Raw genomic sequence first — 72,089 nt, 5'->3', positions numbered from 1 at the left:
GTGAGACCTTCAACAGAACGCGGTCACCAACCTGGAATTCCAAAGGTTTTCGTCTCTTGTCTGCGTAGCTCTTTTTCCTGTCTCTAGAGGCTTTTAGTCGCTCTCTGATTTAGACGATCTTTTCTGTGGTTTCTCGAATGAAGTAACGAACTCCGTCACCCTTGATTTCTAAGTTTTTCTCCATCCCTCTTAAAGCTTCATCTGCCTCATTATCCGACGTCAAGGATTCTAGTTGAGCCTCTTTGATCTGTGTGGACAGATGTGAATGGATTTTCATGGTTAGTGCATTCACTCTACGACTTGAGTACTCCTTTCGACTAAGGGCATCTGCTACTACATTGGCCTTGCCGGGATGATAGCGAATTTCGCATTCATAATCATTGAGTAACTCTACCCATCGTCGTTGTCTCATTTTAAGTTCTTTCTGATCAAAGATATGTTGAAGGCTTTTGTGGTCGGTGAAGATAGTGCAGTTAGTACCGTAAAGGTAATGCCTCCAGATTTTTAGTGCAAAGACTACAGCTCCTAACTCAAGATCATGAGTGGTGTACTTGACTTCGTGTGCCTTTAGTTGTCTCGAGGCATAGGCAATAACCTTTCCTCGCTGCATAAGCACACAGCCTAGCCCCTGATTGGATGCATCGCAGTATACTACGAAATCTTCTGTCCCTTCTGGAAGAGACAAGATAGGTGCGCTGTACAGGGCTTGCTTTAGTGTTTGGAATGCAGAGTCTTGTTTCTTTCCCCAACTAAAAGTTACACCCTTCCGGGTCAGGGCGGTAAGAAGTTTAGCGATTCGGAAGAAGTTTTGTATGAATCTGCGGTAATAGCCAGCAAGTCGTAAAAATTGACGGATCTTTGTTGGCGTTCTGGGGGCTGACCAGTTCTCGATTTCCTTTATTTTGGAGGGGTCCACGTGTATTCCTTCTTCGCTGACCACGCGACCAAGGAAGTTTACCTTCCTAATCCAAAACTCACACTTTGAGAATTTAGCATAGAGCTTTTCCGCCCTTAAAGTTTCTAAGACTTGTCTCAGGTGTTGGTTATGTTCTTCCTCACTTCGTGAGTAGATGAGTATATCATCTATGGATACTATCACGAATTTGTCTAAGAAGGGTCGGCACACCCGATTCATTAGATCCATGAATACCGCGGGTGCATTGGTTAGACCGAAGGGCATCACTACAAACTCGTAGTGACCATAACGAGTTCAGAATGTTGTTTTGGGAACATCATCCTCATGGACTCGTAATTGGTGATACCCTGATCTCAGGTCAATCTTTGAAAAGTAGCTGGCTCCTTGGAGTTGATCGAAGAGGTCGTCTATACGCGGAAGAGCGTATCGGTTTTTAATGGTAAGCTTGTTTAGTTCGCGGTAATCTATGCACATTCGGAAAGATCCATCCTTCTTCTTAACGAACAGGACTGGTGCTCCCCAAGGTGAGAAGCTTGGTTGAATGAATCCCTTACTGAGCAGTTCGTTTATTTGGCTGGATAATTCCTGCATCTCTGCCGGTGCTAGCCGATATGGGGATTTGGCTACGGGGGTAGCTCCAGGAATCAAGTCGATTCGGAACTCGACTTGGCGTTCAGGAGGAATTCCAGGAAGATCTTTGGGGAAGATATCAGGAAAGTTACAGACTTCGGGAATGCTCTCGAGGTCTTTTACTTTTTGTTTTCGCTGACTATATGGGCTAAGAATGTGTAGTACTCTTTACGCAGGTATTTCTGGGCTTTGATGCAAGAGATGATACGGAGGTTAGTACTGGGTTTGTCACCATAAATAATGAAGACTTCGCCATTTGGCAGGTTAAGGCGAATGGCTTTTTCGTAGCAAATAATACCGGCACGGTGAGGACTTAACCAATCCATGCCGATGATGACATCGAGGCTTTTTATGGAGACCGGCATAAGGTCAATTGGGAAAGAGTAGTCGTTTAGAGTGAGGGTACAACCATGAATATGTCGTTAGAGCTCTCTTTCTTCCCGTTAGCCATCTCGGCAATGAATGTTTCGTTTAGTGATTGTGGTTTGTGTTTGATCAAGTGTTTGAATTTATGGATAACGAAACTCCTCTCCACACCACTATCAAAGAGAATGCATGCATAAGAGTTATCGAGAAGGAACGTACCCATGACTACGGTGGGATCCGCTACTGCCTCCTCATGACCCATTGCAAGCAACCTTCCTGTATTGCCAGCATTTCTTGCCTTTGCAATCCCTCTTGTAGTGCCCGATTTCACCACACCCATAGCAAGCTTGGATTACTCCTCCGTTAGGATCCTGGTTGGTTGGTTGTGCTGGCGTCTTACAAAAATGGGCAGATGCCCCTTCTTGTTGCAGTTGGTGCATTGCATCTCGCGACAAGGCCTGTCATGGTGGAAGTTGCATTTGCTGCACTTCGGTAGGTTGCCAGCATATCGACTGGAAGGTGCTGGAGCAGTAGGAACAATAGCAGGAATGGTAGCAGCGTGTACTGCCATTGTTTGTTGTTTCTTCAAGGGCTCTTGCGAAGATTGGCCCTTTCTTTTTTTCCAGAATTTCTTCTTCCCGCCACTCTCTTTGGGTTGTTCAGGAATGACTGTTACGAAGTCTTGGCGGTCTCCGTGATCTATTAGTGTCTGTTATAGACGCTTGGCACTATCGAAGGTGAGTGGATTGGCAACTAAAACATTTCCTTGAGTCGGGGGTGTCAATCCCCATATGTATCTTTCCACCTTCTTACTCTCCGGGGTAACCATCCCGGGACACAGAAGAGCCAGGTCACTGAACCTAGCAGTATAAGCAGCAATATCGGAGCCCTTCATCTTCAGGCTCCAGAGCTCTTGCTCTAGTTTTTTCATCTCCCCCCTCGAGCAATATTCTGCTAGCATTAGCTCCTTTAGATCATCCCAACTCATAGCATTGGTTATTGGGAGAGTCAGGAACTTGACTTGGCTGTTCCACCAAGTGAGGGCTCGGTCTGTGAAAGTCCATGCTGCAAATTTCACTTTGTTGGACTTGGGGCATGCACATATCTCGAATATTGATTCGGTCTTCTCGAACCAACGAGTTAAGGCAATGACTCATCCGGTGTCGTCGAAGGGTTTGGGTTTAGCGTTCGTGAAGTCTTTGTATGAACACTCCCTTGGGTGTCCATGGCTATCTCCGTGGTTAAAAGGGTTGGCACCACTACCCGACCCACTATTGTCGCTTGCATTGATATGCGACATGGCGGCTGCCACGGCGGCGGTTACTGCTGCTTGAAAGACAGCAGGGTCGTACTGAGGAGGTGGTGGCGGTGGTGGATTTGTCGGAGGTTTGTTTTTCTTCCTATTGTACTTCTTTGGAGGCATCTTTCTCTATAATGATTTAAGAGAAAATGATGATAAGTCCTCTATAGTGGTCATGAGTCAGGTGATAATGAACAACATATATCTTATCCTGACTGTTACAGTGTTCTATTAAGCGATTTACAGTGGAAGTCTACTAATATAAGTAAACAATCGCCAACTCCGTTTATCGCAACACTTCTAAAGAATGTGCATAGCGTGACTCACAATAGGTTCCTCTATAGTCACCTAGTGTATACGAGTTAAGTATAACTATCAAGGCCTAAATGTTCTTGTTCTAGTGTTGTAGAATCATAAAATACTCCTATAGTATTTTAATTTCATGTTTGGTTGTAGAGTTTCTCTTGTATGTATTGTTGGTAAGTTTTAGACTTGCTGCAACATCACTATCACTCCCAAACACATGTTGGTCGTATCTCAAGTAAATATAGTTGATCAGGCTATATTTATCCCATATATGATTACATAACTGTCCAGGTTTAACTGTAGTGTCCAACATCTAAATACTTTTGTATAGTTCTTTCTGTGATATTGTTTCTGGTATATATGTATGTTTGTATACTTCTTATAAAACACTTATATTTTAAAAGCATACTTTTAGTCAGAGCACTACATCCCCATTGTGTTTATATTTGTATATCTTGTAAGGTTTGATATACTTAGTTCACTATAAACAATGCTCTGATACCAATCTGTCACGCCCCCAAACCGGAACGGCAGAAACTTTCGGGGGCGGAGGACGTCATGTATAGTATCACAACAATTGCATAATAGTAATCAAAGCAAACACAACCATTACATTGATAAAATATAGTATTTACATTTGTTCAATACATAGTTTGTATGACATCAAAATGTATAACAAAAGTATAACAGACGCGATCCTAAAAGCTCTGTCTTCTTAAAACCTGCGGGTGTACCTGTCTACCGGTTCCCTAAGAATACAAGTGGTTTTGAAAGTGTATCAACATTTAAGTTGGTGTGTTCATAAGTATGTTTTTGCGATGGAAAACTTGTTATTGTTCCTTGAAATGTGTTAATATGTTCCTCCAGAAAATCAAATATTTTCCATAGTAATGAAAAGTAGTCTTAGGCCTTAATACTAAAGTGTATGTTTGTTACTGTACTCTGTAAAAGTATATGTAGTCTTATTAATGAATAAAACCATATCATGTATGTTTTCCCTAAACTGTATGTAGTACTAGTGTACTTGATACTAGGAAAGTAGTGTTTTGTAGTAATGTTTGTTATGAAACCTTTGTATGAAAACCTGGATATCACCAGCTGTAATATATAGTAATGTGTTGTATGAAAAACCTTTGTATGAAAGCCTGGATACCACCAGTTGTAATGTATATTAGTGTACTGTAGTTTCATTAATTAAAATAAAACCATTGAAGTAGTGTTAATCCCGTAAACAGATGTTTTAGTTAATACTATTGTGAGTTTCATATAACCATGCTTGATATGACCTAGTGACCTCTACGACGTTCTTCAAGCGTCGAAATGTTATGACGTTTGTCACCCCAGGCCTGTCGGCCTAACTGTAGCTAACAGTTTAGGTGCGGGGTTGTCAATCCCGTATAGATCTATACACAAACTCACGCTCTCCCTCCAGGAGACTCTGGTTATACTGTAAGGATTTAGAACCGGTACCCTGATAGGTACCCCGAAGTAGTGCCTCGCAACCATGTATTAGCTGGTTTACGTGTAGTGTAGTAGTGTTCTCTTGTACTTGAAACTGTGTGTATAACCTTGCAGTAGTGTACTTTGTAATGCAAAATAATTATACTTAAATAATTATTTTAGTAATGAATCCATGAATTAGTAAAATAGAGTAGTGTTCCATAAACTAAACCTATTATAGTTTAAATGTATGTTCTCGTATCATGTATTGAACTTAGCAAAGTAGTGTAGTGTTCCCCAAACTATACCTATTATAATTTGTATGTATGTTCTGTAATAAATTAAAAACCCTTTCAATTTAATAGTGAGTATAAATTGGTATGCAAGATTTATGAAATCACCCTTTTGCTCAACATGTTATAAAAGGATAAATAATGTAATTTGATGCCCACAGTAGTTGAAACGGTTTTGATGTAATTGCAAGTGATTTGAGTCGTTTGTATGCTAACACAAGATTCCTTGTGTTTTACTTGTATTCCCCCCCCCCCCCTAAAAACATTGAAAAACAGTGAAAACGTAGGGGTATGAACTCACCTCTAGTGCGTGTTTGAATCGGGATAGTGGAACTATAGAGATGATCATCGGGCTAGCGTACGTGGAAATAACGGTTTCCTTATATTATTTAAACACGTAATCGTATTTAAATTAGTGAAACAATTAATTAAAGTGTTAGACAACACTTAATTTATGTAAGGAATAATTACCGAGAATTATTTGGAGTGTGTGGTGAGAGTTTTTGGTCTAGCCTTCACCGAAATCCTTGATTTCGATCAAAAACCTCAATCTGAGAACCTGGTTCTCGGTCTTATGGTGTTTTCGGTCGTAAACGAGTTCTCGGTCCAAGTGTTTTCGGTCAGATGAAGATTTGAAGATTGTTCTTGGTGTTTTTGGTGTTCTTGGTGGAATTTATGAAGATTTGAAGGATTTCCCTTGAAGCTTTAAGGATTCTTGGATGATGTTTGAGAGCAAAATGAGTCTATTTTCGGTTTGAAATGTGAGAAAATGACTAAGTTTTCGAGTGGAAATATATATATCGGTTGGGTTTTTGGCCGGAAAGGGGTTCTCTGCCGAAAAGAGTTTGTTGTCCTAGGGTTCTCGGCCGAAAAGGGGTTTTCGATCCGAGAGTTCTCGGTTCCGAAGGGAAAAACTTTGATTTTTGAGTGTATTTTATTCCAAATACTTATATAAAAACATAATTTATATAATTTAAATCATAATTAACCTTTATGATTTTAACAAAATAAGTAAATCAATAAAATTCGAGTTTTTATTTAAATGGTTTGACTTTTATTGACTTTGAAAAATAACGGGTTGTTACAGTTGAAAACCCAATGTACTCATCAGGTTTCCCAACCTGACTCACTCAGTTTATTTATATCACAGGTGTCGATACGAAGATACATTACACTAAGAGATTAAAGGAGATGTAAATCATTAGTGTAAATGAATGTAAGGTTTGTTTATGCTTATGTTTCTGTATTGATAATGACATCCCAAAGTTTTAATATAAACAAAATACATTTATTCGGAAAGGCTTTGATAATATATTTATCATGGTTTTCTGGGAACAAATTGCAATATTATTCTTTAAAATGGATACTCTGATTTTTTAAATAAGCATAAATAAAACTTTTTAAAATGACCGTGAATTTGGGGATGTCACATCATTCCAACAAGACTTAGCCTTCATTCCATAATGAAGTCAAAATCCAATTATAATTCATAATTATTTATATTTGTTTAGAAATTAACATCTTGTGCAGCTCTTTCCATAAAGATCCTTTCTAAACTGATTGTCTCATATATATTCTCTTAGTTCTTCTAAAGTACTCTTAGAATGCTTTCTTATTCATCCAATGACTTAACCATGTATTCAATTAGTATCCTATGACATGCTTACAACATGATGAAATACCACGTCCTATGCATAATATGTTGTAAATGATGAATTAATTTGCCAAGCAAATAGAATATAAATCATTTCATCTAGTTCAAGCCTATGAGCTATGTACTTTTGAGGCTAGCTCAAAATGGTGCCATATGACAATGCCAAGAATTCTCCAAAAGAATCTTGTGTCTTGATCTCTTTCAAGATATTGACAATATATGTATAAGGACATGAAACTTTTAACATTCATTTTATCTATCCCTTATAGATTTCACATTCCAAGAATGTACCTTCTTCTTCCTATGTCTTTCATTTTAGAAACACTTTCCGAGTCAAGGTGAAAACAACCTTGCTTAGTCAGAATGTGATTTCAAATGATTAAGTATGTCTCATTCATACAGGATTAGGAATTTCACTATGCTCCCACTAGTTCTTAGTAAACATACATGTTCTATTCATTTTGATATAAAAACATACCTTGTGTTTTTACATTAAAATGATGATTGCAACATTGAGATGTTTGCTTTATATCCACAAGTGGATCTCAAGCTCTACACATTTTGTTAGGATAACATGGATTAAGAAAACCTCCAGGCTAATTTTATACAAATATCTTCTAGTAAATGTCTATTAAGAAAAACGGTCTTTCTTGAAATCTATTTACTATATCTCATATTAATAATATGAATTTATAGAAAGTAATATCCTTGTTGATCTAATCATAGCTACTTGTGAAAAAAGTTTTGATCACAGTCAATTTCATGAGTATGATGAGGACCATAGTTAATGAATTGAGTATGAGAAAATCCTTTTACTACAAGTCTTGCTTTAAATGTGTATGGTTATCCATGTAATTTATTCTTTCTAGAAAAATTATTTACTCCTTCTAGCCTTGCTATAGGGAGAAATTTTAATCAAACCCATACTTGATTCTCATACATCGATTACATCTCATGTTCATGACTCTAAGTCATTTATTAGATTCGAGATCTGACATAGCATCTTGGTATTTGATGGATTTTCCAGAAACCATCAATAAAAGCTCATCAATGAGAGATTCCACATTTCTCAAGTCATAGATGATTTCTACCATTAATCGACAAATTTGTGTTTGTGAATAGCTATTATTCAAGTTTAACAATCCTTGTTAAAACTAGTGCCAACTATTACTACATAAGGCTATGGTTCTTGAGTTGCTTCAAGTCCATGTACATCTCACTTGCTTTGTCATTAGAAGCTTGTTTTTTACTAACTTAGCTTTCACAATAATAAAAGAAATTATTCTTGGTGGGTTTTCATATGATAATCTAACCCACATTTAGAGTATTACACAAATATGTATTTAGTAGATTTTGGGTTTAGAAGTTTTAGTCCAACATCGGCTTCAAATCCACAAAACACAAAGTAAGATGAGGATGGAGCCTTTCCATACTAAATCTTATAAAGTGTTTAATATACTTGTTAGTTGGTATTTGTATTCAAGATACAATCAATAATGATTGAAGTATTATCCCAAAAAGATTAAAGGAGGATATTTCTACCGATTAGAAAGTAAATCATACTAAGTAAGATTTAATTCATCCTTTATTATCATTAAGGCCTTGGATGGTTCTTACCGATTTGTATCTCAACTTTTGAAACCTTCAACAAAGATTTCACAATATGCTTTACCACGTAAAATATAATTAAAACTACTGTAGTTGTTAATAAAGTTGATTTGGTATCTTGTGCTTAATCTTAGACATTTATTAAAAAGGAAGTCATACACCAAAGTGTATATTTCCTTAATTATTTTATCTACACTTTAGTGAAAATATCCTTAGGAATCCTTTACATATAAATAAGGTTCACATATGTCAAATCCCTTTCTTGAAGTTGGAATATGTGAATGTCACATGTCAAAAATGAGTTTGATTTAAAACAAGTTTAAGTCAAAGGTGTTTTCATATAGAACTTAATTTTATTTATAAAATGTTGATATTTACTTCACAATTCTATTAAGAGATCGAGTCTCACAAATAGAAGTTAATCATTTCCGAATATGAATATTATCGTTATGAAAAACGATTGAGTAAATTATCTAACATTTGAATAAAATAATTGAGACATAAATTTAGACATGCTAAATTAAAACATACATTGTTCCAAAACAAATATTGTTTTACATTACAAGTACTTTATGTTCTAAGCATAAATAATAAACTAAACTCCGAGAGTGTAGTTCCAACTTGGTTGTGCTCAGCTTGGTTACTCTTCAGTAAATATCTGCAAGCCATTTACAAATATTAGATTAACATTTAAGTAGCAAATATCTAAGTGTTATATGAAAAGTATGAGTTCTATCTAGTAGATACTTAGAAGTACTAGTCTCTTCCATACTTTCTTTCCAAATAATAGGAGTAAATCCTCTTCCATTGTCCAGTTTCTTCACAAAAGAAACAAAATCCATCTATGTGGGCTTTAGTAGATTTCTTGGGCTTAAAGGTGTTCAGTCCATAAAACATGGGCCTCCTGGATCACACAAGATGATTCTTTTAGCCTTAAATTATTCCAATGTTTAAACTAGCTTTAAATGAAATATCACTGTATTTATTGAAATATTGTTTGACCTGTTATATCATCAGATATATGTTTAAATTATCCAAGACTTCCTGGAAGTCATGAATAATTATTCCTAGCTTGATGTTAGAAGCATATTTAGCATCACAGTGATGCATTTACTAGGTATCATGTTTTAGTTTTATTGCTTAAAGCAAATAGTTTAGGACTAGGGCCATTAAGTGTATACAATTGCATATCTCTCACAAGATTGTCTCTTAAGACATGAACACATTCATTGAAGTTGTATCTATTGAATGTTATTGTTTCATTAAGTCATTAAAGAAAATGACAATTCATGATAATGATAATAGATTATTTAACTACAAAATTTTAACGAAATTCATTTAGTATTTTCAATATTTAATCTTTAATAATTAATACCCTTTTAGTTTCCAAAAACATTAATTATCAAAGTCTAAGATCCAAGTTGCAAAACAAATAAATGGTTAGGTATCCTTTATCCCATCCATTTGAATTCAACCCGGTAGATATCGATTATCAATTATATCTCACTATATAATTCCTAGATTTATAGGATCGCTAATAACAAATTCAATTAGACATGTTTGATCCCATCTATACATCAGATTTCTCTTACATAGGTATCCTTTATCACAAAAGATTTCCGATCAAATTGTCCAATTTGAAAAACATGTGTAATCGGCCTATAACTTGGTTATAGAAATCGCGAAGACACCCCGGCCATCAAAAGATAACACTAAGCGGTTAGGTATCCTTTATCCCACTAGTGCATCTAAGAGATGTGCGAGTGTTCTTCAAAAGGATTGCATAGATTTGAGGTTTGTAAAAAATGGTCTTTATATGTTTTATAATTCTAGTTTAAAAACATAGGATATCATGGTTATTACATGCATATAATAAACCATGGTATCTATTTTGAAAAGATAATCACTTTTAAAGGTTCTATATAAAAAGCTAGTTTTTATATAATTTGACGCAATTCAATTTTAATAATCGGTATTAAGTTTGTGTCTTTGAACCTTTTATATATTTAATAAAACTTCATTTTATTACTTATATATTTGGAGTTTGTATAAGTTACAAAAATCACCATTTTAAAACTTATAATGAAGTAGTTCAAAATTTATCGTTATTAATGATTTTATAAAACCGGGTTTTATTTTAAAATAATAATTTGTTACATCCTATGTCTAATTTTTAAAACCAAACTCCATGTGATGTTTATTTTATCCAAAATTATTTTAGCATGTAAAAAACTAATTTATCGACCTCACATAATAATTGCATAAAATAAACAACACAAACATGCATAAAAACATATGTGGATAAACATAACCAACTAATGACATTTTTGTGAGCCAACACAAAAGATGTCAAGTCCATTCCTAAAGGACATTTAAGGGGACTAAAAATCTTCTTGTAATGTTGTTGTAGAAGCTCCCACTTGAGTAAACACTCATTGCTTTCAAAAGATTGGAAAATCTTATTTAAAAGAAAAATTCAGCCACATGCAACAGTTTTCAGAAAAATGTTGCAGAAAGTGTTGCATTAGGTCAACAGCCTTTTAAGGAAAATGCTATTGTTGACAGCATTCATGACACTTTTCAGAAAGTGTCATCTTTCTGCCCAGCACTTATGTAGTCACGAAATTTGCCCTTTTGTATTCAAAAAATGACTCCAACTTCATTTCTTGTTACATATTTGTACAAATAAATTATTTCTAAAAACTAATCTATTACTTTACAAAAATAACCAAGAAAACTAATCTATTTAATTATTACATACCATATGAATAAATAAATTATTACAATCATTTTTATAACAAAACAACAAACACAACAACACAACAATCATAATGGCCATTGGCTAGTTTATTCACATTATACACATCAACATACACATAAAAACAACTTTTGTTTTTCTAAGACAACTTTAAATGACAAAAGATGCATGAAACTTTTGTCACATAAAATAACAAAAATAAAGTTGTCATAGAAAATATATATGAACTTGTTTTTATACAAAAACAAGTTATTCATATTCTCCAAAAACTAAGATTTCCAAATATCAAAAAATCTAACCAAACTTGCATGGTGGTTGTTGATACCAATTGTTGGGTTTTCTTTCAAAAATAGTTTCATAAACTAGAAAATATGGAAAACGGAAGACTTCAAATTTCGAACATAACATAAACATTTTATACCCACCAAGGATCATCTTGCAAGTTATAGAAAGATATAAACACCAACCATAGAAAGGATGAAGAAATAACAACCTTTGTTGTTCTTTAGGTCCCCTTAGGGGGCTTGGAAGTTGATGAAGAATGTGGAACCTTTGAGACACCAACAATGACTAAACTTGATGTAATGCTAGTTACAACTCTTAAGCTTTAAGCCAAAACAAAAGTATGACTTAAAGAGAGTATGCAAGCAACAATTTCTTCAAAGTGCAAGACTAGAGAAGAGATGGAGAGGGAGAGAGTCATGGATTCAGCCATTTTCATCAAGGAAGAAAGAATGAGTGCAACCCTCATCTTTTATATGCATAAAGTGAATTTATGGACCATAAGTCCTTAACACTTTAAGATAATAATGTCTCCTAAAGCCTACTTGTTTCCCCATGCTTTTAAGCCATGTATTTTTTTTCATTATTATATGTAAAAGCCCATAACTAGCATCATGGAAGCATGCCCACAGTTTTACATATATAAAAAGAAGTAAAACTTGGTAATTTTTATAAACTCTTTTATAAAATATAAACCTTAACCTTTTGGTAAAAGACAAAAAGTCATTATGGTCCAAAATGTTGTACATGACTTATTAATTCATACCATATGAATTATGTAATGTTACTTGCTAATGAAAATTATTATTTCCATGAAATAAATAATTTCCAATTTAATTATAAGAGTTTATTGAATATTTATGAGAATCAATTTCTAATAAATAATCAATTATATCAAGTTGTTGTTAGTGTGACCCATTAGTATCATATGTTAATTAGCAATATCATTTTAATATGATTCTTGAGCATACTAGATCTATCAACTTATGCCTCCATCATCGATTCATATTCATGTTTATATTTGCTATCCAATTCCATAATATCTTATGTATGTTCTTGTTAACACAATGTTTCATCACCTACAAAACAATAAACTTAAACATAAACATATTAAAAATAGTAAAAATGTAGTATAATTTTTCAGCAAGAGAAGTAAAAACGCAACTACCTTCAATTCAAAGCAGCCAATCTTCTATACAAATTAGAGCTTCAACATCGTCGTGTGTCAATGAACTTCGATATTGATCAAGACCACATCCCCCATTATTAAATAAAAGCTTAAATGTTGTAAAAAAATTAATTCTTAAACTATTTATGTAAATAGCCATGAGTTTGTGGTTTCTAACAATTTTGATTGCAATTAGAATGAAATCCAAATGGGTCCTTGAAATTTAACATCATAAAAAACTATGAACTTTAGTGCTTTCATGGATATTGGTTGGCTCATGGACATTGAATTTTAATGTTTTCTTTTTCCAGCTATATATCTCGAAGAAGAATCTATAAATCATTTCACAACAATTATCAAACATAAATAATCAATTTTAGACAATGGAATACACCATAAAACTACATTGACAGACCAAGAATAGACAATACTAACAATCCAATTTAGAATTGCAACTAAAATTTGTTTCGGATAAGAAGCATATACAAGCAGGCTTTAATTTCATGAACAGTATGTTTCTAAAAAGAATCATAAACAGAAGAAACTAAAAAAAATATACTAAACATACTAAAATAGTAAAATTCATTTTTTATAAGAAGCATACACAAGCATATTAAACTCGATTCATACACAAAGTCAAAAATAGATGGTGTGATTAAATTAATGAACCAGAGATGGTGTCGATTGTTGTGAAATCAAAGCATACACAATTACACATAGCATAAACAACAATTAAGACTTAGGGTATGAGATGAACAACAACGATGAACAAGAAATTAGGGGTTGAAAAATTAAATAATTACCTATGAGCACTGAGTTGCGATGAACAACAAGGATGAACCAATGAACACTTAGCAGCTAGTCAGCGAATGAGAAATTAACATGAGCACTTGAGCAAAGCCATTGAAAAACTAAGAGTGTTATTAAATTCATTTTTTATAAGAAGCATACTAAAATAGTAAAATTCATTTTTTATAAGAAGCATACACAAGCATATTAAACTCGATTCATACACAAAGTCAAAAATCGATTGTGTGATTAAATTAATGAACCAGAGATGGTGTCGATTGTTGTGAAATCAAAGCATACACAATTACACATAGCATAAACAACAATTAAGACTTAGGGTATGAGATGAACAACAATGATGAACAAGAAATTAGGGGTTGAAAAATTAAATAATTACCTATGAGCACTGAGTTGCGATGAACAACAAGGATGAACCAATGAACACTTAGCAGCTAGTCAGCGAATGAGAAATTAACATGAGCACTTGAGCATAGCCATTGAAAAACTAAGAGTGTTATCAATTTGATGTTGAGCCATCGAGGTACATCGGTTCCAACCAAAAGAGTAAAAGTTAAGCCTTGGTTCTCTTGGAATGTGGAATTTAGATGTCGTTTGAGTTTTCAAAAGAAAGAGAATCAAAAGACGTTTAAGTTTCCAATAAATTAAAAACTTTTTCTTCATTTAATAGCCTTATGTATCATACATTAATACGTAATATTTAATAAGGTGTAAATGAAACTATTATCGTGTGAAAATAGGTTCAATTTCGTGTTGTTATTGGTTTAGTATCGTGTTGTTATTGGGTTAATTTCATGTCAATTTTTGAACACGAACACGACACGACACGACATTGTGTTTTTTGTACACGACACGCACACGAATTTGAATTTCGATTTCGTCCCAATTTCGTTTCGTGTCATGTCAGATTTTTCCACCCCTACATGCAACAGAAGATTTAAACCAAAAGTGTTGGATTAGTGTCTAAGCCCGTAACTATATTTGGTAAGTACTTGACCCGGTTGTGCATGGTCCTTTTGGGTTGCCTTCACCGGAGCAACTTGACAGGGTGATTTATGAAGAGAGAGGTTATTATGGTTTATTAATATATTATATGAATAATATATTAAAGGAGAAATCATATAGTTTAATTAATATTAGACAAGAATTAATTAAGAATTAATTCTGTGACTAAAAGACATTAATTAAATAACGGGGACTTAAACTGTCAAATGTGTGATAGTTGAGTATTGGGCTGAGAAGGCTTATGGACTATGCTTGGACGAAATTAGGGATGTGTCCATCCTAATTTCGGCCATAAGGGCCTTATTCCAGAAGCTTCCTTGGACTGCTTAAGGCCTAAGCTATCCATTAGGGTTTTGACTGAAACCCTAGCAGCACCAGTATAAATAAGACCCCAGGGCATCCAATTTTCGGCCACTTGAACCCTAAGAGTCTTCATAGCCGAAATTGTGCCCATACCCTCTCTCTCAATTACCATCCTCTTGCTTGTGGTGTTTGTAAGCCGTTAGAGGAGTGACATTTGTGACTCTAAGCTCCAAGACAAGAAGATTCAAGCCATTGTAGAAGAGGTAATCATCTAGATCTGATTTCTTATGTTAATTTCGAAATATGTATGCTAGATCTAGGGTTTATAAGTCTTGGATGAATTGCATGTACAATAGAGAAACCAAGATCCAAGCTTTAGGGTTTGCATGTGCACATAGGATGTTCTTATGGCTCAAACCCATCAAAAACCTCACATACTTGAATTGCATATTCCCCTCACTCATTGTATTGAACGCACAAAAATCGAACAGACTGATGATCCTCCAAAATACTACCCACTTCTCCCCCACTTAGGGTCCGAACCACCACCAACTCATGTCTGGACCAACAAAGCCTCATACTGGCTCCACCAGATACATATCACCCTTGTCTCTCAGAATGCATAACACAACATAAGATGATCCTTCAGATAATAACCAACCAATCATATGGAAACTCTGAATCTCATATGGAGGCCTCGGAAACATTCCCCAACATTACCGCCTCTAAATATTAAGAATCCCATGCAGATGCACAAGAAATAACTCTGACAGTCCCAATATAACAATATTACTTTCCTACTTGAATAAAAAACAACTTGATGCTTCCTCGGAGGCATCCGATCTTCTCAAATTGGATCACAGATTCGACTTGCGGCATGGCTTTCATCGCGGCCAACGAACGGGAATTATAAACTAATCTTGAAAAACCCTTTGCTGCAAGACGGAGACAACTCACAATGAACCGAACCTTACTCCCCCACGGCAGAGATTGATGCGGGAAACGCTAACAATTTCTTCTGTCGATTACTATGAATCCGATCTCTTCCCCCTTGAATATAAGAGGATGGAGGAACATAGCCTCGACGTAGAAAAAGACATCCCAAACTATCGACCGACCACCCAACTCTAGCACATATCAACTTGTATCCTCCCCCAAAACATAGTAAAACCAAAAATCAAGGGGTATGAGCTCACTTTGAGGTTTGGATTCGGTTTTTGGTGAAGATGTGAAAAGATCTCGGCCCTAGCAAGCTCCTTGAGATGGTTTTCTAACTCTATGAAGTTCAAGAGTATAGATCATGAAATGATATGGGTTAAGAAGAGATTTTTGATGAAATCTAGAAGTTAAACCATAGATTCAAGTAAGAACTTACCAAGGATGATGATCTTGATGAAAAACCTCTTGAAAATACACACAAAATCTCGAAAACTTAGAGGAGGAAGGAGGAGTTTTTGAGAGAGTTCTTGAGAGATTTTTGAAAGAAAGTGGAGATGGTGAGGGGTTCGGCCGAGAGTAGAAGAAGAGAGAAGGAGAGAGGGTTGAAGTGATGTGTGCATGGAAATCTACCATGCAAAAGTGAGGTGTCAAGTGCAAAAATAATCCCTTTTCTCTTTTCTTTTTATTACATATATATATATATATATATATATATATATATATATATATATATATATATATATATATTTCTATTGGGCCGAGAATTTGGGCTAAAAGAGATGAGAATGAAATGGTTTGGGTCCACTCTTGGCTTTGCTCGAATTTTATGAAGCCCAATAATATTTTTCGGCCCATTGGGCCCTTATGAGGATTCACGGCCCAATGAAGCCCAATTAAAAGGGTTCACGGCCCATTAGGGCAAATGAAATCATTTATGGCCCAACAAGGCCCATTAGAGATAAGATGGATTATTCTAAGTTCACATGGCCCAAAATGCTAAAATCTTATGAATGTGGGTCCAATTAGAGCCCAATTAGGGTTCCTTGGCCCAAATAGTCAAATTGAAAGTTTATTGGTCCATTAGGCCCAATAAGAGGATCCTAGTCCATATTAACTTGGGCTGGGATTTCTAGGGTTTTCAATCCATATGAGATGTATTGTGTTAGTTTTGAACTTAAATCAAGAGTTTGGATTCAATGGATGGTTTTTGATTGAGAACAGAGTATGATTATCACTTAGAGTACATGCCTTACAATATATGATGTTTACATGAGAATAGAATTTCCTAGCTAAAAAATGCTAATTGTGACAATTTCACACAAGAATTTGTAAACAATCAGAAGATGAGTGTTAGGTTGCTTAGAGATGATGTGAAAAACACATTTGGCATTGAAGTGGCTATGATTCAGTGTAGGAGAGCCAAGCAATATGCATTTACTCTAGTTAAAGGTACAATTGCAGACAACCATGCCAAGTTATGGTCATATGGTGAGGAGATAAGAAGATCAAATCTAGGTTTAACTATAAAAAATTTTGTTGATTTAATACCAGATGGTAAAAAATACTTCAATAGGATTTACATATGTTTTCATGGAATTAAAGAGGGTTGGGGAAGTGGGTGTAGAAGGATAATTAACCTTGATGGTTGTTTTCTGAAGAGTTAGTGCCAAGGTGAGCTACTTTGTGTTGTGGGTAGGGATGTTAACAATGCCATCTTCCCAATTTCTTGGGTCGTTGTATGTGTGGATAACAAAGACAATTAGAAGTGGTTTATTGATAATCTTAGAGAAGACTTGAACCTTGACTGGAAAGGGTTTGGGCTTGTGTTAATATCTGATCAACACACGGTATGATACTCTTTCTTAATGTATTACAATATATGGTATGTCACTCTAAATTTTTTTATGATTCAACATATGTAGGGATTGATTGAGGCAGTGAAAGAGTTATTACCAGTAACAAAACATAGATAGTGTGCAAGGCATATCTATGCTAACTTTAGAAAGCAATTTCCTGGAGCACAATTTGAGAGTATTTTTTGGAGGGCCAGTAAAGCAACTACTGAAGAGCATTTCAATGCAACAATGAATGAGATTCAAGAATTAAATCTTGTTGCCTTTATGCATCTTATGGAGAGGGATCCTAAGACATGGTCTTTAGCTTTCTTCAAAGTTCACCATGCTTGTGAATATGTGGAGAAATGATTATCAGAAAGCTTCAATAGTGTTATAATGGATGATAGGAAGAAACCCATTATCAGCATGTTAGAGGATATCCATATTTATGTCATGCAAAGGATGGTCAAAATGCAACTTAAAGGACACGGATGGGATCGTTTAAATGTTTGTCCAGACATTATGGAAAAGTTGAATGTGTTGAAAATGAATCAAAGGTATGTCACTATCATATTCAATGACTAATTTAAAAAGTGTTAGGAATGATTAATCGTACTTACTAAATATAGGTATTGGAAAGTTATTTCTTGTGGGGTGATGAGATTTGAAACAAGAAACTTGGATCAGTCTTATGTGGTTGATGTGTAGAAGAGGGAATGTACATGCAAGTTGTGGCAATTAAATGGGTATGGTTGTGTGCACTCAGTTGCAACATTGTCATTCTTAAACACTCAACATTATTAGGCACGTGTGGACCAAATGTACTTTGCAGCATTATACCACAATACTTACAAACACCCAATCCAAGGTATGAATTGTTGGGTTTTGAGCATTCTAACACTCCTAAGTGTACATGCAACCCTAAATACCTTGGATCTATGTTTTCTCTATTATACATGCAAATATGATTATTCCAAGGTATTACCCTATCTAGCATACAATCTTTGATACTTGGGTAATAAAAACTAGTTAGAAGACATACCTTTTTATGTAGCTTGATTCCTTGATGCTTAAGAGTCGAGTGCCCCAAGTGTGACACCTCAAATGGTTCACACAACATCAAATATACTTGGAATAACTTAGAGAGAAATGAACCACTTCATGAAATCGGCTAGCCCTCACCAGTCCATCATAGTCTTCTCATGGTTGCCAATTTTGGGAAGAATAAGATGCTTATATAGTATGTCACAATTAGGGTTACACCATGTAAACCCTAATTGTCATGGCCTTTCATTTCCATGATCCATAGGTACAAAACATCATGGAGCATCCTATGGGTTTTAGCCCAACTTGATAATCCATGGAGCATTAGCCCACTATATAAGTATGGATGATTTACACAATCAACCCATATATTTAATTAGTCTCCTTTTGATCACTTAATTAATTCCAAATTAATTCTTGATCAATACTAATTAAATAATCTTATTAATATATTAGAACTTATAATATATTACCAAACCTTAAGTGTTATTTCTCTCATTTTAGTCTATCCAAATGCATGATGCCATGCAACCCAAATGGACCATGCCGAGTCGGGTCAAGTACATACCAAATATAGTTATGGACTTAGACACTAATCCAACAGTCTCCCATTTGGATAAGTCTAAAACTATTATTGAGTATGACTTCAAGAACCGACTGGCAATCGTAGCTCTTTAAGCCGCTGTCGAACTCTGACGTTGTAACTGAACTCTGATCTCGTCAATGACTTGTCCATTAGAGAAGGGATCATATATTCCTCCATTCTAGATATCATATGGACTGAGACATGGATTATAAATCATTCTCTCTGTCCATTGTTGTTTCCCGATTTCCGATTTATGACGACTGACTAATTTGAACAAATCAAATCAGTCCAGGCCCGGCCCGGCCGAGCACTTACATTTGTCATCACTAAATCATCGAGGGGCCCACAGATATCGCTTTTATCCAGAAGGTAAAAGGAATGGATAAACTTCGACTCATATGGCTTGTTCTACTACTTGTTGAATCATACACAAAGGCACGTTTTATAACATCGAGTTACCAATGCGGTTTTCACGCAATCAATGTACAACCAACTCATAGTAACAACTCATATCTCTAGGTTTGAAGAATATAAGATATTATCGTCTCATGAGCACTCGTGATAAAATCCATGAAGTGATTCAAATGAGCGCGGGTTGAATCCAATACTCATAACTTATGAGCACTCATGAGTGTTGTAGTACCTTTTTGCTATGTCCAACATCTTAGACATCTACAAGCCAACTCATGACAATCTTGATTCATATCTACTTCCAACATATGACCGACTGTGGATGGTTTGAATAACTTAGTCATTCGGGAAGAATGACCTAGCTTATTCTGGAAGTCAAAACATGCAAAATGAAACACAAGAATAATTAAATCTAGTATGGTATCAAAACCTATGAATATAAATAGAACACCTTTTATTTATCACCATACTGATTACTCATTATTCATTGTTTCGGTTTTATCAACTTTATACTTGAATTAAAAACACTGGTTGTCCCATGCTCCAAGCATGTACACTATGTTTTTTCTAAACAATAGCTTTGCCATACACCAAGTAAGCACTCTATGTTTGTCTATGATCTTTACTTTGTGAACTAGATCGATTGAACATAATTTTCAATGATTCTCTTTTCACACTCCCAAATCCTTATCGAAAATGTAAGAATTCTAAATTCCTATCATTTACCGAAATCTGTTAGATTTTAAACTTATATGCATTGATCCTCTTGTAATGATTATGCACAAAGTCACAAAGACTTGTCAACTGACATTACAGAGTATTCCAATGGAGATCAACTCCATGGAAACATCCTTCTTGCATTTAGTTTTTCTAATCTTACACAGATTGAATAACTTCCAACTATGAAACATTTCCATATTCTCATTTTGACTGTCACTTCTGAACAAGAGTTGCCTCCTTTCAGAGTATGTCAATATGGTCCTTCCAAAGTTTAACACTATACTTCCAACTGTCCCTGAGCAACCAATATTTGGTAAACCTTAGATTGTTCTCGACAATTGCTTAATCATTTTAGTCATATCCAATTCTAGATTTTTTTCCCCTTAATGCCCAGAGCATTTGGAAAATTTAGAAAGGGTGAATATTATATCACATGCAATCGATACTATATCCGAAGCATATGGGACACGATTCATGATGTCTCACATAAAGACATGATACTTGACCAGTCTTTTTGCTATAATATTTCTATGTCTATTTGCCAAGTTCTCATAATTCAGATTATGAAAAAGGATGCTGTAATCATAATCGAATTTTAGAACGCAAATAATGGACCCATATATAGAATTTCCTTATGTTGAGCCACTCCAACATAAAATTCATAGATATATCCTTGACTAAAGACGATTAAAACCTCAATCTAAGCTTTTAGAATTGAAATGAAGTATAATTTCCTCTCCCTTAACTATAGCAAAACAACTTTTTCCCAATTGAAACTTTTGTTTTCTATAATTAACATTGCTATCTTGCAATAATTACCAAAATTATCATGCTCCCACTAACATGAAAATTATTAGCATAACACTAATTCTCCCACTAGCTTTGACAGGTATCTAGAAAGTAGCTGGACTTCTAGAAATCAATACTTTATTGACTTTCTTACCAAAGTTCAAATTTCTGATACGAGATTGCTTTGATAAGACTTTATCAAAATCATACACCTTATCTTAGATAGCTCACAGGTGTGTCTAAACAATTTTAGAACTATGAAAATGGATGTCGTAATCATAGTCTCGATTGTTTAGACTTTTGCCATTTCTCATAAGTCCATGTTAGTGTGCCGGTTAACCACGCAAGCTCCACTAACGACTTTGAGAATGCAAAGATCACAATTGTTATCTTACTTAAAATCTACTTGGTGGACGTGTTTCCTCACCATCATTTTCATGAATCGGAGAGAAACCTTATGACCCTTAGATTTTGTGGTGTATGTGTTCTTATCCACGTGAATTTGTCAAGACCACAATTAAGGGTGTCCGTTTGGATGGATCGGTTCGATCCGATCCAATTAAGTAATCCAAATTGATTTCGGTTTTCAAAATATGGATCCAAATAGTCCAAACTAAATTCAAATCCGATCCGATCCGATCCAATTACAATTCGGTTGGATCGGTTTTTATAATTCGGTTTTAAAAAACCATAACATTTTAAAAGGACATAGAATTATAATATGATCTAATTTTACAGAAGAAGCAAAAACAAATTATTACTTGTGATTTAAAATTTATAAACAACCACTAAGAAGACATATTATAGTTTATTATTTAATAGATAAACATCTTTTGAGAGAAAGTACATATTAATGTCTTTTATTAGGTAAAACTTTTTAAACTTAGTTAAAAAAATTATAAAATTAATAAATAATTATAGATATATTGAAAATAAATACATAACAAATTGTTATTCGGTTTTTTTGGACTATTCGGTTCTTCTTTTATAAACCAAAACCAATCCGAAATCCAAAATGATAATTCGGTTTTGTTGAAAACCAATCCAAAAATCCGAATATCCGAACCAAATAGTCCTATCCAAATTGTCCAATTGGACAATTCGGTTTTATCGAAATAGTGAACAACCCTAACCACAATCACAAGACTAGGTTAGTGACAAATCCAAACTCATATGGATTGAACTTGTGCAATCTTAACTTCTTGCCACCTGGCAGCACAAGGGCCTGTCATTGCTTCCATGTTGTTATGCAAACAATTGAGAACATGTAGAACTCAAATGTATAGCCAACTTTACTGGAATGGGCACAGAAATGTCAACACAATAGGTTATAAACCTCTAGTCGTGTGCTAGTGATGAAATACAGGTTTTTACTCTTGATTAGTTCTTGAAACTATTTCAGGATCTTTTTCACTTCCACTGTCCTCTTGACATATAAGACTATCTTGCCAAATATTCAAGAAATAGTGCGGATTATTTATCAAGACAAACACTTCACACAATTGGCCTTAGTTGGTCTTTGTTTTATCCAAAACATCACAACTTACCAATATCAAAGGTACAAGAGTAGGACACTTTTACTCTTACATTTGACAAGTGTTTTAAACCTTTCTTTAAGATATGTCACCCAACTTACAGTCTTGGAGTATGACTCTAAGACTTGTTTTGGAACGAAGTATGACTCATCTTCTTGATTTAACCATTTCAACAATTCATGACTCCTCTTCTTAGCCATAAGAATGCACTAAGATTTCCTTAGAGGACTAATTGTGATATGATTTCTAAATCACTAAAATGATCACAAAACCTGATACTAAAGTACTCTCCCATCTTTTCAGATTTGAGAAACTTTTATCTTTGTGCCTAACTTGATTCTTCTCAATTCGTTCTACCATACATCGAAACTTTCCAATGCTACAGAATTATACTTAAACTTGTAAGTATAACCATATTTACTAAACTTTAGTAAATCATGACGAATAGTCTTATCGATCTTTTGTGGTGGACTTGACCGGTGCACCAGAATGTGTACTCTATCCCTTAGTCCTTCACTTGACTCACATATACATGTGGACAAGGAATTAATCTTAATTTTCCAAAGATGAAAATTCTCATTCATCATACTATACAACTTGCATGATTTCCAAGTTTCTATCCAACTAAAACCTTGGGTGATGAGAATCTTTCCTTATTTGGTAAATTTAGACACTACCACAAATGGAAGAAACAAATCCATTTTCCAATATTGTTATCAATGGAATCATATAAGCAACAATTTTCCACAAATGCCATTGTAAGGATACTTAGAATAAATAAAATCAAAAAATCCTTTAATTTAAAAACTTTGCGGAAAACTTATCCTTACAGTGCAAAAGCATATGAAAAACTTGTTGTTATCTATTCCTAAGCAATATATCATAATTCTTGAGCAACAGCTCAAAATTCTGATCACTGAACCATGCGATCGAGATTCATCTTCGAGATCAGAATCAGCATATGCTTCCTTTAAGTTTATTCACTTTTCTTTGATTCTTAAACCATCAACATGTGACCTAGTCACATCATGTAATAAGAATCTCATAATATAAACTTAACAGAGTTAAATAATGGACTATACCTGAAATAGAGTCAAACTTCTTGACTTGATCAACCTTATGATCTTTCAGATAAATAGGCAGCTTCGCAATCAATGCCCCTTCCTTTGGCAATAGACATATATGGACTCTTTGGTAGGACTCTCTCAGACTTAGCCATTCTCTTTACCATTTGGTCAACCGAGTTGACTATGGCCGATCCCTTTCCATTGGGAAGAGAAAGCTTTTACTGAGTATCCAATGTTACCATTGTCAATGTCCATTGAAGGTTTGGGAAGTTGATCTTCTAATCAGATTTGCTCTGCCAGTGCTCCAAATCATTGCTGATTAAGCAGCACAAAGCAAATAGATAAGATCATTAAGGGTCATGTCACAATCTGTTTCATAGTAGTCCCAAAGGAACTCAGTATGTGACTTAGAAAGTGATTGAACATCCAACTTTCTTAAGACTTTGACACCCAACTCTCCCGGCTTGTCAATATGTGACTTCATCTCCAAGATGCGATCACACATAGACCTTGCTTGCCAATAGGGCTTGAGTGACCTTGAACTTGTGGGTTAGGGAGAATAATTGGAGGAGGTGGAGGAAGTGAAGTTCCAAAAGATTTGGGAAGATCATAGATGTCTGAACCAAACATCTTTTGGGAGATATTCAAGATAGTTGATTCAAAGTCCTTAATATAACACCCAATATGAAATATTAAGGCTAGGACCCAACACAATATTTTATAACTTGGAAGAGGGATGCCGTAATCCAAGCTATAGAATATTTGAAGGTAGGTGAATGACGATTCAACAATTTCCACCATGAAAACGAAATAATTTATTAGGTTTTAATTGGTTTTGAAACCCCTAGATTATTTTGAGATTCATTGAACTGTTCAATGGCATGTTTCAATCTCGATTGTGCCCTTCAGGTTTTGTGACTGGGATGCCGAGGATCACAAAACAATGTGTGAAGTAACCATGCAAATTACTTGGTACTCTTAAATGTTTATCACTCAACCGATGTGCCGGTTAACCACACATGCTCCACCAGCCTATGATAAACTTTAAGAAACCCTTTGCCTACCTTGTTAAATCAAGCTAGTGTGCCGGTTAACCATACGCGCTCCACTAACTGACTTAAGCAAAGTGCAAAGTGTAATTTCATGGGTCAGCACCTTATTCACATTTTCCTAAGTAACTAAGATTGGGTATTAATAAGAGTTTAGTTACTTAGTATTTATCATTAATACGTTTAATGAAGGGAGAATTATAGTCCTTGTCCTACCTGTTCGGCTAACGACCCTCCACCAGTCAAGGAAGCGGTGGGTGAGAGTGGACACCCATTAAACTGCCATTTTATAGGCAGTAACCTTATACCCCCCCTTATAGACCGGCTTCGTGAATGAGGCCTACTAATGGTAAGACGACTTGCTCTTATACATACATATATATATATATATATATATATATATATATATATATATATATATATATTATTAACTTATAATATTATAAAGTATAAGGGTTGAATTTTAACTTTTAAAATCCTAAGGGCTTAATTTGAAATTAAAGTATTCATGATAGAAAACTTTTCAAATTCCAAAACTTGCGGGCAAGTTTTGAACTATTCAAAAACTTTTCAATTCCATAACTTATGTGTTTAAAGTAGTTTTAATTCAAAAAACTCTTCAATTTCCATAACTTGAGGACAAGTTATGGAAGACTTTAAACTATTAAAAGAATATGACTTTTCTTTATTCATAACCTATGGAAATATTTATGAGTTTTATGAATCTTAAATGTGACTTTTCATATAACTTGAGGACAAGTTACAAAAACACATTTTAGAACCAACTCTTAGATTAATTTGGATTGAAAACAACAATTTTACATAACTTTCCTATTAATCTAAGCAACTCATAAGAACAAGATAATTCAAATCAAATTTTTTCATGAAATTAGCCTAACCATTAAACTAATACAAAACATGAATCTTGTAAGTCCCGATCTATAGATCCAAATCAGTGATCAATGAAATCCAAACAATCAAACAGAGTGTAGAAGGAGTAGAAGGAGAATAAAGCCAAGCATGCACACATCTATTACGTATAAATGTCAGGTACACCTTGGGAAACACACACACACATACGTCACCTTTTCTGACACACTGACACAGTCTATTTATACCACATGAAGCAGCACACAAGTGTGCAGCCGCACACACGTGTACGGCCACACACAGCGTGTGCGGCCGCACACACGTGTATGGCCGCACACAAGTGTGCAGCCGCACACACGTGTACGGCCACACACAGCGTGTGCGGCCGCAGACACGTGTATGGCCGCACACACCCACTAACAAACCACAACCACCACAACACACTCTAACATCCTACCAAGACCTATACATTAGAATGCATAGCCCAAACCACAAAAGTATAGCCTATCAATCTCCCCCTTGGTTTGCGGCTACATTGAATCAGTCTTTATCAATAATGAGCACATGTTGTAGATGAAGGAGTCTCTGTGGTTTGAGTTGGGTCAGGAAAAAGTACTCCCATCCTTGGATCATTTCTGTGTCTCTTCAAAGGAGGCTGGGAGGTCAGAGTTGTCAGGGAATCACTTGTAATTGGCTCGGATGTAGGAACCACATTATCAAGGGGAGGAGTCCCTGATGATGTGTCCATATGAGTTGAAGAATCAGCCATCTGAACGGTAGACGGAGGCACAGTCTCTTGAGCATCAGCTTTCTCCCTTATCTTCGGTGTTTGATTGGCACCATCATCGATATCTTTGAAGAAGTCATCGAGGACTTCGTTGGACAACGGGTTCTCATTCACACCACAATTCACCGCTACATCATCTCTGTCGTAACCGGATCCATTCCCTTAAATACCTGATCCAAACCCAGATCCATAACCCGGTGGGCTGCATCCATTTAAAAAATTATAAAGCCCAAAACCCAAAACAATTTTTTAAAAATAAAACTCTTGGAGGATTAATTTCAAAATAAAACAAAATAAAATAACATAAAATAAAAACATTTTCTAAAAAATTTATCAAACCTAAAAATGAAAGTAAAATAAAATAAAAATAAAACTAAATTTTGAATTTTAACCTAAATTTCACCTCTAACTGAAATTAATAACCTTTTGAGATTGTGAGATCAAAGTTGTTAGACAATCATTTTCCATTTGTCAGTACCTCTCCTTTCATGAATAGATCTGGTCGATCGTCGGTATTGTGATCCACTTAAGCACGAAAAATTGTGACAAATTTTAGGAATGCTATCAGTGACAGGACAGATTGATCCTAAGTTACTAGATAAAAATACCTAAGGACCATTTATCTGACGACGACCAAGGATATTGTTGTCCACCTAAGTTGAGCAGCGAGATCTACAGACAATCTAGAATTGTTCAATTTTTAGATGTACTAGAACATGTTTCCCGCTTCCTGACGTACCCCAATAATCAAGAACTTCCGAGATACTCCTTACTTTAGGTGAGCAGACTATTATTCATAGAAAGGATAGATTTGGAATGCATATGTTGTACACTCAGATCGGATCTTTCAATCACGCAGAGAGTGAAACATATGACTGACTAGAATTTCAGAGGGATTGAGAAGTAGAAGGTTGCATATGCTGTGTACCAGGTCGGATTGTAAATCACTCAAAGGAGACAGCATATGGCTAACAGATAGGAAGAATTGCATAGATAGAAGATGCAGAGAAATAGAGTTGCATATGCTGCAGTCCAGGTCGGATCTTTCGATCACACAGAGGAGGCAACATATGACTAACAGAAGGAGAGAAAGAAAATAATTTCCTACAGACCTAATTTATCGGAAGTCCCCAGTCGCCCCGTCAGTACCGGAATTAAGGACATAATCCGTACATCAAGGAAAAGTTAAACCACAGTTCTAGATACGGGTTCTTTAATGTGACTGGTGGATTCTCATGTATATCTCCCTGCTCAACCTATCCAAGCGTCGTATTGTCAGGCTAAATGGAACTATCTAGGTCAGAGTTTATCAAGTCTCTAGATTCCTTAAGTTCATCTGCACCTAGTCAAGTCCATTAAACTTTTTGTGCCTACCAGCGCATCGAACACAGAGACTAGACAATTCAGCTTTGGAACCTTACACAGATTCAGACTGTCTGTTATCACAAGCTAATATCACTTCCCAGCACATCACTTCACAATAATATTTTTTGATTTTTCTGTTTTTCTAATGTTTTTGGATTTTCTGATTTTCTATTGTTTTTGGATTTTCTGATTTTCTAATTTTTGTTTGGTTTTTGTTTATTTCTCCCCCTAAATTTGTGCATGGGTGAGAATGAAATTAAAATGCGCAAATTTAAACTAACCTAAACAAAAATTAATCCTCAAAGCGAATCATTTTCAAAAAATTTACCAGCACATCGAATCGAGCTTTGTTAAACGGCTTTGTGAACAAATCTGCCATTTTATTAGTAGTGGGAACCTGTTCTAGCCGAATGAGCGAGCGCTCATAACAATCTCTGATAAAATGAACTTGATGTCGATGTGCTTGGTTTTTGAGTGCTGGACCGGATTTTTAGCAATTTGGATCGCAGCCTCATTGTCACAAAAAATAGGGGTTTCTTGAAAATTCAAATTGTAGTCCAACAGCTGATGTTGGATCCATATGACTTGAGAACAACAGGCAGACGCAACAACGTATTCTGCTTCTGCTGTTGAGGTCGAGACAGTATGTTGCTTCTTGCACTGCCAGGAGACCAGCCTATCTCCGAGAAATTGACATCCGCCTGAAGTTGATTTCCTGTCAAGTTCGCAGCCTCCGTAATTGCTGTCTGCAAAAGCATAAAGATCAAATTCGGAATTTTTTGGATACCAAAGACCCAATTTTGGGCTGCCTTTGAGATACCGAAAAATCCTTTTAACAGCAATAAGATGAGACAGTTTAGGATTAGCTTGGTAGCGTGCGCATTGACAGACCGCAAACATAACGTCTGGGCGACTTGCAGTCAGATACATCAGCGATCCGATCATCGATTTGTAGTACGTTTGATCTACGGATTCGCCTTCAAGATCAGGAGTCAGCAGTGGTCTCTCCGCCATGGGCGTCAAAGCAGGTTTGGCGTCTCTGAACCCAAACTTCTCGAGCATATCGTCCACATATTTGGCTTGATGAATCAGGATTCCGGCTGAAGATTGTTTGACCTGAAGCCCCAAAAACGTGGTCATTTCCCCCAATGAACTTATCTCGAATCGCATTTTCATGACGTCCTCGAACTCCGTGCATAGCTGAGGACTCGTCGACCCGAAAATGATGTCGTCCATATAGATTTGAACAAGAATTTGATCTGGACTGACATGCTTAATGAATAGGGTCTGATCAATAGTGCCGCGTGAGTAGCCATGATTGAGCAAGTGTTGTGCTAGGGTAGCATACCAGGCCCTGGGAGCTTGATGCAGCCCATACAAAGCCTTGTCTAACTTGTAGACATGGTTGGGAAGTTTTGAGTTAACAAACCCAGGAGGTTGGTCAACATAAATCTCCTCCTTCACCTCGCCGTACAAGAAAGCCGTCTTGACGTCCATTTGGTATACGGTAAAGTTCATGTAGGAAGCATAGGCGAGGAAGATACGAATGGCCTCCAAGCGCGCCACCGGAGCATAGACTTCTGTATAATCAAGACCTTCAATTTTCCTGAACCCACGGACTACCAATCTCGCCTTATTACGGACAATGACACCCGAATCGTCCTGCTTGTTACGAAATACCCATCTGGTGTCGAGAGATTTCTTGCCTTTAGGCAGCTCCACCAACTTCCAAACCCCGAGCTTTTCGAATTGATTGAGCTCGTCATGCATGGCATCCACCCAGCTAGGCTCATTCAAAGCCATTTCGACGTTCTTGGGCTCTATTTGAGAAATGAAACAAGAATAGAGACATGTGTTGACGTCTCCACTCTGGCTTCTCGTTTGAACTTTGTTGCCTAGCTGGCCAATAACGTTCTCTATCGGGTGATCGCGCTGTATGCGAGAGGGGATTTCGTGACTAATGTCATTGAGAGAAACGGGAAGAGTATGAATATTAACAGCTCCTTCATGTGCTGAAGAATCCACGGTAGATGTACCAGCTTCGTTTGGTAGATTTGCTACAAACTCATCAGCGATTTGATCGGGAAAGAGAAGGTCCATTAGATTCTGAGTGACAGCGGAAGCATCTTGGATCATGAACTCTCTTTCGACCAGAGTTAGAGGAGTAGCATCAGCATCTGGAGCATATCGTTGTGTTGAGGACTCAGGAGAAGCAATTGGAACAGTAGACTCCACCGGAGGATCAGTAGCAGAAACCAATGGTGGTCTGTAGACAACCTCTTCATCTTCGTCTTCAATAATAGTCTTCGAGCAAGAGGTAGACCCAGCTTGGTTATTAGACGACACACAAAAAGATTTGAACAGCGATGTGTAGTCAAATAACCAATCTGAACCCACCCTAGCGTCCGTTTCATTCTCTTCAAGCCAGCGAACATCGAAAGACTCCACTATTTGTTTCGTCTTCTTGTTGTATACCCGGTAAGCAGTACGAGCAGCGTAACCGACAAAGTAACAATCATCGGCTTTTGCATTGAATTTTGGGTTGGATTCCAAGTGGAGAAGGGTGCAAGGGCAGCCAAATACTCGGAAATGGCTGACAGAAGGCTTGTGTCCATAGAGAATCTCATACGGTGTTTTCATCTGGGCTTTGTTGATCAGGACACGATTTTGAACGTAGCAAGCTGTGTTGATCGCCTCTGCCCAAAAGAAGACTGGAAGTTTAGAATCACATAGCATCGTCCTTGCTGCGTCTTGTAGCGTCCGATTCCTCCGCTCAGCAACACCATTTTGTTGTGGTGTTCGAACAGAACTATATTGTCGCACAATACCCTTCTCAGCGCAAAAATGATCAAGAACAACGTTCTTGAACTCTGTTCGATTATCTATGCGTAGCGCTTTCACTTGGTGGTTGGTTTGGTTCTCGATCATTACAATAAACTTTTTGATGAGGTCAGCGATCCCAGCTTTGTTGGACAGAAAGAAGACCCACGTGAAACGAGAGAAATCGTCTATCACAACGAGACAATACGAATTTCGGTTGATGCTGAGAACGTTGACCGGACCAAACAAGTCCATGTGCAACAACTGGAGCACCTGATTGATGGAGTTGACCTGCTTTGGTAGATGTGGTTTCCGATGGTGTTTGCCTTGAGCACAGGAAACACATTTTTCAAAAGTAATAAAATCTCTGACAGGCATACCGCGGACCATTTCGTTCTTAGCAAGCCAGTTTAGGTTCTGTGCATTTGCATGGCCAAGTCGACGATGCCACAACATTGCGTTTTGTTCTGAGACTCTTGAAAAGAGACAAGTTACTTCATCGGGCACATTACTGTTCATGTCGATAATATAGGCATTCCCATCCCGCTTAGATTTGACGAGAATCCACTCCTCCGGAATGACAATGCCTGGCTTTAAGATTAGACATTCTTTATCGGTGAAGTGTGTTGAGAAACCCTTGTCACAGATTTGAGAAACACTCAGCAGACTATGCTTTAGCTCAGGAGCATAGTTGACATTCTCAAAACTAAGCACTCCGTTCGTCACCGTTCCTTTTTGCGTTATCTTTCCGCCTTCTCCGCCCGCGAAGGAGACATATCCCCCATTAAATGTCTGAATGTCGTGCAATTGGGAGATATCTCCAGTCATGTGCCGGGAGCAGCCGCTGTCGACATACCAGGGTCTGACGACATTCCTCCACAACTGTCCCTGCACGATGAGCGGAATCATTTAGATTTAGGGACCCAGGTCATTACAGTCTTGGGTTGACCCTTAACTTTCACAGATTCATTTTTCAATTTTCTTTTTGATTTTTCTTTTTCAACAGGTACAGAGGATGATGATGACTGATCAGATTTTAATTTTGGCACCCATTGAAAATTAGGTTTTGAAACATTTTTCGGTTGAGTTTGCTTCGAGTCGGTGGATTTTCTACTCGAAGAGTTTGAAGATCCAGACCTACTCTTTGACGAAAACGACTTTGGCTTAGCTTGGGTCAATTTTGGCAAACTGTTTGTGATTTTATTGAAAACATGTTTGTTCTTTTGAAAACCTGCCATTTTCTTGTTTTGATTTGTTTTCCAGTCATCATCTCGAGAGCGAGTTCTGGAGGATTTTCTAATTAAAGATCGTCCTCTAGACTCATTCTCTCCTCTTTTAGACATATGATGCACAAACATTCGATTTAAACAATTTCTGGCAATATGACCAGCAGTACCACAGTTGAAACAAATTTTTTTATTATCATTAGAAATGGTACTGTTCTTGTCAGATTTCTTGTGTTTATTATCTTTTCTAGCATTTTCACATTTGCAAGAACAAGCACTAGATTGTGTAGCAAACGTGGAAGATGTAGAAGCACTTGAATCAGATCTAGCAATTTTATCAGAAACAACATCATTATTTTCAATTTTATCATTCTGAAATAACACACCACCAGAAACAAAAACATCAGTTTTAGAATTTAAAACAGACTCATCACAAAACTCAACACCAAATTTTGACACTGAATTATTCGACTCAGACTTTTCATCTTCATGCTCCCCCTGAACTACTCACATATCTGCACTTAATGTAGAAATGTTAGTATCCAAAATTTTATTATTTGAGCAAGTTGCTTGTTCAGAAGCAGGCTTTCCATAAACTAAGAAAGCTTCTCTATCAATCTCATCTTGAGATAGAGGAATAACATTATAGGTATGATTGAATGGAGGAGGGACACTCTCAAGGCCTAATCCTACTTTCTTTTGGTTTCCACAGGTAATGTCCTTCCACTGCATTTGTTTCTCAATCATTTTTGCAACTACTTCACTTGACCCATCGAATTTGTTAAAAATAAATTCAGTATTTTCAAGACGATTTTTCAATGTGTCAAGTTCAGCGGTCACAGCAGCAAATTTTCTTTTGATATGATCATAGTTCTCGCATTTGTTACTGTAATCCTCTTGCAGTTTCTTAAAGTCCTTTGTTTTATTCTCTAATTGTGTTTTTAAAGGCTTTTGATTTTTTCTAAGTGTGTAACCCTCATACTTAAGGTCCTTGCTCTCTCTCTTGATTAATTTAATTTGCTCACGTAAGAATTTAACAGTTTTTATACAAGATTGAGAACAGCCGAATTCACTGACCTCGGGTTTGACTGGTTCAGGAGAAGTTTGCACCATGAATGCAAACTGAAGATTCATCATTTCCTCTTCCGGGTCTCTCTCTGCTTCTTCTTCCACACCATCCTTGATCTGAGCAAGATGCGCATTTCCAGGTCCTAAGATATTCAGAGCCTGAATTTGATCTTCCCAATCAAAGGATTGGGCCACCATTGCCAAGTTGGCAGTCTGATTGCTTGAAGAAGATCCCTTGTTGACATAAGTTACCGGTATCATGGTTCGCTCAGAATTCCCCTTCGATCTGGCTTTGGACACTCCCTTGCAAAATGACCAGGCTCATGGCAATTGTAGCATCTCAGCTTCCCTTTGTTGAACCCCACTTTCTTGTCAGAGTTCACGTTCCAGTTGTTTTTCCCTGTCTTCTTGGAGAACTGTTTTGCTCTAAAGACAGCCATGGCCATTTGCCAAGTGATGTCCATCTCCTCCACATCCTCAGGATGGATCTGGTCTAGGTCAGCAAAAGATAATTGTGGGGAAAGCTCTCCCGCCACAAAAGCGTTGTAACAGTTCACCAGACCAGTGGCGAGGGCCAGATCTTCTTCTTTTTCTTTCAAAGATAAAGCTTGAGAACTGAATCCTTGAGATTGACTAGGTGCAGATGTGGATGAACCAACAATGGAACCAACTTGTTGAGATAAAGTTTGAGGTTGAGGAACTTGAATGTGTTGCATTTGAGGGATCACGTAGGAAGTAGGTTGATGAGTCACATAGGGTTGAACTTGTGCAACATGAGACACTGGAGGAACTTGAGAGGTAGTAAAGCTTGAAAAAGCAGTGTTGTTGGTGGTTTGGATCCCAAGATTTGCTGTGGAGTATGAATTAACATGATTAATCTCCCTTTGCTTATCATCGAGATCGCAAGCCTTAATGATTGCCATTCTTTCAGCCAAACTTAAACGGTTCAGATCTTTGGTCTTTTTGATCACCAAGACATTCATATCCCAGGATTTTGGTAAAGAATTCAGCAATTTCTTGTTGATCTCAGATCTTGTAACCATAACACTAGCAGAGCTCATTTCTATGGTAAGTGTGATAAACCTTTGCAACTGATTTTCAATTGTTTCTCCCAAGACATGGTTAAACATATTGAACTTCTGTCGCAACATGTCTTGGCGACTTTGTTTCATGTCTTCATTGCCTTCATAGACTTCAATCAGTGCTTCCCATAAGGCCTTTGCTGATGTATACTCACGGAAACCTTGAGCAATTTCCGGAGATAATGCCATGGTAAGTGTAGCAAGAGCCTTTTCCTGCTCCTCGACTCTCTCAAAATCATCGTCCGTGTAATTTTCAATCTGCTTGTCAGTTATGGTGCCATCTTCCAATGTAATTGTGATGCGGATTGGACCTCTTAGAATACTGCGCCATATCTTGAAGTCTTTCATTTTGATGTACTTCTCAATTCGATATTTCCATTCAGGAAATCCTTCTGCCGACAACAACCAGGGAATGCGAGAAGTGGTACCCATAATAGCATCCAATTCATGATGAGCAGACATGCTTTGAGTTTCCATTTTTGAACAACAAAAGTTTCGTTAATTAATATGAGTGTGGCAACACACTCCAACCGTACACCCAACAGCACACTCCAACCGCACACTCAACAGCACACTCCAACTGCACACTCCAGCTGCACACGCCAACCGCACACTCAACTGTACACTCCAACCATACACATTAGCAGTGCACTCAACCGTACATGTTAACAGCACAAGCCAACCGCACACCCAAACGAACACTTGGCAGCACACTGGACAATCGTACTCCTTCAAAGTTTTAACCGTACACCTTCAAAGTCTCAACCGCACACCCAAAAATACTAGTTTTTTGAGTGAATTTTGGTTCCAAACTTAGTAAAAACAATGATTAAAAGCAGTTTCTCAATCAAAAATATAAATGCACCTCAAAAGCCACAACTATTCTCAACCGCACACTCTTATGATTCTTCAAATTGACACTGAATTGGCTCTGATACCAATTGTAAGTCCCGATCTATAGATCCAAATCAGTGATCAATGAAATCCAAACAATCAAACAGAGTGTAGAAGGAGTAGAAGGAGAATAAAGCCAAGCATGCACACATATATTATGTATAAATGTCAGGTACACCTTGGGAAACACACACACATACGTCACCTTTTCTGACACACTGACACAGTCTATTTATACCACATGAAGCAGCACACAAGTGTGCAGCCGCACACACGTGTACAGCCACACACAGCGTGTGCGGCCGCACACACGTGTATGGCCGCACACAAGTGTGCAGCCGCACACACGTGTACGGCCACACACAGCGTGTGCGGCCGCAGACACGTGTATGGCCGCACACACCCACTAACAAACCACAACCACCACAACACACTCTAACATCCTACCAAGACCTATACATTAGAATGCATAGCCCAAACCACAAAAGTATAGCCTATCAAATCTATTGACAATTATCTTTGAAATTGGATTAGAATGAATATTACCTCATCAAAAACAGGTTTATAGGTTCAAAAACAGCTTAGGGTAATGATTCTAGTCCAATTCCAGCCTTAAAAGTCGAAAATATGCTGTTAGGGGGTCCTACTCGTCGAGTGTATGAACCTACTCGACGAGTAGGATGAGTTTCCTCATGCACTCGGTGAGTCCATCAGTGAACTCGGCGAGTCCAGTGCCCAGACAGCCCGAAAATCGATTTTTTCAGCATTTTTCAGCACTTTGCATCAAGTATAATTGAAAACAAGCCTAGGCTTTAATACCACTGTTGGGTTTTGAGCATTCTAACACTCCTAAGTGTACATGCAACCCTAAATACCTTGGATCTATGTTTTCTCTATTATACATGCAAATATGATTATTCCAAGGTATTACCCTATCTAGCATACAATCTTTGATACTTGGGTAATAAAAACTAGTTATAAGACATACCTTTTTATGTAGCTTGATTCCTTGATGCTTAAGAGCCGAGTGCCCCAAGTGTGACACCTCAAATGGTTCACACAACATCAAATACACTTGGAATAACTTAGAGAGAAATGAACCACTTCATGAAATCGGCTAGCCCTCACCATTCCATCATAGTCTTCTCATGGTTGCCAATTTTGGGAAGAATAAGATGCTTATATAGTATGTCACAATTAGGGTTACACCATGTAAACCCTAATTGTCATGGTCTTTCATGTCCATGATCCATGGGTACAAAACACCATGGAGCATCCATGGAGCATCATATGGGTTTTAGCCCAACTTGATAATCCATGGAGTATTAGCCCACTATATAAGTATGGATGATTTACACAATCAACCCATATATTTAATTAGTCTCCTTTTGATCACTTAATTAATTCCAAATTAATTCTTGATCAATACTAATTAAATAATTTATTAATATATTAGAACTTATAATATATTACCAAACCTTAAGTGTTATTTCTCTCATTTTAGTCTATCCAAATGCATGATGCCATGCAACCCAAATGGACCATGCCGAGTCGGGTCAAGTACATACCAAATATAGTTATGGACTTAGACACTAATCCAACATGAATGGCATGAACATGTGACCTCCTATAGAAAACATCCCTATTTTGTCCCCAATTAAAAGAAGGATGTCTGACAGATCTATTATGAAGAGGAAAAGAGATGGTTCTAAAATGCCTCACAGACATATTGTATCAAAGGTTGGGAAACCTGTTTGTTGTAGTATATACAAACAGAGAGGACACAACAAGACCACTTGTCCTCAAGTTGAAAGGCTTCCTAAAACTACTGTTAGGCACGTAAAGGTAGCAGTGCATCAAATGCTATAAATATTGATCAGCGTGGGTGTAGTGTATGAGGGAGGGATATTTATGTAATTGGATCCCGTATGTAATCTGATAATAGGGTGTTAGGGCAAGGTTTAGTTATGGAATATGTTGTAAGGTTGTTATGGACAAGGGTATTTATGTACTTTGTGTTAGTTATTATAATTTTTTGTTTATTTGGCACTTTCTATTAAACCATGTGCTTCCAAATCTGTATACATAACACTATTCCTTAAAAAAGAGGGACCAACGCACATGTGCATAAAAACATGTGTATATCCATACTAAAATAAAGGGAAAATGTGGTCCCAATTTGGCATACAAAACAAATTTTTCTACTTAAAGCATGTGGTCCCAAATCTGTATACAGAACAAAACAATATTACTTAAAAGGTACCAACACATATAACCAAATTCTACCTTTTTGTCCTACAACATAGAATATGCATGGACTTGTACTAAAACACAAAAACAACATCCAAAAACACAAAACCCAAACAAATGAAAACCTAACTACCCTTTCATCCGAACATTTTGTAAGTTGCCACCCCCACAAAACCGATCACTCCAAACACACATCTGAAAACAAGCAGCTTCTTCAGCTTAGCAAGTTCAGTTTTTGCCCTCACATACGCCGAATAGAGAGAATATAAATGGCTCCCTAGGTTGTTGGTCAAATGAGACACCTCCAGGTGGCTAGCCCTGATGTCATTTACCTCATGATTGAGGGCATCCAACTCCCGACGGACACTTTCCCTGAGTTGTTGTTGATCACCATTGACTTTGTTCCTGATAAGGGACACTTAAAGTTGGAGTTGTAGCAGCATGATCCGGATGTCCTCATGATTAGCTGAAGCACTTCCATTGGCTTGTATGTGGCGTCGGTCTTCAAACGACCAACTATGGCGGGGAGACGTAATTGACGACATTTTGTCTAACTTTGGGATAGGAACTGTTATGCATGATTAGGTTATCAAAAGTTGAAGATGGTACTCCTATTAGGGCACAAACATTAGTTTATATAACCGGGTGGGGCATGAACAGTCGGATTCTTGCTCCAAAAGGGTCGTCTATAAACGACGTCGTATTACTATCCTGGACAATGTAAGATTTCATTATCAAAACGACGTCGTATAGGTCCACGTAGACCCTTACTTGTCTTAAGTTGCATATGTGGCACTGTTTACCGGTTAAATTAAGTTAAGGTGACTAAATAGACATGCCACTAAACATTTTGTTCCCTTAGAGGGCATGAAAAAAACTTTAGGGACTGAATGCGCAAAGTTATAAAAGATGGTAGGGCCGTTGCGTCATTTTTCCATATATATATATATATATATATATATATATATATATATATATATATACACACACACACACACACACCCTACCAATATTGGTGGAAGTTTCCACCGACAGTTGACCCCTTATACCTTTAAAAATTACATTTTCTACCACTTTAATTTTTTAAATTACTTTGTGAAATGATATTCCCCTTATAGTTTTAAAATGTCACTTTGATCCCTCCACTTTCAACTATATAAAATATGACTTTCACCCCCTCCATTTTATAATCTTTATATTTATCCCTTGTAATATAGATAATCTGATTTCCCTTAGTAACTTGCGTTTGTTAACTTAAAAAAAAATAAGTTTTATGTGCTTATTTTTACGTATGTGTCGTTATAAGTTTGAAGTGTTCAACATTTCGACGTAAATTTAGAAATTTTGTTCGTTATTTTTTTTAAACTTACTTCATTTTTATGTACGTGTTAGTATAAATCTGAGTTTGTCTACGTTTTAACATATATATGTTTCACGTGTTCGTGTTTATTTTTATGTACGCTTCATACGTATGAGTCGGATATATAATACATTTTTGATTATTTGAACTTCCGCTCTTTAACTTATATATATATATATATATATATATATATATATATATATATATATATATATATATATTATTTGCTTATTTTATGTACATGTTGGTATAAACTATAGTTTCTTTATGTTTTCGTGTTTATTTTTATGTACGTTTCCTACGTATAAATTTAGGGTTGTAAATGAACCGAACATTCATTGAACTATTCGTGAATCGTTGAAAAATTCGTTTATGTTCGTTTATTTAATAAACGAACGAACATGAACACATTTAAATAAACGAACATGAACAATGGTTTTGTTCATTCAATTATGTTCGTGAACATTTGTTTGTGTTCGTTCATTTAAGTCCCTCTTCAGATTATTTGAACTTTCGTTCTTTAACTTATATATATATATATATATATATATATATATATATATATATATATTATTTTCTTATTTTATGTACATGTTGGTATAAACTATAGTTTCTTTATGTTTTTGTGTTTATTTTTATGTACGTTTCCTACGTATAAATTTAGGGTTGTAAATGAACCGAACATTCATTGAACTGTTCGTGAACCGTTGAAAAATTCGTTTATGTTCGTTTATTTAATAAACGAACGAACATGAACACATTTAAATAAACGAACATGAACAATGATCTTGTTCATTCAATTATGTTCGTGAACATTTGTTTGTGTTCGTTCATTTAAGTTCTTTTTATGTTGATATATGTTCAATTATGTTTGATTACATTACCATATTATATGTTTGTTTATGTATGTTCATATATGTTTGTTTATCTCCGTTCATTTAGCCTGTTCACGAAAATAAACAAACGGACATGAACAATGTAATTTGTTAAACGAACGAACATGAACAAAAAAATTCGTCTGTTTATCCGTTTGTGTTCGTTTGTTTGTTCGGCTAACTAAAATGAATGAACATGAACAACCATCATTCACGTTTGTTCAGTTCGTTTACAACCCTATATGAATTTGGTCACATTTAATACGTTTTCATGCCACGGTATATATTGGAGTTGAACAGTGGTACCGGTCTTATATATAATACACATCCGTTATTTGATTCTTAAATCTACACCTTTTGTCCATAGCGGGACTTGAACCTTCAACATTTGACTAAGGTGCACTTATATGTTAACTCTTCATACCGCTAATGTAACATCCCAAAAATTCAGACTAAAAATTTCATTTTTGATTTAACGATTCATAAAACAATTTATAGAAAACGTCATCAAGTTATCTTATTTCATAAAAACCATAGATCATATGTCTCAAAAGCATGTCACCAGATAGTAATAATGTCAGAATACAAATCCCAAGAATCTCATATGCGGAAAATCGTGTGTGTGACGCGTTGCTACCGTGCCGGCTCCTTTCCCTTCGAAGAAGAAGGACCTGAAACAAAAACTGAAAACCGTAAGCACAAAGCTTAGTGAGTTCCCCCCATCATACCACATACCATACAACATACATACTGTCTAACATATCCGGGTACTGGACTACCCCTTCGGTCTCTTTCAACGGTAACTGCCTAGCATATCAGGGTGCTGGCCTACCCCTTCGGTCCTATCGACCGGTACCTAACTTAGCATATCACGGTGTTGGCCTACCCCTTTGGTCCTGTCGACCGGTATCTAGCCTAGCATATCAGGGTGCTGGCCTACCCCTTCGGTCCGGTCGACCAGTACCGGGGACTATTTCACCCCTACTTCTACCACACAGCATCCTAGTGCATAAACATATAAGTCATATACTGCCTAGCTTATCCGGGTGATGACATACTTTTTCTGCCCTATCGACCGGTACTGAGGTCTAACCTACCCCTCCTACCATTATCACATAGCATCATAGCATACTAGCACATAAAACATAACAGATAGTGACATACCTAATAATTATCACAAAGATAATCATCTCTATTATAGCTATTACTAGTGGGCCGACATTGGTGCCTTAGACCCACTTCTACTGGAAGGTAACTCACCTCAATGTCGTGAAGTAGCTGAACTGTCCTCGACTCTGGGATCAACTCCTCTCAAACTCCTACACATAACAATCTCCTTTAATTACTATTTCATACTTATAACCCCTTTAAGGGTCAACTCTGGTCAATGGTCAAAGTCAAAGTGAACATCCTGGTCAAAGTCAACATCTTGGTTGACTCAACTCGCCGAGTTGGTCCCTCACTCGTCGAGTTCCATAATCCATAAAACCTTGAAATCTCGATCCTACTTAGGGGTGAGCAGCGGAACAGGGTACCCGCTTTCGGAACCGGAACCGCCTCAGAACCGCCGGTTCCGATTCCTTAAGTTGTGGAACCGCCTTAGGCGGCTCCGGTTTCGGTTCCGATTTTCATTTTTTTGGAACCGCTACCCGTTGGAACCGGTTTATATATATATATATATATATATATATATATATATATATATATATATATATATATATATATATATATATATATTTGTTTATATTTAATATGAATTTATGGATTTTGTTGTTCTCTCCAAATAATATACACAAAGCACTAATGGTCTTGGGGATTTATAGATACAAACGGCAAACATATTAGTAAAAGATCTCTATTATTAAAAGAATCTACTAATAAAACTATTAACTTGTTTATATTGAGATTACACTCAAATCGATACCTATGTATTTGAGCTGGCTTTAATTTTTTTTAAAAAGGTATCAATATTTAATAAGAACTAATAAGAAAGACAATTAAATCGTATTGTAATTATCTTATGTTTCAAATAAAATAAAGAAATGGATAGCGACAGATGTGGTTTTCTTCTTTATTCATTCCACATGTTGCTCAATGCTCACAAATAAAGATAATGTGTAAGCAGGTTATCCCACATCGCTTGGTTTAACAAAACATGAATAATTATATAGCCTATAAAAGGAGAATACCCCTTGTTCTATTACCTGTACAACCGAAAGTTCCTATAAAAACTTTAAATAGGTTGGAATGTTTTAGAATGTTAATTATACATAATTATGAAGAATTTCATAATTTTTGTCTTAAAATAGTTTGAATTCAAAACGACAAGCGGGTATCCGGAACCGGTTCCGGCGGTTCCTGGAGTGGTTCCAAAGTTTTAAGAACCGATGTAACCGGTTTCGGTTCCGGTTCCGTCTTCCTAGGAACCGCCGGTTCCGGTTTCGGTTCCGGTTCCATTAAATTTGGCCGGGTACCCGCTTATGGTCACCCCTAATCCTACTCGTCGAGTCCTTTCATGAACTCGTCGAGTTCATCCTCATAGCATAGTCGGGACCTTTTACCCACAACTCGCCGAGTCCCTCCTTGAACTCGTCGAGTTCCTCAACCTTCATAATCCAAACCATGGCCAACTCCCTGAGTCATCTTCTAGACTCAACGAGTTTGCTCAGTAACAGAAAAGATTGGGGGACCACGACCCAACTCGCCGAGTCGTATGAACAACTCATCGAGTCCCCCATAGTCTAAATCCATACAGTCGTTTTTAGTCGGGCTTACTGCATTCGAATCATAGATCTGGTTCCCTAAGGTCGATATATCACGTAAAGTTTCTAACTTTACGTCCATGCATGAGTTATTTAGCTCAAAAAGCCCTAAAAAGTGGTTCACAAGTTGCATGAGATTCCCATGGCCATAAAGTTGGCACCTTTATGCCATGGACTCCCTCAAAGGCTACAGATCTGAAGTCATGACTCCAAAACATGCTTGCATCCATGAATGGTTCCGAAATATGCTCCTTAAAGCCCTAAACTACTCCATGAAGAGATCTAGTAAATGAATAGTCAAGGTATAGACTTTATATCTCAGTAAGGTTGCTTTGACAACGAAATCTCTGGATCCAAAGCTCCATCCTTCAACCAAGCACTTCAAGCTTCCACTCCTTCAAGGAAATACCAAAGAATCACTCTCTTTTCACTCACACACACTCAAAAAGCTCAAGATCACGAATTAGGATTTTGCTGGACTGGGGGAGGCAATGAGGGAGGCCACAATGAAGTGTTAAGGTGCTTAAATAGGGTACAAACCCTGAAAATCAGGGTTTCACTCTGACAGCTCTACTCGTCGAGTTGAGGCTTCTCAACTCGTCGGGTAGACTTCAAGTCCCGTGTCCAAAAATCTCATTCCAACTCGACGAGTTTGGGGCCTCCAACTCGTCGAGTCCCTTTGCAAAAATGAATAATTCTTATTAAAATACATACCAGAAACCGGGCGTTACAGCTAGACCAAATGTCATTTAGTAATCTATTTAGATTTTAATTGTAAAAAGGTTGATTTCAGGATAAAACTACTAAAAATCTATAACTATATATCATAATAAATAAAGATCGTGTTTGTCAAATGTCAACTTCTCATTGGACGCATATCATTTTCTTGGAATTTTTAAATTCTTTTTTTTCTACTTGTCATTTTTGTATTTTTTTTGTTCAAATTTCACCTAGTAAATGATATATCATATTAATTAGTTTTATTAGCATAATAATTAATGTATATTAATGTACATAGTAATCTTCTATGAATTTCTATTTCTATTAATATATTAATTAATGTATACTAATATAGATAGTAACATTTCATTTATGAATTCGTATTAACTGATTTTATTAGTATAGATTAATTAAAATAAAATTACATAAATTGTCTATGTGGTTTACCAAATGTCACAAATTCAGTCTATGTTATTTTTTACAAACATTGTCCTTATGATTTTCAAAATTTATGTGAATGGTCATTTTTTCTCACATCGCTACTTTTTGGTCTTCTTTATGTACGTGTCTATATATATTCGAGTTCGTCTACGTTTCGACGTAAACTTTTTTATGTTTTCATACTTGTTTTTATATACATGCTTAGTTTTTCGTCTGTGATTATTTTTTTACGTTTCGATGTGTTGAAAATTGTATTGATAAAAGTTACGGTTTATACGTAAAAAATAAGCACGAACAAAAAATAATGAGGCTACAGGTTATAACATTGGGTAAGCGTATTATAGAAGAAGAGATTATTTCCGGAAGTAATATAGGAAACCGTATATTTATTCTAAGAATGTTTTTTGATGCCTTCGAATAAAAGGATTATTTTCACATTTCAAAGACGACAATTTTTAGTAACTGTATGTTTTACGATGACAATAAAAAAGAGTCAAGGATAGTCGCTATCAAATGTGAGGTTGTTTTTTAGACAACCAAATGAATAAATGTATGTTGCATTGTCTAGAATTAAAAGCAGAGATGTATTAAAAATATTAATTTTAGACAATAATTGTAAACTTAACAATATAACATATAATGTTGTATTCAAAGAAGTTTTTGAAAATTTGTGATTCATAACAATTACTACAATATGTCAATAATCTTTTTACTAGTATAAATTTAATTATCCACTTATTCATGTTTTTATTGTATTTATTTAGAAAGTTTACTTTGAAAAATTATTATTTTTTCACACATTGATATTCAACATAATTATTTAAAATAAATCCATAGTTTTTTTATTATTATTATAGATTGAATTACTTACTTATTCATTATTTTGTTTGTATTTATTTTAAAAGTTTACTTTAAAAAATAATTAATGTTTGCACCTTATATTTTACTTTTTTTAATCAACTCGTGTAGTACACAGATCTCACATCTAGTATATAAATATAAATGTTATGTCATTTTCTTTCGGACAATATTAATTTTTCTTTTTTCGAAAGAAAGAGTTTATATAATATCGTTTTCATAATTTATCAATATTATTATTTTATAATTACTAATAACGACTTAAAATATTTATGTATGGACCATTTTAGTTTGAATAAATTTTTATATATGTTATTGTTAAACAATAAAATATCATATCGTATTTATCTTTTTTATTATTTAAAATATTATATTTATAAAAAAAAACATTTATAACCGGTTATTATATTTTATCTACTATTAAATGGGTCATAGTACCCTTAAATATTAAGACCATTTTAAAATAAATAGAGTGGCCAAATTTATCATAATCCTTGAATCTATCATGTATGTATTTACATACATACTTTCATATTACACCTATATTCTACTTATTATCAAAATAGTTTTTATATTCAAGGTATTTTTTTTTTAAATTATGACTCTAAAATATAATAATTGATTTTAAATCACAGAAAATGATTTATAAGGATAACCATGTTTCAAAATCATTCAAAAAGCACAATTTAAATTTGATATGTTCAAAATATACCATCAAAATAAAAGCCTTTGTACAAAAAAACCATCAATCAACTATATAATTTGTTTTAATTTCACCTTAAGCTAATCGTAAATTACCGGTAAAAAATAATTAAAGAAAAAAAACAAGAGAAAATGATTCTGGAGGGTAACTAGGTTTTAAAATCGTTCAAAAAACACCACCAAATTGTAACTCTAATGGAAATCTTTATCATGTCTTTCTCTTATATGTTTGATTGGTTATGTGATTCGTTTTTTGAATATATAGGTGTAAGCTTTTGCTACGGGTAGTATAACAATCTTGAACAATACATTTTTTTAATATGCATGCTAATTTGTAATGTGACTACAATAGAGTCTTGATTAATATTTATGCATATTTGTAGTGTGGTGAACTCTACTTGTTTACATCTCGCCTAGCTACAGGTCATGACTAAACTGGAATGGATTGTAAACTATTATGCATCTTCACCGGAAATTATAAATCTCATTCCTTGAGCAATTTATGGACATTTATCCCATTGTTTTCACAAATTTCAGTCGTCCGTTCTTGAAGAAGCTCTAAATCGATTTTTAAAGGAGAGATATATCAACTAATGTCATGTCACTAATTATTATGTCATGACACCAATAATTAGATAAATCATCATTTAACCTACAAGAGGTGGTTGCCTGTGGGTAACCTTTGAAAAAAAACGTATAGTTTTGTTGGTGTTTTTTATATAAAAACCTTATTTGGATGGTGTTTTTTGAACAGATCAATTCGATAGTGTTTTTTGAACGATTTTAAAACATAGTTACCCTACAGAGTCATTTCCTCTTGTTTTTTTTTCCTTTAATTATTTTTTACCGAATACCATATGATGAAATTTGAACAAAGTATATAGTTCATTAGTGTTTTTTGTACAAAGATTTTACTTGGATGATGTTTTTTAAATAAATCAAACTTAAATGATGTTATTTGAACGATTTTGAAACATAATTACCCTTAAAAAGTTATTTTCCTTTAAATTGTTAAAAAATATTTAAATATATATATAATATTTTAACCAAATAAATTTTTTTTTATAAAGTGCATAGAAATTCACCATTTTTAGTTTTACCATTTAACCGGTCATTATCCCTGCCTTTTTCCCTTCTTTGCAGCTCGAACGGCACCACAAGACATTGCTCTCAATTTCACTTTCTTTGTGTTAGTTGCTCCGATCATCCTCTTTTCTAATTACCATCACACCTTCCGGGAAGATCAAATCCGATAACTCAGTTTCTTAAACCCCTATATTTCCCCCAATTCGCTTTATTATTGCTCCGTCATCAAGATTGTCGGAGAAAACCCTAATTTTGGTTGCCCACTTTTGGAAAATTCATTCATCCTTTCGCTTACTCTGAGAACTTTGGTGTATTTATAATGCGATATACAGTTTGAGATATGAATACTGATTGAATGACGAATTTCGAAGCTCTTGATTTGAAAGAAACCGATGTTCCTGAACCTGCTGTTAGAATCATGAGCAAGGTAGAAAACTTGAATGATACCGTTGACCAGTGTACATTCATGGAGACTAGTAAGTTCTCGCTTCTTAAATTCATATATGTTGGTGATCTTTGTGTTCTTGAACTTGATTCATGGCTTATTCGTGGTAGTATGTGTTACTTCCGCTTTTAACTAGAGATGCAATTTGACGTTTGAGCTCAAACAGATAGATTTTCAACTTTGGAATTCTATTATTGAATCTTTTTTCTTTGTGAAAAATATTATGTTAACTTTAGAAAAGAAAAAAAAAGACTGAAGGCATCGTTTGTGGTTTGCTTTATACAGAGACCCTGCTATTGTCTCATTTTTGTAAATATATGTTCCTGGTGGAGATTAATCATCGTCCATGTTTGTATTTCAATACAATCAACATTAAACTGTCAGCAAAGATGATCTTCTTGTGCTTGATTGGTACCTTATTCATATGATGTTACTATTTGCAGAACAATTCCCTGAACCCGATTTAGAAAAAATTGAAGATGAGGCAATGCCTGATTCAGTTGATGCTATTAGTGTTATCCAAGAACTTCCTGTATGTCAATCAGGATCTGGAATTAATTTATCTGGACCAGATGTTAATGCAGTCCCTGAAGCAGAGATTCTTGTATGCACTGCGTCAGCTTTACCTAGCAACTGCAACTTAAATTCATCAGAACCTGTACGTGTTAATGATTCATCTTTAAAATCCAAAACTCCATAAATGTTGAAGCTTGCTAACATAAACTGATCTGGCTGTAGGATGAGGCAGCTAATGTGGATCCACATGAACATGGAAATCTGTATCAGAGATCTTTGTCAGCTTCTTGTGGTATTGCTGAAGATGATGGTAATTGTTGTATCTTTTTACTTGAAAGTATCTTCGACCATGACAATTTTTTGGGCCCATATGTTACTGGTTTAATGAACCTTGATTTATCCATTTAAATGTTAAAAAATTCTTTTCTGTCAGGTGTTTTCTTCGGATCACCTTCAGATCATTGCACAGATGAGTTGGAAATGGTGAGCACTCTTTTGACTGATGTTTCAATTGTGGATTGTCTTGCACTTTTAGTATTCTTTTTTAATGATTCTTTTTCAATGATTACAGGACACCGAAGATTTAACAGTCATCTTCTATCCTGATCATATGGTGTATGGTGATAGTTATTGTACAGATTGTGTTTTAACTTTCACTAGCAGTTGCATCAAAATAGAGGGTTCAGGTTCAACTGTAGATGGAGATGACAAAATCTTTAAATTACAGTGGGATGTTCAGGATTTAGTTCATATCAAATCTCATTGGTATGAGCTGGTAAGCCCACATTGAGCTTTTAACATTATGTATCTCCTTATTCTTTAGGGTTTGGAATTATTGTACCTTGAATTTTATGCAGGTTGAGATGGCAATGGTGACAATTCATGTACTTACTGAAGATACAGTACAGCCTGAAAATGTTGAATGCACTTCAGGTTAGATAATCATTATTTTAGTTTTTTGTGAAAATGTTCTCATATTGTTTTACCTGTCCATTTTTCAATTAAAGAATAATTATACGTCTATTTTATGTGATTCCTCTTTTTGTAATTCAGGGGCTGAGTTGAAGTTTGCAATTATGGGCACCAACTGGTTTGGGAAACAAGAAGCAATCTCAACTTTAAATGTTGCATACAAAACTTTATGGAGCAGTATGCTTGAGTTAGAGTGAGTTTTTTGGCAACATCTTTGAATTTTCGGTTTTTATCCTTCGAATTATTATCAATCTTGATCTTTATTTCATTAAATCAGTCATTTATTTGAATCTTAAGTAAGTAACTTGGTATATTCATATGGGATTATTGTTGCAGGGACACTGTTCTTGGACAAATCAAAGCACCTTTTACAAAGTATTTTCCCAAGTAAGTGCAAAAAGATTTCTTTTGGCAAAGTTTCATATCAATTTTGATCCTTGTGTTAACTTTAACATCCCTTATGTTAAGTTAATAAAAATTACATGGATTTTATATTTCATTGGATGCTTGCAGCTTTGACCAGCCTTTTGAAGAAGTTATATATCCAAAAGGGGATGTTGATGCTGTTTCCATTAGTAAGAGAGATGTTGATTTGCTGCTACCAGACACTTTTGTCAATGACACTATCATTGACTTTTATGTCAAGTATGTTTATCTTACTTATATGATGGAATAAATTACTTTCATAACAATCCATATTACAAATATAAAAACATAAAATGTACATCAGACTAGAAGTCATTACATATGAAACTGTATTCTAAATTTCTAACTGATGACAGATACTTGAAGAACAAAATCAGGCCTGAAAAGAGACAGAGGTTTCATTTTTTCAATAGTTTTTTCTTCCGGAAGCTAGCTGACCCAGAAAAAGAACCTCTTGATGCCCTTGAAGGGAAAACAGCTTTTCAACGCGTAAGAAAGTGGACACGAAAAGTTAATCTTTTTGAGAAAGATTTTGTCTTTATTCCTGTAAATTACAAGTAAGTTGGAAATCAGTTTGCTTTCTAGACATTTCATTTGAACAGTTGACAATTTTGTCTGTTGTTTAACAGCTATCATTGGAGTCTTATTGTGATGTGTCATCTTGGGGAAGTCGCGACATACAAGGGTATATCTGTCATTTCTCTTTGACATCTTCATGTATATTATGAGGCATGGTTATCCCTTTTTTCTAATGTTATAATCTGGTTTATAGATGAAGAAGATGTCACTGAGTTGATGAAAGTGCCATGTGTTCTGCATATGGATCCTATCAGAGGTAGTCATACTGGCTTGAAAGGTCTTATGCAAAGGTAACATTTTTTTTTTATTATATAAACATTTTATTTTATTTTTAAATTATAAACCTTTAAATATGCCATTCTAGCTATCTGAAAGAAGAGTGGAAAGGGAGGCAGCAGGAGGCATCTGAAGATATATCTTCAAGATTCGATAATCTACGCTTTATTTCACTTGAGGTATGTATTATCTGGATAAATGATGCTCAAAAATATTTGAGAAATGGGAAAAAGAATGAGGGCAAAATTGTGAATTTGTATTAAATTCTAAAATCTGAATTTTGTGTTGTTTTTGCAGTTACCACAGCAGCCGAATTCATTCGACTGTGGTTTATTCTTGCTCCATTATGCAGAACTTTTCTTGGAGCAAGCCCCGATTAATTTTAATCCATTTAAAATCACAAAAAGTGTCCACTTTGTAAGTAAAAATGTTTGTTATTATTTATATTATTATTAAAATCAATGGTAAATTAGAAATTGAAACCTTTTTCAAGGTTTCATATCTTCGGATTTGGTCCCATAAACCTTGAAATAAGGACCAAAATTGAAAAAGGTTGTGTTTTTAGATTAAATGTCAGAACTCAGAAAGCACAGGGACCATTTATGTAAAAGTTAATAATATAAGTGAGCTGTTGTTTATGAATGTGACTCAGCTAAATACAGATTGGTTTCCACCTGCTGATGCATCCTTGAAAAGGGTGGTTATTCAGAGACTGGTGTATGATCTCCTACAACAACCTTATGATGAAGCTGAAGCTCCATCATCCATGGCTGCCAATAAAGCGACGACAGCTGTCAATTTCTTTGGAGAGATACACAGACACAACAGTCCTTCAAGAAATGGTCAAACTTCTCAAGCAGCAGATGCTGATGATGGAATTGAAATTTCACTGTTACCATCATTATCTATAACAAGTGATGTGGAAGTGGATCCCACCATATCTTCAAAACCCGGATTTGAACAAGGATCCTTTTTGGGCATGCGGTTTCCCTCTTTTAATGAGACAACATTTGATGGCTACAAAAATCCTCTTGTGCCACCAATCCAGGTATTTATAAATTATAAATTATAATTCCGTTTCAAAGGGTAAAATAGTCATTTAGACTCATCTCATTTTTATATAACCAAAATTGGTGTGTGTGTGTGTGTGTATGTGTGTGTGTGAATTGGTTTCTTGAATACAGGAAGATGTGGAAACCAGTGTTGGAGAATTTGTTTATGCTCCAACAGGAATCGGAATCGGAATTGGAATCGGACAAGACAACGGAATCGGAATCACACCCGAAGTCTCTGCTTTGCAGTATTCATCTCAAGACATTGAGCATCAAAACAAGTTTGAAACATCGCCGGAAACATCGATTTCTGGGTGTGAAGATTCATTGGAAATCATGAATGGGAGGAGCAATGGCAATGGAATTGATGAACAACAACTCAACTTCAAAGAGATAAGAGACGAACAAAGATTGCCATTGATGGATCCTGTCGAGATGCTCGATGGAAACATTGATGCCGATGCCGGTGCCGGTGGTCTTACTTTCTCTTTACATCACCGTCCTGAAATGGAAACGGAAACGGAAGCGAACGGATGTACTGGTTCCGGTGAGTCCTCTGGAATGGAATCGGATGAACAGCATCCTGCCAAAAGAATGCGGACAACGGAATCGTTTGTTGAAGGTGGGTCTGCTTGTAATTGAATCTAGTGTTAATTTGGGGTCTATTTTGGAAGAGTCGAGATATGTAGAAGCAATTAGAAAGCACATTCAAAACTCAAAACGCATATATTGTTACTTAGATTTGATATTCTATTTCATGGTGTCACTTTTATCTTGGAATGGTCTATTTGTTTGATTAAGAAATATAGATTGTTTAACGTGTTTTGATGATGAAAAATTAGTCTTTTCTCCCTCATGGAAATGGTAAACATGCTTTTACCTCCTGTTCCCAAGTTCAACTTAACTAGAGAAAAGAAATGAAATAGGTGGAAATGAGAAGAAAATAAAAGAAGTTGGTGTTCCCGAGTTTCATTAAAGGAAGTAAGTGGAGGGAAATGGAAGAACATTTTCTCTCCTAACTTTCCTTCTGACTAATGTGAAGCTGCTGCAGCAGTGAGTTAGTGGACCGGAAGGGAATGACTCCCTCCACCTTGAAACGTTTTGAAGGGTTGTTAATTATTATATCGATCGCGAAATCTAAAATAAATGGCTATCCCGACTAAAATACAATGTCCCTTGCTATGATTGAGTAGTTCTTCAAAGTCTTGTATCAAACTTTAAATTTATAACTTTTAAATGTAAAGCTCATGGAAGGTGACATATAATGGCCCATGAGTTGCATGAGTTTGTACCCAAAAATGACATCTATTTACATAATTCAAAATGATTTCCATATTGAATAAATAATAATAGAAGTACGAGTAGAGTAGGGTATGGTCTAGATGGCATGCTTTTGTCATGGTAAACACCACTCCTGGTGTATTGGCGGTGTATTGGTGTATGGCATGGCAAGTGTGGCAAAAGAACTCGGCTCCTCCATGCCGAGTCTCTCTTTTCTCTTTTCTTTCCTTCTTTTCTATTTTCTCTCTCCTTCCTCTCTTCTTGCCATATGTTTTTACCAAGAACCATTCCCATTTTATGACACCACTCCCTCGAGTCTAATTGTCTAATTAACATTGTCGTTCTCTGCATGATACCAAGGAGTTGGATCATGGAGCACCCGTAAAATGATGTGGCATGCAAAGCCATGTGTGAATACCATCACATAGTTGTAATTATGATGTGGAATAGTCAGCTTTACGGAGCTTTATGTGTGTGTGTGTGTGTATATATATATATATATATATATATATATATATATATATATAGAGAGAGAGAGAGAGAGAGAGAGAGAGAGAGAGAGACCATTTCCGGAGGCATGTGTGGAATGGTGTTGAGAGAGAGATATTGCAATACGACAAACATATTTACAATATAGTCCCCTAGACTATTGAGGGTTACACACTTTATCTCACATCTTACAAACGCTACGTCCTATTCTAGATGTCACATACAAACTATACGTCATATTCGATAGATGACACTTATTCTACCGATAACGACAAATACCAACAAATAAGATAATATACAAATTATAAAATACATTCTTCCACAACAAAAAAGACGCGTGTCTTCAATAATGTCTTCAATAATAATGACTTTATACGTCATTGCTTACGTCATTCCTCCCGCCGGAGGCGTGTGTGGAATGGTGTTGTGACGAGGTGGTCGGCCTCTTTGGCACCCTCACCCGTCGATCGTAACCACAAACCTTATGGTTATTTGCATAGACGTGATGTTAAAGATTGCGAAATGGTTGTTAGAGGAATATGTGTTTTCTGATTTGCATATGATTATTTTGTATATTCACCAAACAATAAATTTTGTTCCTGCTCTTGGTTGTTAAAAAAGAACTCGTGTATTACTAGAAGATTACTATAGACCGGATAAATAATCCAAAAAAAAAAAAAAAAAACTCATATATTACCAATTTCTTTCCTTCTTTTTTTTTTTGAAAAAATAATTTAAGTTTTACATAAACAACCTAAAAAACAAAACAACAATAAATTTAGGCATATGTTGGTTTTGCATCTGGTCGCTAATAAGACTGTAGTGTTGGTGTATGATTTGGATATTGGATCCAAACAGTGTGGACCAAGATTTCTCAAATTCATAACCCAAACGCTACTACAATCTGCTAGATTTTCTCGTCGATCTAAAGTTGATCGATTCGCAAATGCGCATTGCATCTGAATACCTTGCGGAAGATGAAGTTTCAGTACCTACAAACCCAGTCACAGAGAGCTGCTTTCGCTGGAATTTTTGTGATCCTTCTCCCCAATTTCTTACCTAATCTCTTTGATCCTTTGGGACGTGCTTATCCTTCAATGTTTTCGGTACAAATTCCATCTCTATTGATGTGCATATATGCTGCATCATTTCCATGATAACCTCAGACATTTCTTTTGGCCAAGCGGTGTTGTTCATCCATGATTAGGGTTTAGTTTTTATAGCGGAAATGTAAACTATGTGTTGTAGTGTTCTGGAACTAAATAGCTAAGATTTTAATTGAAATGATAGTGGTAATCAATATGTAGGCATCTTATATATTTGGAGGAAGTATATGACTTTAGAAGCGATCATCCTCAATTGGTTGCTTTGTTCTTTCTTCTCACCATTTAATTAGATTGATTCTTGCTGTGTTTTATAAAGGGGCTTTCTTATTGTAGGAATGGAATGCTCCAAGTCCTAAGCACATTCATTTATTAGAGGGTGCTTTACATCAACAAATTGTGAGTAGGTGCTAACTTCATCTTTTTACAAATGAAATTTATAATCAATTCACCTCAAAATTACCATATATGTAATCAAATACCTCCTCTATATCCAGTCTGAGAAACAACAATCTGATATCTGGTCTCCATTGGCTAACCAAGGGTGGAAGCCTTGTCTAGACTCTGCTACTGTCCCATGTAAGCTATATAAGTTCTGAGCCTCTTCAGTTTTTATCTTTCCATTTTTGCCCCTTAAGTGGTCTAATCAACTGTAATCATTCTTTAATCTAAATAACAATTTTTTTTAAGTCGATTCAGAGAAATCCCAGGGATATATTCAGGTGTTTCTAGATGGAGGATTGAACCAGCAAAGAATGGGGGTTAGTGCTCTTTTATCTCTTGAACTACATAAGAAACAAAAAAACTCAGTACATTCACAAAATTGATCATATGTTTAGGGAAAAATACAGAACTATTTTTGTTTATCTTGTATTTCTTCTCTAAAATTCTTTTTTCCAAAAGATTTGTGATGCAGTTGCTGTTGCTAAAATCTTAAACGCAACACTGGTAATCCCACACCTCGAAGTAAATCCTGTGTGGCAAGATTCAAGGTATATAAAACTCCACTATATTGGCTTCTTTTTCCTGTTTATTTAGGTCTCAACTCACAAAACTTATAAAAAAAAAAAAAAATGCATATTATGTGCAGTTCTTTCACGGATATATTTGATGTTGATCACTTTATTGATGTCTTGAAAAATGAAGTCTCCATAGTTAAAGAGGTTCCCAGCAAATACTCATGGAGCACAAGGGAGTATTATGGCACAGGCATACGACCTACTAGAATTAAAACAGCCCCTGTTCATGCTTCTGCTAATTGGTATTTGGAAAATGTTCTTCCAATGCTAAATAGGTTTGTAATGATCCTTCTTTTACCCGTCTGTTAGTTTGGTAAAATTACGATTCTGCCCTTATATACCACCACAGGGACTAAACCTGAAAAAGACGGGCGAAATTGATTTTTTTTTTAAATTTATATTTGTTTCAGTCATGGGATTGCTGCCATTGCTCCATTTTCACACCGTTTGGCATTCGATAACCTCCCTAAAGAGATCCAACTTCTTAGATGTAAAGTCAACTTTGAAGCATTAGTTTTTGTCCCCCACATCAGGACACTCGGGGACACCCTTCTTCAACGCCTTCGAACCTCTCCCACTACAAAAATCAAGGGCGAAAATGGAAATGGAAATGGAAAGTTTATTGTTTTACACCTCCGCTTTGACAAAGTATGTTTCCTTCTTTTTTACCCTTCTCTATCATGATATTTTAACATGAGACTGGACAAACTTTATACTAGGGTGTATATATATATATATATATATATATATATATATATATATATATATATATATATATATATTCGGAGGGTATTCACGTCTTTTGTGATTATTTATTGGACAGGATATGGCTTCGCATTCAGCTTGTGATTTTGGTGGTGGGAAAGCTGAGAAGTTGGCTCTTGCAAAGTATAGGCAAGTGATTTGGCAGGGAAGAGTGGTTAAGACTCAGTTTAGTAATGAGGAGTTGAGACATCAGGGAAGATGTCCATTGACTCCTGAAGAGATTGGATTGTCATTAAGAGCATTGGGATTCAATAATGATACACGCCTCTATCTTGCATCCCATAAGGTAATAAATAATCTTGAATACCTTTTTCACCCATGAAAAAGGTATTGGATTTTTTTATTATAACATCTTACTTTCATTTCTTTCGGTTACAGCATTATACTTTGGATTTTTATTTTTCTTATCAAGACATTTTACTTTTGTAAAAAAAGGTTTATGGTGGTGAAGCGAGGATCTCAACACTGAGGAAAATGTTTCCGCTTATGGAGGATAAAAAAAGCATTGCCTCTGAGAAAGAACGTGCTCAAGTGGAAGGAAAGGCGTCGCTATTAGCTGCAGTTGATTATTATGTCAGCATGCACACAGACATCTTCATCTCTGCTTCCCCAGGCAATATGCACAATGCAATGGTATGTTATAACACCATGTATTTTGTAAGTGTATTTTGAGTTGGTTAAAAACACATGATATGACATGAATGAATTTTGATTGTTTTCTTCAGCTAGGGTACCGAGCGTATAGGAACATGAAGACTATTAGACCCAACATGGTGCTACTGAGTCAGCTTTTTCTAAACGGAACCATGGAGTGGTCTGAGTTTCAGCAGGCTGTGGAAAACGGGCATAAGAACAGACAAGGCCAAATTAGGGTGAGAAAGGAGACACAATCCATATATACGTATCCCATCCCTGATTGCATGTGTCATTAATTAAGTCTCTGGTGTAAATTAACTTAACATGAATACAATGAAAAGAATTGGAGATGCAAACTTCACATTCAATTTTTCCTCTTACTAAGTTCTATCATATGTATAATCTATATGAATGAACTCCTTTCCTTTCTATTTTTTTACTTCCTATTCCTAACTGAGGAATTGGCAAACACATACATGCATGAAATTAATAAATGCAACAAACTTTTTATATAATAAATACAAGTAACGATGATGCAAGCCTACTAAAAACCAGCTCGTGTCACATCTCTAAACACATTCAGATGTCACCTCTTTTCTTGTTCATTTGATGATGTGGTACTGGTACCTGGACCCACGCTACCCGCATCATTTTTCTGGTCTTTGCTAGGCGGTGCACCACCCCCATTTAAACAGCTAGCCAATTCCTTCGACTCCGGTGATGATGATGATGGTGCAGGGGGTCCCATCTCATCCTCCTCAATAGGCAGCATCCTTTTGGAACCCTCTAAAGCCACACCTAACACAATATTATCTTCCAATGCTGACCTGGCCTTTTCAACCTCCTGTTTTGGACTATTACCACCACCTGACCCAATGGGACTGGGTCCCACGTTTGAGGGTTTTGGGTTGGGATCTGTGATTGGGTCTGGTATGATGGGTTTGGTGTCTTTTTCTTCGATGTTGGGGTTGGTGGTGGGTCCGGGTCGAGATGAAGGCTTGCTTTTATCTTCACCGTTGATCTTGTAAGATGGTTCGATCAGTAGGAATGGACGGTTTGCAGCAGCGGCTCGGTTATGACTGAAGATGTCGGAAATTGGGACGTCATCGTGGTCTGCATCACGGTAGATTCTTTGTACAGTGCGAATAGGTGTTGCCAGACGGGCACGGTGGTGGCTGATTACTCTTAGCAGATCCAGCATTATTGCTTCCTGTTATTAGATTTTATCATTCACCATCACAAGGGTAAAATAGTCATTTCACTCTCCCAGCTCCAAAAAAATTGAAACATACGATACGAGTCATATGCTTTATTTGGCAATTTGCATCAATCACTTGTAGACACAAGGGTAAGGTGGTCATTTTACCAAAAAATTAAAGTCTTTGTTCATACAGCATGTTATGGGGAAAAAAATAGAAGAAGAAAAAGGCGCTTACCTTGACACAAAGATATTCTTCAAAATGCGATGTTTTAACAAAGCAAGAAATCATAATCTGTCAAACAAAAACAAAGGCTAATGATTTTTAATCGTCTTGTTATGAATAAATGCAATATCTGAGAAATGAATGCTAATGAGATTGAGTGCACAGCACAGATTGTTATGGGTTTAAACTACGCCAAAAGGGGAATATTGCATTTAATTTGGGCATCCCAAAATCATTTATTTGTGTATTATAGCATCCTACTTTCATTTCATTATGTTACCCTCAAGACATTGTTCTTTGAAATCTTTTACCAACTATAGCGTTGTACTTGAAGCTTTTTTCTTTATTAAGACATTATACTTTGAAAAATCCATCCAATTGTTGCTATAATTGGGCATTTCAAAGCACAAGGCTGTAACTGGAGGAAATGAAAGTAGGTTGGTATTTCTTGCATTTAAACCTAGGGAGATGAGAAGTGATGGTCACTTACCAAAAGAGCCTGGTTTTCACGGTCAACATTATCCAAAAACACTCGCCTATGAAGCTTTTGCTGCTCCACTTGAGGATTTTTGGCCAAAACCTTGCGCATATCAGCCACAATGTTCTGCTCCCAAAATAAAATCATAATAAAACTATGTACCATATTGCAATTTACATTTTACAAAAAAATAGTACTCACGTTAATTTTATTGACATCCAAATGGCTGATAGCAAGGTGAGTCTTGATGCGCCAATGAGTTTTTTGGCTTAAATTTCTCACTACATTCACTGTAAATTGATGATTTGGGATATGAATGGCCTCACGATCATCACCTCTAATCACTGTTGGGGACCACCAACCCACATGCTATATAAACCCACAAAAAAAAATATGAACTGGATCATGATTCATGACACGCTTAATGGGCATTGGAAAGTTATATATGGGTGTTCCTTTTTGACTTGATACAGAAAGAACGACTTAACAAATAAAGTTACGAAAATGAGGCTTTCCTCATTAAGTCCCATTTTATTCCTTATTTATATTTGCCTTCCGTTTTCCAAACAACACTTAGGACATGTTTGGTATGATTCAATGTAATCAGAAAGTAAAGGCGTCAACAAAGTAATGGAATGAGTCATTACATTCCATTATTATGTTTCGGTGACTTAAGGAATGGAATGGGCCATTCAAACATGTTGTTTGATATGTACAATTATAAAAAAACATATTCTAATCAAATAAGGATATATTGCTAAATAAATTAATAAAAACATGTTTCACGTCGTTTGAAATATATAATGTGTTTCAATTAGTCCAAAAAAAAAAAGTTCATATATCACTTCAAAAATGAAATCTTATAATAGAATTATAATTGAAAAATATTGTTACTTTTTAAAAATAATTTTAAACTTTTTTTTATTTTTTTTTAAACATTATTGTTATTGAAGATTATATAAATAAAGTAAATCATACTTATAATATATCAGTCCCTTCCATCAAGGAATGAAAAATCAACCCAGAAAAAATCACATTCCGTAAGGCTCAATTCCATTCCTGTGTCAAACAAACAAGATTTTTTTTTTTTTTTTTTGCATTCCCTAGTAAGGCTCTATTCCGTTCCCTCTTAGCTTATTGCATATCAAACACTACCTTAATACAACAAAGAAGGAAACATGGCCTAAATCTCTGGTTTGTTTTTAATGGTATACAGGAAATACATGATACATACCTCAACTGTACCAGAGACTTCATACCCCTGGATTTTTGTTTGAATCCATTCATTTAGTACGAAAGGTCTTGTTGCGTGGATTATGACACTTGAAAGAAAATTAGTAAATATCTACATGAAAATTGAATTAAATAATCATTATCAGCAATGCGAGTCTTGAATAAAGTTTTAATTTAAAAAAAAAAGTCATTGTGGTTGTACCTCACGGCCTGCAAGTGTAAGCAATACAGTACCAAGACCTCCAGCTGTCACCCACTTCTGAGTGGAGAAACCGAGTAATTCCATGAATAATGAAATAGATGCAACCCACACTGCAGAATAAACAGCTTTTCCCGCAAATTCATAACCCATCTGTACATTAAAATGTAGAGAAAATAGAATAGTTATATCATGGTTTTAAATAAAAGAAAAAAGAAATAACTCTACTAATTCAAGAAATAGCAACGTACTTGCATTGATTTGTTTATTATAACATTCTACCTTCATTTCTTCCTATTACAACATTGTACTTTGATATATCTACCCAATTACAGCAATGTCATCTAAATAGAAAGCAATTTTCACTACTATAATTGGGAAGATTTCTCAATGTATAATGTCCTAATAAGAAAAAGATTGGAAGTATAATGCTATATTGGGTAAATTTATCAAAGTACAATGCCTTAAGAAAACGAATAAATGAAAGTAGGATTCTGTATTTCTTGCATTTAGCCCCTATTTTATAAAGCAAAACAAAAGTTCATATGGTACAACAGTTCCAATGAATTCAGATATACTAGAGTCATGGAGACATACATTTCTTGCGTCACTAGGATCTTTATTCTCCGCAAAGAATTTTTGTGTTTGTTGTATTAAGCTGCCAAAACAAAAGAAGGCATCATCTAAACATCAAAAGTTGACATGGAAAACAAAAAATAGATAGGAGTTTTTCATTTTATTAAGAAAAAGAAATCTAGATATCAATAATCAAAAGCTCATTCCATTCCAACTGTTACCTTGATAAGCAGTATGCAAATGCCAATACTGTTGATAATGAACGTACAAAATTCAAAAGCCTTTGTTTCACAGCTTGGCTTGATGCAGAAGGTAGGATAACTGGTTCCAGGATTCTGTGAAGATCAATTACTGTTAAAAAAAAATACTGTATATGGAATAAAAAAAAATTAAAAAGATGTAGCTACTAAAAGTTTCTAGAAGGATGTTAGTTTCACCTGCATATAAGTACTGCACCACCCCACAGCAACAAAGGTTGAACATACGATGTCATCACTTGATATTCTTTACTCTTGTTCCAACTATTATCACTCTTCTGTATCAAGTAATCACAATATCAGACTATTAGCCACTTAGGGCATAACAAAACAAGTTGTACTGTGTTTAACATGCATTGTACTAGAACTGAGACTGATGTCAATGGGACAAAAATTGCAAGGTAAAACAAGGTGGGATAGGAACTCGCTCCCAATCTCTTGTCTATGCAAAAGACATAAATGCCCTTCTCATCCCATCATTAAGAAGAACATATACCTGCAGAAAAAGGATCCTGCAGACACGCATTAGAGGTCCAAGACCCCATGCAGCAAAAGCAATAACTCCAACAGCTGGAATCAATTGCACTACAAGAGATCGGCCATGAAAAGCTTCATATGACCTGCATTTGATGCAAAAAAATTCATACATGTAACACCAGAGAGTTAATCAAATATTTCAGGAACTAGATTTTGGAAACATAAAGTGAAAAAAAAAAATCACCTTGTTAATACTGTAGCAGCTGTTTTTAATAAAGGAATCTGGTTTCCGCCATTTGGTGAGAAAAGAGATCGACAAACTAAAATGTTACACCTAGTTGGTGTTGGTTTTATTGACTTCCGTAAGGTTAAAAGATGTACACTCCAAGCCTCTTGTAGCTGCATATGCAACAGACTTAATCATGAACAATATATCAAAATAAATGTCATCTTTGAAACTTTGACAAGACATTAGTTTAGACGAAGTGTTTGACTGTTAGTCAAATATCTAAAATACACCTGAACAATTACAAACTTGAGCACTGATAACATAAGTAACATACCGAGGTATGGGACGAAATACCAGCAGCAAAAATTTGAGTGTGTCCCTTATATCTCTTCCCCTGGAGGAAAATAAAAAGAAAAAGAAAAGGGTTAAAGAAGATGAACTGTGTGAAACTGGAATCTTGGAAGTTTTCTAGTTTGTTATTAATGTTTGGACATCAACTAATCGGTTATGAGCAAAAGATAAGCAATGATCTATGGATAAAAGTATAAAACCATGCACCTTAGGTCGGCTGTTATATACAGAACTTCTATTGATCCCCAATTCCCGAGAAAACAGCAAAGAACCAGTTGTAGCCATTATTGAGAGATTGAAGACACAAAAAGAAATGAAATATCCTAGAAAGCAAGACGGAATGTAGACTTAGATCCTGCACAAGAAATATGGGTTCTGCATATATCAGAACAATGTCAAAGCCACCAAGAAGTTAAACTCTAAATTGAGCTCTATAAAGTAATATACCAAATTGAACATTGACAAAACCCCTGATACTAATGGAATACTGTATAATACATGTAAATTAGCAGGTAACAGGTGCATTTGTTTGGGAAAATATTTCCTATCAAGTGAACATTTGACTTTAGGAAAACTGAATACTCCTTAACTTGAAAATGTCACTTCTGCTATTTTTCAGATGTAAAATTTGGTATAGATTTAAATATAAAAGGTATTACCAACATTACTACATGTGCAGTATTTGTTTGTAAAATCAGATAAGTCTAACACAATTAGCAATTTCTATTAGTGTTTGCTCTTTTACCATTAGATATCACTCTGAACTAACAGCCAAACTAGTAAAAGCCAAAGATAAAGGTATAAAACTTGATAACGAAGCAAAAAAGAGTAGTACAATTTCCATTTCAAGTTGAGGAATGAAGAGTAACCATTCAGCATTCAAATTGAAGACCTTAGCTCTTCCTTCAGAACATATACAGTATCATCAACAGCAACACATTTACAGTCACTCGACAAATCAAGATACATAGTTCAATATCTTTCCAAAAAAAAATATACATAGTTCAATATATCGTCATCACACTATGAAATGTCAAACAAAGGGATTGATAAATAAATCAAAAACCTAAAACACAAATAAGAATTTGCATATCTGTAACAGTTATAATATTAATCATTAACAATCCACAAAAAACTAGACTAGTGCATCCAAAATTGTTAGAGTATTACAGATAACAATACATTTATCTATAACAATTATCACTTCCATAAAACGAGACATGATACAGTGAATTGATAAAATTGAGCTCTATAAACTATGCACAACAAATCAAAAGAATGAACAAAAACGAATATGAACGTTAATCGATAAATTCGTCAAATTGAACAAATAATTCACCTGATCACCAACACTAAGTGAGATCTGAGCGAGATTTCGACGAATTAATTGTATAACAAAACTTTCCGGTGGACTTGTCGACGGCGGAGCTTCGATGAAAGAGAAGAGAGCAAATTCCGATAACTTGCGCCGTTAAGAAACTGACTACTGTTTTGGATAAATGCGTTGTATGGTTGAGTGACGTGGCGGAAAGGGAGAGGGTGGTATCAGCTAACGTGCGCAGTATGTACTCATTTTGATCCTCTTTTCACCGAGTCGCAGAAAATTGGCCACACAAATAGTGGAAAAATTAATACATTTAAATAAACGTGTGGAATTACTTGGTCGGCGTTTTGGGCGGGTATCACCCGACCCAAACCTTCCCAAAAACGTGAATATCCTATAAAATGGATTTGCATAATTCAGTTCGAAGTTCGAACAGATAATACATGGAGTAGATTTCCTTTAAAAGTTCATATTTTTGTAAGAAATAAAAAAACTAGATAAGAACCTTTACATTAGATTAAGATGAGTAAATTTATTATTCATGTTCCAAAATTTAAACAAAAATAGTTATAATTTTCGCACATGACATCTCAATTTTGTGAAAAAAGGTTGTTTTGACGATTTTATCAAGAATTCCCTCTTAAAATAATATAGTTTAGGTGATAAAGATACTCACTTGAAAAAATGTTCACTAGGTAAGCATAAACTTAGGTCTCGTTTGATAGTTGTTGGCTGAGAAAGTGCTGACTGGGAAAGGCATGTCTGGGTAAGAAATCCTGACTGAGCAAGAAACCAGGTTGTTTGATTGTACATCTGACTGAATGTGTTGACTTATGAAAAATGATCATTTTACCCTCATCTTCTTCACACCACTATCACTGCATCATCATCTTCTTCACCGTACTTTAACCTCTATTATCACCCATCTTGAACCTCCTCCGTAACCCCATCCATCCATAAAACCCCTTACTTACACCATTCCACCCTTATCTCCATAGGCATCAAGTATCAAAAATCAACTGAATTCAAAAGGACATAGAAGATCTTAACATCAATCATAAAGCAATCACTTGTTTATGAGCAAAATCAATATTCAACAGAAAAAAATATGTATCTTAACATCAATCAGAAATCGTTTGTTTATGGACATAAAAGATCTTAACATCAATTAGAAACCATTCCATAAAAAGTGAACTTCAAAATCAACATTCAACAACAAAAATCAGCAAAAATGAACATTTAACAGCAAAATTAGCATTTAACAAATATGTATCTATGAATTACACAGCAAAAACATCTTTGCAAAAGCTATGATGTTCTAAGTTTGAATCCAACAAATTAAAGCATGACTAGCAAATCAATCAACTAAATAGCAAATAAAAAAAGTCAATAAGCAAGATAACAAATCAATTAGCTTAACAAATATCATAATGCAAATTCTGCAACATATTTATCTTTCAAACAAAAATTTTGCACTAGATTTCTATGTAAAAAAAATCTTCATCAAATTTAAGAATCTCAATGTGAATAGAGAAAAAAACGCAATACAACATTAGATTTAACAATCTGCATCAGATTTATAACTTCTCAAGCAGAAAAATCAAATTGGATAGCAAATCATAACACAGGGCAAGGGCAGGCAAAAGCAATAAATTGGAATTAACAACAAATCGAAAGAGAAACAACACGAAATCAGAATGAACAGGAAAAATCGGATATATACATGAAAAACTAAACTAAGAAGATAGAAATCATACCTGATTAGAAGAGATCTTCAATTGGTAGAGGTGCAGCGTCGATCGGTGGTGGGTGAGTCTCAAATCGTCAATTGGTAGAGGTGCAGGGGCACGTTTGGAATCTTTCTCAGTCAGGAGATATCTCATATCTTTTTCATTCAGATATATCTTTCCGAGTCAGACATCAATAAATCTGCTTACAAACAAGTTTGTCTGACCGAGTCAGCAAAAAACGTCTGACCCAACTCAGTCAGACGTATATCAAACAAGGCCTTAGTGACACATATTATTTACCAATTATATATATATATATATATATATATATATATATATATATATATATATATATATATATATATATATCGAGAGAGAGAGAGGTATATGTTTTTCAACTGCAAACTAATCTTTAATGGCTAAGATTTGAATGTTGATGAATATGTTCGAGTTGCATATAAACGTCACACTTACTATATTAAAGTGAGTAGTAATAGTTTCAATCACCACTATAATATGAGTATTGTAGATGGCATGATAAGTCGAAGAGATGACTTATTTGACTTACTACCCTAATAGAGATAATGGACCAATTAGTCACTTAAAGAAAAATAAGAGGATATAGGTTTTATGATATTTGTGAATATCACATGAGAAATAACATTTATGTGTAAAGATGAGACGAAAGAAAAGTTTCTTATAGATGTGAAATGAGATGTGACTTAAAGGTATGAAAAGAGACTTAGGTTGGGATACCCTTGCTTAGCGAGATTCAAAATACAAAATCTTCTTGGGGGGGGGGGGGGGGGGCTTGTGATAAATGTTTTTCATAACACATATTATTACGAGAGATGTAACCCACTAATGACAAGTGAGATGTTACGCAACACATTTCCAAAGATGATGGTGTAGGTAAGTTGTAGAAAATGCTCCAAGAGATGATGGTAATGTACTTTGGGTTCATGACGCAATAGAGAAGAAACATGTGACACGTTTAAGAAGTACGTTGTTATACTTAAAATGTTGACGAGGATGGCGACACGTTTTGAGTCGTTTTGCGATGTGTCGATGAGTACACGTGGCACATCAGAGTATGACACGTCTAGAACACGTAGTGAATGGAGGTGACGTGTGGTAAGATATAACATCCGATTTTGAATGTAACTTCCGAATTTCAATTATGTTGTTACATTTTTTAATTGGGAGTTTTATTGTCCATAAGAAAATAGATAGATGGGACGAAGCAGAATGCCATTTATCGCATTTGCTGAAAATTTTGAAAACCTGAAATTGATCGTAAAAGACGCAGGGCGCCTCTTAACAGGGGAGACACGCCTCCGACCCAGTGGGATGATGGTTTTATTAGGGTTTTAGGGGTATTTAAAGGTCATTAACCCCTAGGGGTTTGATCATTTTCAGCCTCCATGACCCCTTGAGTGATTTTTCAGAAACCCTAACACCCTCTCTTTCTTTCATTCTTAAGCATTTGGTTGATTTGCGAAATTATTTATCTCCTCTTGAGTGAAGCTTGAAGATCTAGAAGTTCTGCTTGTGTCTTTAAAGAAAGGTTTAGGTTTAGATCTAGCAAAGTTACTCTATTTCTAGACTTTTGTAAGTATAAAGTTCATATATTGCTCTTTAGTTCATTAGATCTAATATATGTAGTTTTTTCACTTTTTGGTCCATTTTGATATTGTCTTTGGTGTTGGGTGAACTCCAACACCTTTTGAGCACTTTTGTATGCTCTCTGGACCCTTTTGACTTGGAAAGTTGGGTCTTTGGCATTCCCATTAAGTCATGCAAGAATTATGGTCCATTTATTTATTTTTGAGACTTGAAGTTTAGATCTTGGTTGCTTGTGTTGTTTTTGCAGTTACCACAGCAGTCGAATTCATTCGACTGTGGTTTATTATTGATCCATTATGTATAACTTTTCTTGGAGCAAGCCCAGATTAATTTTAATCCATTTAAAATCACAAAAAAGTGTCAACTTTGTAAGTAAATTTTGTTATGATTTTCTTCTTATTGTTGATTATTATTATTATTATTATTATTATTATTATTATTATTATTATTATCATCAATAGTAAATTACAAATACGTCCAAATGTTTTTTTATTTTTACTATGTTTAGTTTAAAATTGAAACTTTTTTCAAGGTTTCATATCTTCGGTTTTGGTCCCATATTGAAATAACAATTAAGGACCAATATTGAAAAAGGTTCCATTTGTAGGATACACATCATAACTCAAAACACATTGACCATTTATGTAAAAGTTAATAATATAAGTGAGTTGTTGTTTGTGAATGTCACTAAGCTAAATACGGATTGGTTTCCACCTATTGATGCATCCCTGAAAATGGTGGTTATTCAGAGACCGGTGTATGATCTCCTACAATAACCTTATGATGAAGCTGAATCTTCGTCATCTATGGATGCCAATAAAGTGACGACAATTGTCGATTTCTTTGGAGAGATACACAAACACAACAGTCCATCAAGAAATGGTCAAACTTCTCAAGAAACTGATGTTAGTGATGGAATTGGAATTTCATTGTTACCATCATTATCTATAGAGTAAATTACATGAATTATTTTAAAACTTTTTAAAACATTTCTTAAATGAATTATCTATAGAGTAAATTACATGAATTATCTATAGAGTAAATTACAATAATTATGGTTTGGGTAATGTAACATCCATAAAAATCATGCCAATTTAAAACTTTTTAAAACATTTAAAAACCAATAATTATTACATATTATTTTCAAAATAGTTTCATGTCAGAGTATCCTAGAAATCAAATCATAAAAATCCAAGGAGATGCACGATCACGCCTTCGGCTTCCCGCGATCATTTGAAGTACCTGAAACAAAATCAACAACTGTAAGCTCGAAACTTAGTGAGTTCCCCCAAAATACCAACGCCATACAATCAAAACAATATCATACAAACAACATGCATAATGAGCCATCAGCCTGACTGAACCGCCTCTCAGGGCCTGCAACCTATCTGGAACGCTCTCCGAGCCATCGACACGTCTGACCCGCTTCGCAGGGCCTACAACCTATCCGGACCGCTCATCGGGCCTTCGGTATGACTAGTACGCCTTTACCGGGTCTGCAATCTATCCGGGCCGCCCTGGGTATATTGGCACAAAGCACAAAGCATGACCGCCTCAACCCAAACCCCCAATCAACCAATCATGTGCACATAAATATCATACACTAGCTAGCATGTACAGATAATCATATAAATCTAACAGATCACTAATCATAACATCATCCTATATACCAGGATACTGATCTAACATATCACTAACATAACATCATCCTATAACCAGGATACAAATCTAATCGATCTCTAACATAGCATAATCTTATAACCAGGATACAGATCTAACTGATCTCTAACATAGCATAATCCTATAACCAGGATACAAACCATAAAGGGCCGGCCTTGGTGCCGTAGACCCTGTTGATATAGTGAGAAGCACTCACCTCACAAGTAGCTCTGAATGATAATGTCAAACTCCCCGAGTACAACTCCACACTAAAACACCTACAATTAGCATGAAACCAATTCTATAAAACCCAAATCACCAAAAATACCCTTGAAGTCAAACTTGGCCAACCCTTGGTCAAAGTCAAAGTCAACGGTCGAGGTCAATGATCAACTTTTCTCATTATTCCATCATCACGTTGTGACCTTCCCCGACTCACGTCGTGAGAATCAACTCGTCTTGGGTCGACACAACGAGTCAACTCAGTTCACTCATCTCAGGGTTTCAGATCAGGGAAAACGACGTGCTCACGTCGTGAGACCATACTTCTCACGTCGTGAGACCATACTTCTCACGTCGTGAGAACTGTTCAGTGAGCATTAAGCTCTTAATCCTTTTTTATGCGTGTTTGGGACTTTCCAGGATATCATATCTAGCCTAAAGGTCCATAAAAATCATATCTTTTCAGTCATGCATGTCCCATGCATGACTTAAACACTAGTTAGGTCAAAAGATGGGTAAAAACATCAAGATCCAAACATGGAGTTCAAAACTTGCACCAAAATCCAGATCTAAGGGTTCTAACACAACAAATGACTTAATGGTCCATAAAGTTGCTAACTTTATGGACCTCATGCATGATTCTTCAAGATCCCATACAAAGAAGGTAACCATAACCTAGATCTAGCAAGATTAGAAGGGAAAGGTGGGATCTTTGAGACTTACAGAGCTTATGAGCTCAGAAGTGCCACTAGAAGGAGCTTATCTCATCCAAAGGAACCTCCACAAGAGCTTCTTCTTGTTCTTCTTCTTCAAGGAAATCAACCACTATAACACACCAATACCACCAACAATGGTTCAATAGCTCAAGAAGGCCGACTCTATGGTTTTTCAGTGACTTGGGAATGAAAGAGGCTGAGGATGGACGACCCTAGCCTCCTCATTCTGTTTTATACCCGATTTTTAGGGTTTAGGACCATCAGGAATGACTCACGTAGTGGGGTCTTATGCCTCACATCTTGAGGTCCGAGAACACGGGCCAAACAGTCAAGGGTCTTACTCACGACGTGACCACTATGGCTCACGTCGTGAGCATCTTCCAATTGAAATTTAAAATTAAGTTAATATTTTAATACCTCAGAACTCGTATGTTACAGGTAATCTGCATGTTTGGTCCATAACTTATTTTTTTAACTCGGAAGGTCCCTACTGTTTGTTTTTTTCGTGCTTGGTCCATACTGTTTGTTTTTATTGTGCGTTTGGTCCCTATCTTACCTAAAAAGACTATTATTTGAATAGGGGAAAATGGTGGGGTAGGTAAAGTAAGGTGAGGGGTGGGGTTGGGGTGTGTTTATTTAAATAAATTAAAAATAAAGGGAAAAATAATCTTTTTAGATAAGACAGGGACCAAATGCGTAACAAAAACAAGCAGTAGGGACCTTCCGAGTTAAAAAAATAAGTTAGGGACCAAACGCGTAAATTACCCTAAACCATAGGGACTGTTTGTGTAATTTACTCTTATCAGTGATGTGGAAGTGGATCCCACCATATCTTTAAAATTCGGATTTGAACAATGATCCTTTTTGGGTATGTGGTTTCCCTCTTTTAGTGAGACAACATTTGACTGCTATAAAAATCCCCTCGTGCCACCAATCCAGGTATTTTGTAAATTATAATTCCGTTTAAAAGGGTAAAATAGTCATTTAGACCCATCTCATTTTTATATAACCAAAATTGGTGTTCACATGAATTGGTTTCTTGAAACACATGAATATATGGAAACCAGGGTTGGACAATTTGTTTATGCTCTAACAAGAATCGAAATCGGAACTGGAACTAGAATCAGACAAGACAACAGAATCACACACGAAGTCTCTATGTAACGTCCCAAAAATTACAAAGAGATTTTTTTTCATTTTTAAAATAGATTAAACAATTAAACCCTTGTTTCAAAAACCATTGAATTCCATTTGATTGATTGAAAATCATACATTATCAGAGTTAAATTTACAAAACCGCTGAAACGAATATCTTTGATGTGTGTGTACAGTCCGGCCAAAAGGACAAAATGATGGTCTAAAGCTTGCATGGGACTTCCATGGTGTCACACCCCCAAACCAGAACGGCGGAAACGTCCGGGGGCAGATGACGTCATGCTCAGTATCATAACAAATGTAAAATAGTAAAACAAGCAATAACATCCATTGCATTAATAATATAGTTAATACATGTGTGTTCATTGTATAGTTGTATGACACTAAAAGTATAGCAAAATAAAAGACGAGTCTTGAACATGCTCCGTCTTCTCGAAAACCTGTACTAGCGTACCTGTCTACTGATTCCCTGAGAATACAAGTTATTTGAAAGAGAGTATCAACATTTAAGTTGGTGAGTTCATAAGTATTTATTATTTAATGTTTGTACTTGATCTATGAAAGTATTAGTTTATGTTCTCCAGAAAATCCCATATTTTCTATAATAAATGAAAAGTAGTCTTCAACCCTAAGACACAAATGTTTGTATGTTTTGTTCTCTGTACTAGTATAATGTATGTTTGTACTCTGAAATTGTATAATGTATGTTTTCCATAATCTTAGACTATCCTTTCTAATAAAACAGTATGCTTGTTCATGTATGAACCTTTTTGTATGCATATAATGGAAAGTAATTACTTGCAGTAGTATTGTTTAAAAATAATACCACTGAAGTAAGTTTGTTTTGTAAACCAATTGTAAGATAACTAATTTAAATGGAGTTATTTGAATATATGTTACTCGTAAATAGGTCGGGATTTTCTCCCTGTAAGTTCTTATAACCATACTAACCCTGTCTGTTCTTATAACCATACTAACCCTGTCTGTCTGATAACGACGTTTTTCAGGCGTCAAAATTGTTAAGAACATTTGTCATCCCAGACGTGATGACCTGACTGTAGCTAACAGTCGGGATGTGGGATTGTCAATCCCAACATAGATCTATACACAATTGTCATCGCTCTCCCTACAAAAGACTCTGGTTATAAGCTCAGGACTTTTACTCGTACTTAGATAAGTACATAAAAATCACTCACAAACTGTTTCAATGTATTATGAGTAATAACCGAGAATCCTTTTTGTTTATAACATATAACCTTGTAAAAATAGTTTCGTTTGTCCCTTAACTATACTCATTATAAATTATAAGTTTGTTTCCGTTTTGTTTATGAAAACTATTATGTTCTAACATGTTTGTAAACTTGTTTGTAATTGTATTAATGTGTATGTATTAGTTCATGTAATTGTTTCTCTGATCTAGAAAATAGTATGAATTGATTCTCTAAACTATACCTATTATACTTTACTAGTATGTTTGTTTGAACTGTAAATGATTTGGAGAAAAGACTCATTTGCCCAGCATATGCAATTTAGTTAAGTATGTTCTTGAAAATGAGATTTAATATCCATGTATATATTTTGCATGTATAATTATGATTTAGCCGACAGTCGGACTAGTGATCCTACCCTAAGCCCACAACCAAACAAGGAACAAGAGTTACGGTTTTTAGCAATAGTCCTAAGTCTGTTAAAGCATGATTATACATAAATATACAAACGAATATGATTTTGATATAAATAGAAATCTAAAATAGTTTAAAAGAGTTTGAAAATGATTTTTAACAATATTTATAAGCATAAGAGTTTCTTTGTTTGTTTGTTTTCACGTGTAAGATTTAACACAATTCTATTGTGTTTGACTTGTATTCCCCCTAAAAACATTGAAAAAGGTAAATTGTAGGGGTATGAACTCACCTTATGTGAGTGATTCGTTTGAAGGTTCGATATAGGATGTTATTTCCACGAGTGAAGTCCCGTAGCAAAACCGAGTCCTAATTAGCATTTTATGTAATATATATGTATACAATTAGCGTATATAATCATAAGAATGATAAGGAATTAGACAGATTTGTAAATTTAACTTACAAATAAGAGTGTTAGAAGCAAAATGGAAGGTTGCTAGGAGTTTACGGCTAGCCTGGGAGTTCACGGCCCAAGAAGATATTGGTGAATGAAGAACACTTGAAGATCCTAAGCAAGATCCTAAGAAGATTCGAAGGAAGAAGGATGATAGTTGAGAGAGAATGAGGGTTTTCGGTTGGTGTTCTTAAGTGTGAAAGGGTGAGTTTTCGGCTGGAATTGAAGAAGTGAGGGGGAGTTCACGGTTCAGCCCCCATATAGGGTCAAAACTGATGGGACACCTTTGTTGGTTTCCACACCGAATGGATAAGACCGGAGTTTATGGTCCGAGGAGTGGGTTCTCGGCTGTGAACCTTGTTTGCGGCTGAGAACCGTTTGTGGTCCGAAGTCTCAAGCTATGCGAGGGTTTGCGGCTGCGAGGGTTTGTGGCTCAGATGAAGGTTCTCAGTTCCATGAAATTCACTTCTAATTCAAGCAACACTTCTAATTAAAGGTTTTAAACCAATCTAGAATTTAAATCTACTTTACATAAGATAGATCAAAGTAAGAAGTTTGACCTTAGTTCGACTTTTACGATAAAGAAAATAACGCGTTGTCACACATGACCATAAAGTTGGCACCTTTATGAAAACCCCTCAAGACCCTAGATCTGAAGTATTCTCCATCTGGGACGTCCAAATCATTTGGACCAGAAGCAAGCAAAGAACTCTAAAATGGAGATCTAAATGACTACAAGACAAGGTTCAAGCTTTATATCAGAAAAGTGTCGTGGATGAGGCAAGGATTTTGGATCTATATGCTTCTTCTTGTGCACTCAA

At 35.5% G+C, this 72,089-nt stretch overlaps 3 protein-coding genes across 5 annotated transcripts; 2 read left to right on the top strand and 1 right to left on the bottom strand.

Moving 5' to 3' along the window:
• Positions 1 to 46,005: 46,005 nt before the first annotated feature.
• Positions 46,006 to 51,023, top strand: LOC145119836 (putative ubiquitin-like-specific protease 2B). Its single transcript, XM_079055598.1, has 16 exons — positions 46,006 to 46,453; positions 46,866 to 47,080; positions 47,161 to 47,248; positions 47,372 to 47,421; positions 47,510 to 47,713; positions 47,796 to 47,871; positions 47,992 to 48,103; positions 48,247 to 48,297; positions 48,424 to 48,555; positions 48,693 to 48,893; positions 48,966 to 49,021; positions 49,109 to 49,205; positions 49,280 to 49,370; positions 49,489 to 49,608; positions 49,844 to 50,239; positions 50,376 to 51,023. The coding sequence occupies exons 1-16, from the start codon at positions 46,333 to 46,335 to the stop codon at positions 50,883 to 50,885; spliced, it is 2,520 nt and encodes an 839-aa protein (XP_078911724.1). The 5' UTR covers positions 46,006 to 46,332; the 3' UTR covers positions 50,886 to 51,023.
• A 1,783-nt stretch (positions 51,024 to 52,806) lies between these two features.
• Positions 52,807 to 55,904, top strand: LOC145121102 (O-fucosyltransferase family protein). Its single transcript, XM_079056878.1, has 10 exons — positions 52,807 to 53,119; positions 53,453 to 53,515; positions 53,614 to 53,695; positions 53,807 to 53,877; positions 54,020 to 54,108; positions 54,207 to 54,410; positions 54,546 to 54,783; positions 54,959 to 55,186; positions 55,336 to 55,533; positions 55,626 to 55,904. Exons 1-10 carry the CDS (start codon positions 52,991 to 52,993, stop codon positions 55,830 to 55,832), a joined length of 1,509 nt encoding a protein of 502 aa, XP_078913004.1. The 5' UTR covers positions 52,807 to 52,990; the 3' UTR covers positions 55,833 to 55,904.
• Positions 55,824 to 62,368, bottom strand: LOC145121100 (mechanosensitive ion channel protein 2, chloroplastic-like). Of its 3 annotated transcripts, none has more exons than XM_079056877.1 (14): positions 62,100 to 62,368; positions 60,968 to 61,115; positions 60,744 to 60,803; positions 60,425 to 60,579; positions 60,200 to 60,323; positions 59,884 to 59,978; positions 59,668 to 59,781; positions 59,468 to 59,528; positions 58,874 to 59,023; positions 58,673 to 58,783; positions 57,640 to 57,807; positions 57,451 to 57,564; positions 56,973 to 57,029; positions 55,824 to 56,746 (listed from the first exon to the last, which is right to left on the bottom strand). In XM_079056877.1, the coding sequence occupies exons 2-14, from the start codon at positions 61,043 to 61,045 to the stop codon at positions 56,123 to 56,125; spliced, it is 1,911 nt and encodes a 636-aa protein (XP_078913003.1). In that variant the 5' UTR covers positions 61,046 to 61,115; positions 62,100 to 62,368; the 3' UTR covers positions 55,824 to 56,122. The 3 variants fall into 3 exon arrangements, with proteins under 3 accessions (XP_078913003.1, XP_078913002.1, XP_078913001.1); XM_079056876.1 differs by having other exon boundaries at positions 59,884 to 59,981; positions 60,968 to 61,135; positions 62,100 to 62,367; XM_079056875.1 differs by having other exon boundaries at positions 59,884 to 59,981; positions 62,100 to 62,367.
• Between the last annotated feature and the right edge of the window lie 9,721 nt (positions 62,369 to 72,089).

The sequence above is a fragment of the Lactuca virosa genome, chromosome 6 (genome assembly GCF_052849685.1).
Source record: "Lactuca virosa cultivar CGN04683 chromosome 6, Lactuca_virosa_CGN04683_v6, whole genome shotgun sequence".
NCBI lineage: Eukaryota > Viridiplantae > Streptophyta > Magnoliopsida > Asterales > Asteraceae > Lactuca > Lactuca virosa.
This window is presented reverse-complemented; position numbering and strand designations above follow the sequence as displayed.

Bases quoted from the DNA above. Each gene is read 5' to 3' on its own strand.
- LOC145119836 (XM_079055598.1), top strand. From the start codon at position 46,333: ATGACGAATTTCGAAGCTCTTGATTTGAAAGAAACCGATGTTCCTGAA. The intron at 47,081-47,160 runs GTACGTGTTAAT...ATCTGGCTGTAG, and splicing joins ACTTAAATTCATCAGAACCT to GATGAGGCAGCTAATGTGGA. The intron at 47,714-47,795 runs GTAAGCCCACAT...AATTTTATGCAG, and splicing joins AATCTCATTGGTATGAGCTG to GTTGAGATGGCAATGGTGAC.
- LOC145121102 (XM_079056878.1), top strand. From the start codon at position 52,991: ATGAAGTTTCAGTACCTACAAACCCAGTCACAGAGAGCTGCTTTCGCT. The intron at 53,120-53,452 runs GTACAAATTCCA...TTCTTATTGTAG, and splicing joins CTTATCCTTCAATGTTTTCG to GAATGGAATGCTCCAAGTCC. The intron at 55,187-55,335 runs GTAATAAATAAT...TTGTAAAAAAAG, and splicing joins TCTATCTTGCATCCCATAAG to GTTTATGGTGGTGAAGCGAG.
- LOC145121100 (XM_079056876.1), bottom strand. From the start codon at position 61,045: ATGGCTACAACTGGTTCTTTGCTGTTTTCTCGGGAATTGGGGATCAAT. The intron at 60,580-60,743 runs GTATGTTACTTA...TTGCATATGCAG, and splicing joins GTATTTCGTCCCATACCTCG to CTACAAGAGGCTTGGAGTGT. The intron at 59,982-60,199 runs GTATATGTTCTT...TACTTGATACAG, and splicing joins GCAGGATCCTTTTTCTGCAG to AAGAGTGATAATAGTTGGAA.